This window comes from Oreochromis aureus, linkage group 12, assembly GCF_013358895.1.
Source record: "Oreochromis aureus strain Israel breed Guangdong linkage group 12, ZZ_aureus, whole genome shotgun sequence".
NCBI lineage: Eukaryota > Metazoa > Chordata > Actinopteri > Cichliformes > Cichlidae > Oreochromis > Oreochromis aureus.
In genome coordinates, this window is record NC_052953.1 from 33,924,442 (window position 1) to 33,996,530 (window position 72,089).

At 38.5% G+C, this 72,089-nt stretch overlaps 3 long non-coding RNA genes across 3 annotated transcripts; all 3 read left to right on the forward strand.

Moving 5' to 3' along the window:
- Nucleotides 1-2,582: 2,582 nt before the first annotated feature.
- LOC120443116 lies at nt 2,583-3,300 on the forward strand. The gene is made up of 3 exons (XR_005615153.1): nt 2,583-2,922; nt 3,039-3,142; nt 3,241-3,300. It is a non-coding gene; the product is annotated as an uncharacterized LOC120443116 (long non-coding RNA).
- A 20,458-nt stretch (nt 3,301-23,758) lies between these two features.
- LOC120443181 lies at nt 23,759-25,324 on the forward strand. The gene is made up of 3 exons (XR_005615217.1): nt 23,759-23,907; nt 24,838-24,866; nt 25,292-25,324. It is a non-coding gene; the product is annotated as an uncharacterized LOC120443181 (long non-coding RNA).
- A 9,541-nt stretch (nt 25,325-34,865) lies between these two features.
- Nucleotides 34,866-35,260, forward strand: LOC120443115. The gene is made up of 3 exons (XR_005615152.1): nt 34,866-34,882; nt 34,999-35,102; nt 35,201-35,260. It is a non-coding gene; the product is annotated as an uncharacterized LOC120443115 (long non-coding RNA).
- Nucleotides 35,261-72,089: the final 36,829 nt, after the last annotated feature.

Below are 72,089 nucleotides of genomic sequence, written 5' to 3' on the forward strand. Positions count from 1 at the left end.
TGAGATTATGCGTCAGAAAGATGATGTTGTCTTTGCTGAGATGCTGAACAGAATCCGTGTGAAAGGAAAGTTGGATGTGCTTTGCGAAGCAGATAGAAATTTGTTGTCACAGGCCATAACTGAACCAGCCCGTTGTCCGACTGATGCGTTGCACATATTTTTGCAACTAATAAAGAAGTGGATGCGCACAACTCTGCAACACTGGCTCTGCTCCATACTCATATCATTGACATCCATGCAGACGATTATAGAAAGGATCCTAGAACTGGCAGAATGGCACTACAAGACAGACCATTCAAAGGAGGTAAAACGAGTTACCAGACACACTGAAAGTTGCAGAAGGAGCTCGTGTCATGCTCACCAGAAACATTGACATACAAAATGGTTTGGTTAATGGAGCTTTTGGAAAACTACTTAGAGTAGTTCACTCTGAAAATGACCAACACATCATCAAGCTTGGACTTAAAATGGATAATGAGACATCTGGAAAGAATAACCGCACACCAGCAGGCGACATGGTGTACATTGAGAGAGCAGAGGAGAATCTAAAGCAGAAAGGAGTGGTACGAAGACAGTTCCCAGTGAAGCTGGCCTTTGCATGTACAATACATAAGGTACAGGGTATGACAACCACATCAGCTGTTGTCTCTCTTAAGAGCATTTTTGAGCCCGGCATGGCCTACGTAGCTGTCAGCAGAGTGACGTCTCTCAGTGGACTGTATCTTCTTGATATGGAGGAGAAAAAAATATTCACCAACCCAGAAATCACTGCAGCGCTTGAGAACATGAGACAAGCCAACCTTGATGACATGATGCCTCTTCTACAAGTGAGACAAACACTGAGCAGGTCAGACGTTTTCACCATTGTTCATCATAACACAGAGGGACTGCCAGCTCACATTAATGACATCAAGAGTCACCATGAATTGTGTCTAGCAGATGTTTTGTGCCTAACAGAAACACACCTGCGGGGCTCTTTTGTCGCAGAGAGTCTCCACTTGGAAAATTACAGTTTGTTCAAACGCAACAGACACCTGTCCTACACAAACTTTCCCCAGATGGCAAACAGAAGTGGTGGTGGAGTTGCTGTTTATGTGAAAAGTGACATTCAAGTGCATGAAAAACAGTACATCCATAATGTAACTGACCTTGAATTTCTGGCTTTAAAGGTTGAAGCACCAGTCAGTGCACTGATTGCAGTTGTGTACAGACCTCCAGACTACACTCTGAGGCCATTCCTGAAAAACCTGGTAAGCCTATTAGACTCATTAGAGATCATGGACTGTCATCCCATCATAGTGTGTGGTGATTTTAATGAGAATGTTTTATCCAGTGCAAACAAACCAATCCTGGAGCTGTTTGAGTCTAGGGGATATGCACAGGTCATCACTACCCCTACCACAGAGAAGAACACACTGCTTGACCTAATTTTCATTTCTCAGCCAGAGCGATGTCTCCATTCTGGAGTCATGAAGACCTACTATAGTTACCATGACCCTGTATACTGTGTATTGTCCTGTGATGATTCATGATCTAGATCTTTGACTACAGTAAGTAATTTCTATATTTTTGAATGACTTAAGAAAGTAGAGCGATATTTAAAAGTTGACTTAAGAAAAATGCCCTGCATTGCAGTATAATGTTTGAATTTTTACATAAAATACAATTAAATGAATTAAATAATGATATCAGTAAAATATGACAATTTTATTTATTACAGAAAATCTAAAAATCAGTAATCTATGAATGTCAGAAAAATCAAATATAGCAGTTTAAAACGAACAGTGTAGGCATATCCTCTCTGCAGCCAGGCTTCAAAATCCTGCCAGGCTGCCCCAGTCTCACTGTGGCTGGGAGGGAGGGAGGGTGGACCAGAGGATTGCCCACACAACAAATAAATGTTCAACAGCTTCTTCATTGTTTCTGAGAGAACAACACAGACTAACGTTTGCTTTTAAAAAAAAAAAAAAAAGAAAAGAAAAAAAAAGAAAAAGAAAAACCTAATTACAGCAATAATGACAGTTAAGCCAGTTTATCTGTGCCTCTATTTTGAAATAATATTTACAAAAATGTTATTGATTTCAGTTTGTTATAATCTTTAAACTTTTTCAAAAGTATATGATTATATTTTTGGACAAATCTTACGATGAAACATACATTTTTATGAGCTTTTTTTATCATGTTTCAGCCAGTGCATTTATCAGGGTGGGTCTGGGTTGATAAATGCACTGGCTGATAACTGCACATTTCTGGCCAGAAATGTTTCAGCAGTGTTACATATGCACTACATATGTTACACTTGCTTTTTGTTACCAGCTGATACCCTACATTTGTATAGACATTGGATGGTGTGAGGCTGGGGAGTTGAGTGGAGTGGGTGGGTGGGAGTTGAGTGGGCAGGTATGGTGGGAGGTTGTTAGGCTTCTTTCTTTTCTTTTTTTTTGTTAAGAGAGACACAGTCCTCCTGTGTCTTCTCCAAGCTTCACATGTACAATCCAACAGTGTGAAGCACATAGCAGCCAGAAACTGTAATGCCACAGATCAGAGAGGCTTCATCATCACCATCTTCGCCAGACGATCAGAGCGTGAGACTTCACATCTAGAAGTCCTCCTTCTAGCTTGTCCCACAAGCAGTCGGTGAGATTTACTCACAACAAAAAGGGTTAATGACATTATTTCCATGAAAACGTATTAATTCTTTGTAAAGTGTTTAAATTGTGTTTTCACTTGACCTTAGGAGTGTTATTTTGAGTGTATTTTAATATCTGTACTCAGGTGTTTCCCTCTGTGATCCATCCCCTTCAGAGCTGAGACACTCAGGACTGAACAGACTGCACAGTTTCTGTGACCGAGCCTCCAAAACATCTTCTTTGAAACCACACATGATAGAAGGGCTTTATATTTGCAGCAGCACTACTAAAGGTATTCAGTTTATTACAGGATGTGTTTGTTTCTTAGGACCAGCTCCAAGCGCACACTACCTAACATATACACCTTTCTGTTCATTACAAACCAACTACTCTGGATCATATGGCCAGTTGGCAGGAATGTTGCTGCAGGAAAACATCCCTGGAGATCACCATCATTGCCAGACTGACTGTGCCTCCTCTGTGCAGTGTCAAGATCCTCCCTAAATGAGTGTGTAAGTTAACATTTTCATTATTTTATTCCCTTTGACAAGTATCACCGGTATTTACATTTACAACTACATATGTTCCTGTTTTCTGCTCTTCTTTAAAGTCCTCAGCTATCCTGCTTCTGTGCTGCTTGCCACACATCAAACACTGGCCGGATGACAGGGAGGATCCACTCTGAAGTCACTGGACATGATGAGGATCATATGGGACTTTATAGTTTCACAGAAACGTTGTGCTCTTTGATTACAGGTTTTAAATGGACATAATGACTGCCTCTCTCTGATCAACAGGCTAAAGGATTGTTTTCATTGTTAGAGCTCTGTACAATGTATGCTTATTTAATATTTCATCACAGAGCAAACCTTTATTTATTTAACATATTTTTATTTTGTTTTACTGTTGAATTAACTGTGGGGATTTTTTTAAGTGGGCACTCAGGATGTCATATGACCAGAAATGTGGTAACTGGAATTCTACAGTATGTTAAAAAAAATCTGCTAAGAACAAAACACACACAAAAACCCCCAAGAGAACTCAAATTCGTTCCATGTAATCCAATCTAAAACATTTTAAACTGCTGAACAGCAACACAAACAGTGTTAAAGAAACAGTGTTAACAGAATAATTATGATGAGTTTGTACCAAAGTTTCAGGTCACATGGCACACCTAGTGTGTGAAAAGGGGTATCAGCTGGTAAGTATAGGTTTTTTCATATTTGTGTCCTTAGAGTTCAGATAGATAAAGCCTTGTGTATAATAATTAGTCATAACCACAACTCAAAGTCAGGGACTAACTAAATCTGTGACTTTGTGTCTGAGCCCAGGTTAAAACACTGTGTTAAAAAGCATTTAGTGGCATGGCTGAACAATGCTGTAAACTAATGATACTTATTTATCCATGTTCACAAAAAGGACTAATGTGTTTATTTGATTATTTTTATGTGTTAAACTGTGTTACCACCTTAGGCTTTCATTTGAGTTTACTCAAAAATCTCTATACAGTTCTCTTTTACCACTGTGTGGACACTGTTTACAATAAAACATAAAAAAGAATGAGTAATAAAAAGATGTGTAGACAGATCAGTAGATTAAGTAGACCAATAGAAACAGCTGTTCAGCCATGTTCTAAGAAACCAACACAATTTAAAAGGTTCAGGATTGTGGTTTTAAAAGTTGAATTTTCATGTATTTCATATGTTGCTTATTATTTTTATTTGGTTATTTAATTTAGTTATTTTTATTTATTCTCCTGTGAAGTGTTTAACAAAAATAGCTACTTTAATTTCAATTTTATTTGTTTATTATTTGGTAATTTGTTCTTTAAGAATCGAGTCTGTGCCAAAAACTAAAGTTGAACAGACACATGACAGGATCAGATTATTAACACCTTAAAACATTGCAAACGTCTCTTTTAAAATGATTTTTATTCTATTTCGAAAAAAAAAACATTTGTTGAATTAATTTAAGTCCTTTTCAGAAAGAAGCTGTACAATATGACTTAAGATTTTTATGTTATTTTCTATGACATACAAAACAAATTGATGTACGTAATACCATTAAACATGATATACACATGTGTATATGTCTGAAAAACATTATGCTGTATATTAAAGCTTGTGTTTTCTCCAGAATGTTTGTTCATCTTTTCAGTTCAATTCAACAAATTTGTTTTTACATTTTATTTTATTATTTTTTTATGAATTAGAGATTTATAATACATAATTCCACTCTTTAAGTGATTAGAAGAATATGAACTTTTGTTATTCATTCAGAGGTTTTCTGACTAAATTTTCTTTTGTCATTACTCATCTTTTTCTAATTTATATTTTAAACATGTTCAGCTATTTTCCAACTTCTTCTGTGTGAAAATCAGCTTTCAAAAGTTCTGCACATTTGTTTTCAGGTTAAAGATTCTGTATTTTCCAGCTAATTCAACATTTTTAGCTTAATATTCAGCAATTAATTCATTTCAGTGCATACATTCAGATTCAAGCATTCACACTGCAGTTTCTTCAGAAAATGCACTTTCTAGTTATATTTTATTATATATTCCGACGTTTTTGTACTGTATCTCCTTCAAAACCGTTCAACTTAGAAAACCATTCAAACACCGTTAGATTCCTCTTCTTTTGGACATGACTGCTTCTATTTTTCTCATTTTTAACATTTATATTTTTAATTTTATTCAACTTTTTTCAACAAAAATTTCCCATATATTTCAATGGGGAGACCTTTCAAATCCTCATTCAACTTACTCCTCTTTAAACTGTATCTACTTCCACATACATTGACATAGAGCCACCATTCAAACTTTAAAACGAAGACAAGACATTCAACTATTCAACTTGTATTTATCTTTTCAATATCTATTATACTTTTCTTCAGTTCCAGTTTAAGTTTCATGATGTTTTTTCAGCCGTTTCAGAGTTTATAATGGGTGTGTATGGGACGGAATGTTGGGGCTAGAGTGAGACAGCTCAACTGCTAGAGTGAGAGAGAAAAAAATAAATCTTAAAATATTTTTAAAACTGCTGCTGTGTCCACGGTGTTTGGTCTACAGGTATGATTTTACTCTCAAAACGTAGCCATCGCTGTCCTCTTTCATCCAATGTGTTTACTATTGTACTAGGTGTTATGGTTCTTTCATAAATGTCACCAATGCACAGCCTCCTCCCTCCAACTCCTCCATAGACTCTAATGTTAAAATGGCTCAGAAGGTTCGTTTGAAAACCAGAAGTACAGGCTGTCTTTACACTGTCACCACGTCCATATAATAAACTCCACAAGCATGAAAACTGAGAATTAGGTAGACTGGACATTGCTGTCGCTCACGGTGAAAGAATTTTGTCAATAGGACCTGTACTTTTCATTTGGGAGCGATTTGTTTCGACCTGACTTTTCTATTCATTTTAAGCAGCAAAAGTGAGGTGCATGTCTGTGCGCGTGTGTATGGAGCCAGTGGGTGCAGTCACTATAGCAACCAGGCTCACACCTGCCTGCCTAATGAGCTCTGTCTCTCACTCTGCCAAGAATCATCTTAAACACTTCTCTTTCAACTGCTGCTGTGTCCACAGTGTTTGCTCTACAGCCATCATTTTACCCTCAAAACGTCGCCATCGTTGTTCTCTTTCCAACACCGTGTCTTTCAAATCTCAGAGATGTAAAGTTTTTAAATTGTGTGGATCCAAGTGGAGGGATCACATATTAGTCATTCAGTGATTCAAAGAATATGAACTTTAAATATTCATTCAGATGTTTTCTGACTCTAAATTTTCTTTTCTCATTTCTTATGTTTTTCTAACTTACAATTAAAACATTTTCAGCTATTTTCCAACTTCTTCTGTGTGGTTGTCAGCTTTTAGCAGTTCAGCACTTTTGTTTTCAGGCGCGAATTTCTGTATTTTTCATCTCATTCAACATTTTTAACTTAAAATTCAGCAATTAATTCATTTCAGTGCATAGATTCAGATTCAAGCATTCACACTGCAGTTTCTTCAGAAAATGCACTTTCTAGTTAGTGTGAATGCTTGTAAAAGCATTCACAGTATTGTTCTTCTAATTAGTGTGAATGCTTGTAAAAGCATTCACAGTATTGTTCTTCTAATTAGTGTGAATGCTTGTAAAAGCATTCACAGTATTGTTCTTCTAATCTTTATTATTATTATTATATCATATTCGTGACGTTTTTGGCATCTATCTCCTTCAAAACCGTTCAACTTAGAAAACCATTCAAACACCGTTAGATTCCTCTTCTTTTGGACATGACTGCTTCTACTTTTCTCATTTTTAACATTTATATTTTTAATTTTATTCAACTTTTTTTCAACAAAAATTTCCCATGTATTTCAATGGAGAGACCCTTCAAATCCTCATTCAACTTACTCATTTTCAAACTGTATCTACTTCCACATACATTGACATAGAGCCACCATTCAAACTTTAAAACGAAGACAAGATATTCAACTATTCAACCTGTATTTATCTTTTCAATATCTATTATACTTTTTCTTCAGTTCCAGTTTAAGTTTCATGATGTTTTTTCAGCCGTTTCAGAGTTTATAATGGGTGTGTATGGGACGGAATGTTGGGGCTAGAGTGAGACAGCTGAACTGCTAGAGTGAGAGGAGCCAAAAATTAATCTTAAAATATTTTTAAAACTGCTGCTGTGTCCACGGTGTTTGGTCTACAGGTATGATTTTACCCTCAAAACGTAGCCATCGCTGTCCTCTTTCATCCATTGTGTTTACTATTGTCCTAGGTGTTATGGTTCTTTCATAAATGTCACCAATGCACAGCCTCCTCCCTCCAACTCCTCCATAGACTCTAATGTTAAAATGGCTCAGAAGGTTCGTTTGAAAACCAGAAGTACAGGCTGTCTTTACACTGTCACCACGTCCATATAATAAACTCCACAGGCATGAAAACTGAGAATTAGGTAGACTGGACATTGCTGTCACTCACGGTGAAAGAATTTTGTGAATAGGACCTGTACTTTTCATTTGGGAGCGATTTGTTTCGACCTGACTTTTCTGTTCATTTTAAGCAGCAAAAGTGAGGTGCATGTCTGTGTGCGTGTGTATGGAGCCCTGGCTCAGTCACTATAGCAACCAGGCTCACACCTGCCTGCCTAACGAGCTCTCTCTCACTCTGCCAAGATTCATCTTGAACACTTCTCTTTCAACTGCTGCTGTGTCCACAGTGTTTGCTCTACAGCCATCATTTTACCCTCAAAACGAAGCCATCGTTCTTCTCTTTCCAACAGCGTGTCTTTCAAAGCTCAGAGATGTAAACCTTTAAAACTGTGTGGATCCAAATGGAGGGATCATGTTTTAGTCATTCAGTTATTCAAAGAATATGAACTTTTAATATTCGTTCAGATGTTTTCTGACTCTAAATTTGTTTTTCTCATTTCTTAGGTTTTTCTAATTTACATTTAAAACACTTTCAGCTATTTTCCAACTTCTTCTCTGTGGATGTCAGCTTTTAGCAGTTCAGCACTTTTCTGTACATTTCTGTAATTTTGATCTCATTCAAAATTTTTAACTCAAAATTCAACAATTAATTCATTTCAGTGCATACATTCAGATTCAAGCATTCACACTGCAGTTTCTTCAGAAAATGCACTTTCTAGTCTTTATTATTATTATGTCATATTCCGTACGCTTTTTTTTGGCATCTATCTCCTTCAAAACCGTTCAACTTAGAAAACCATTCAAACACCATTAGATTCTCTCTTCTTTTGGACATGACTGCTTCTACTTTTCTCATTTATAACATTTATATTTTTAAAATTATTCAACTTTTTTCAACAAAAATTTCCCATGTATTTCAATGGGGAGACCCTTCAAATTCTCCTTCAACTTAGTCCTCTTAAAACTGTATCTACTTTCATATACATTGACATAGAGCCACCATTCAAACTTTAAAACGAAGACAAGACATTCAACTATTCAACTTGTATTTATCTTTTCAATATCTATTATATACTTTTCTTCAGTTCCAGTTTAAGTTTCATGATGTTTTTTCACCCGTTTCAGAGTTTATAATGGGTGTGTATGGGACGGAATGTTGGGGCTAGAGTGAGACAGCTAAACTGCTAGAGTGAGAGGAGCAAAAAAATTATTCTTAAAATCTTTTTTAAAACTGCTGCTGTGTCCGCAGCGTTTCCTCTACAGGTCTGATTTTACCCTCAAAACATAGCCATCACTGTCCTCTTTCATACAATGTGTTTACTATTGTACTAGGTGTTATGGCTCTGTCATAACTGTCACCAATGCACAGCCTCCTCCCTCCAACTCCTCCATAGACTCTAATGTTAAAATGGCTCAGAAGGTTCGTTTGAAAACCAGAAGTACAGGCTGTCTTTACACTGTAACCACGTCCATATAATAAACTCCACAGGCATGAAAACTGAGAATTAGGTAGACTGGACATTGCTGCCGCTCACGGTGAAAGAATTATGTCAATACGACCTGTACTTTTCATTTGGGAGCGATTTGTTTCGACCTGACTTTTCTGTTCATTTTAAGCAGCAAAAGTGAGGTGCATGTCTGTGTGCGTGTGTATGGACCAACTGGGTGCAGTCACTATAGCAACCAGGCTCACACCTGCCTGCCTAACGAGCTCTGTCTCTCACTCTGCCAAGATTCATCTTAAACACTTCTCTTTCAACTGCTGCTGTGTCCACAGTGTTTGCTCTACAGCCATCATTTTACCCTCAAAACGTCGCCATCGTTCTTCTCTTTCCAACAGTGTGTCTTTCAGAGCTCAGAGATGTAAACCTTGTAAACTGTGTGGATCCAAGTGGAGGGATCACATTTTAGTCATTCAGTGATTCAAAGAATATGAACTTTTAATATTCATTCAGATGTTTCCTGACTCTAAATTTTCTTTTCTCATTTCTTATGTTTTTCTAATTTACAATTAAAACATTTTCAACTATTTTCCAACTTCTTCTCTGTGGATTTTAGCGTTTAGCAGTTCAGCACTTTTGTTTTCAGGCGAAAATTTCTGTATTTTTCATCTCATTCAAAATTTTTAAGTCAAAATTCAGCAATTAATTTATTTCAATGCATACATTCAGATTCAAGCATTCACACTGCAGTTTCTTCAGAAAATGCACTTTCTAGTCTTTATTATTATTATATATTCCGACGTTTTTTGGCATCTAACTCCTTCAAAACCGCTCAACTTAGAAAAACCATTCAAACACCGTTAGATTCCTCTTCTTTTGGACATGACTGCTTCTACTTTTCTCATTTATAACATTTATATTTTTAAAATTATTCAACTTTTTTCAACAAAAATTTCCCATGTATTTCAATGGGGAGACCCTTCAAATTCTCCTTCAACTTAGTCCTCTTAAAACTGTATCTACTTTCATATACATGGACGTAGAGCCACCATTCAAACTTTAAAACGAAGCCAAGACATTCAACTATTCAACTTGTATTTATCTTTTCAATATCTATTATACTTTTTCTTCAGTTCCAGTTGAAGTTTCATGATGTTTTTTCAGCCGTTTCAGAGTTTATAATGGGTGTGTATGGGACGGAATGTTGGGGCTAGAGTGAGACAGCTCAACTGCTAGAGTGAGAGGAGCAAAAAAATTAATCTTAAAATATTTTTTAAAACTGCTGCTGTGTCCACGGTGTTTGGTCTACAGGTATGATTTTACCCTCAAAACGTAGCCATCGCTGTCCTCTTTCATCCAATGTGTTTACTATTGTACTAGGTGTTATGGTTCTTTCATAAATGTCACCAATGCACAGCCTCCTCCTCCAACTGCTCCATAGACTCTAATGTTAAAATGGCTCAGAAGGTTCGTTTGAAAACCAGAAGTACAGGCTGTCTTTCCACTGTCACCACGTCCATATAATAAACTCCACAAGCATGAAAACTGAGAATTAGGTAGACTGGACATTGCTGTCGCTCACGGTGAAAGAATTTTGTCAATAGGACCTGTACTTTTCATTTGGGAGCGATTTGTTTCGACCTGACTTTTCTGTTCATTTTAAGCAGCAAAAGTGAGGTGCATGTCTGTCTTGGCGTGTGTGTATGGAGCCAGTGGGTGCAGTCAATATAGCAACCAGGCTCACACCTGCCTGCCTGCCTAACGAGCTCTCTCTCACTCTGCCAATATTCATCTTAAACACTTCTCTTTCAACTGCTGCTGTGTCCACAGTGTTTGCTCTACAGCCATCATTTTACCCTCAAAACGTCGCCATCGTTGTTCTCTTTCCAACACCGTGTCTTTCAAAGTTCAGACATTTAAAATTTTTAAACTGTGTGGATCCAAGTGGAGGGATCACATTTTAGTCATTCAGTGATTCAAAGAATATGAACTTTTAATATTCATTCAGATGTTTTCTGACTCTAAATTTTCTGTTCTCATTTCTTAGGTTTTCCAAATTTTAATTTAAAAAACTTTTCAGCTATTTTCCAACTTCTTTTGTGTGAACATCAGCTTTCAAAAGTTCTGCACTTTTGTTTTCAGGTTAAAACTCTGTATTTTCCAGCTCATTCAACATTTTTATTTTTAACTTAAAATTCAGCAATTAATTCATTTCAGTGCATACATTCAGATTCAAGCATTCACACTGCAGTTTCTTCAGAAAATGCACTTTCTGTTAGTGTGAATGCTTGTAAAAGCATTCACAGTATTGTTCTTCTAATCTTTATTAGTGTGAATGCTTGTAAAAGCATTCACAGTATTGTTCTTCTAATCTTTATTATTAGTGTGAATGCTTGTAAAAGCATTCACAGTATTGTTGTTGTAATCTTTATTCTATTTTATTATTATTATAGATTCCCGACGCTTTTTGTACTCCTACTCCTTCAAAACCGTTCAACTTAGAAAAACCATTCAAACACCGTTAGATTCCTCTTCTTTTGGACAACACTGCTTCTATTTTTCTCATTTTTAACATTTATATTTTTAATTTTATTTAACTTTTTCAACAAAAATTTCCCATGTATTTCAATGGGGAGACCCTTCAAATCCTCATTCAACTTACTCATTTTTAAACTCCTACTACTTCGACATACATTGACATAGAGCCACCATTCAAACTTTAAATCGAAGACAAGACATTCAACTATTCAACTTGTATTTATCTTTTCAATATCTCTTATACTTTTCTTCAGTTCCAGTTTAAGTTTCATGATGTTTTTCACCCGTTTCAAAGTTTATAATGGGTGTGTATGGGACGGAATGTTGGGGCTAGAGTGAGACAGCTCAACTGCTAGAGTGAGAGGAGCGAAAAAATTAATCTTAAATATATTTTTAAAACTGCTGCTGTGTCCACAGTGTTTGCTCTACAGGTATGATTTTACCCTCAAAACGTAGCCATCGCTGTCCTCTTTCATCCAATGTGTTTACTATTGTACTAGGTGTTATGGTTCTTTCATAAATGTCACCAAAGCACAGCCTCCTCCCTCCAACTCCTCCATAGACTCCAATGTTAAAATGGCTCAGAAGGTTCGTTTGAAAATCAGAAGAGCATGGTGTTTTTACACTGTCACCACGTCCATATAATAAACTCCACAGGCATGAAAACTGAGAATTAGGTAGACTGGACATTGCTGCCGCTCACGGTGAAAGAATTTCGTCAATAGGACCTGTACTTTTCATTTGGGAGCGATTTGTTTGGGCCTGACTTTTCAGTTCATTTTAAGCAGCAAAAGTGAGGTGCATGTCTGTGAGCGTGTGTATGGAGCCATTGGGTGCAGTCACTATAGCAACCAGGCTCACACCTGCCTGCCTAACGAGCTCTGTCTCTCACTGTGCCAAGATTCATCTTAAACACTTCTCTTTCAACTGCTGCTGTGTCCACAGTGTTTGCTCTACAGCCATCATTTTACCCTCAAAACGAAGCCATCGTTGTTTCTCTTCCAACAGCATGTCTTCCAAAGCTCAGAGATGTAAACCTTTAAAAGTGTGTGGATCCAAGTGGAGGGATTACACTTCAGTCATTCAGTGATTCAAAGAATATGAACTTTTAATATTCATTCAGATGTTTTCTGACTCTAAATTTTCTGTTCTCATTTCTTAGGTTTTCCAAATTTTAATTTAAAAACTTTTCAGCTATTTTCCAACTTCTTCTGTGTGAACATCAGCTTTCAAAAGTTCTGCACTTTTGTTTTCAGGTTAAAACTCTGTATTTTCCAGCTCATTCAACATTTTTATTTTTAACTTAAAATTCAGCAATTAATTCATTTCAGTGCATACATTCAGATTCAAGCATTCACACTGCAGTTTCTTCAGAAAATGCACTTTCTAGTTAGTGTGAATGCTTGTAAAAGCATTCACAGTATTGTTCTTCTAATCTTTATTATTATTATATTTTATATATATTCCGACGTTTTTTTTGTACTGTATCTCCTTCAAAACCGTTCAACTTAGAAAAACCATTCAAACACCGTTAGATTCCTCTTCTTTTGGACATGACTGCTTCTATTTTTCTCATTTTTAACATTTATATTTTTAATTTTATTCAACTTTTTCAACAAAAATTTCCCATATATTTCAATGGGGAGACCTTTCAAATCCTCATTCAACTTACTCCTCTTTAAACTGTATCTACTTCCACATACATTGACATAGAGCCACCATTCAAACTTTAAAACGAAGACAAGACATTCAACTATTCAACTTGTATTTATCTTTTCAATATCTATTATACTTTTCTTCAGTTCCAGTTTAAGTTTCATGATTTTTTCAGCCGTTTCAGAGTTTATAATGGGTGTGTATGGGACGGAATGTTGGGGCTAGAGTGAGACAGCTCAACTGCTAGAGTGAGAGGAGCAAAAAATAAATCTTAAAATATTTTTAAAACTGCTGCTGTGTCCACGGTGTTTGGTCTACAGGTATGATTTTACTCTCAAAACGTAGCCATCGCTGTCCTCTTTCATCCAATGTGTTTACTATTGTACTAGGTGTTATGGTTCTTTCATAAATGTCACCAATGCACAGCCTCCTCCTCCAACTCCTCCATAGACTCTAATGTTAAAATGGCTCAGAAGGTTCGTTTGAAAACCAGAAGTACAGGCTGTCTTTACACTGTCACCACGTCCATATAATAAACTCCACAAGCATGAAAACTGAGAATTAGGTAGACTGGACATTGCTGTCGCTCACGGTGAAAGAATTTTGTCAATAGGACCTGTACTTTTCATTTGGGAGCGATTTGTTTCGACCTGACTTTTCTATTCATTTTAAGCAGCAAAAGTGAGGTGCATGTCTCAGCTGTGTGTATGGAGCCAGTGGGTGCAGTCACTATAGCAACCAGGCTCACACCTGCCTGCCTAATGAGCTCTGTCTCTCACTCTGCCAAGAATCATCTTAAACACTTCTCTTTCAACTGCTGCTGTGTCCACAGTGTTTGCTCTACAGCCATCATTTTACCCTCAAAACGTCGCCATCGTTGTTCTCTTTCCAACACCGTGTCTTTCAAAGCTCAGAGATGTAAAGTTTTTAAATTGTGTGGATCCAAGTGGAGGGATCACATATTAGTCATTCAGTGATTCAAAGAATATGAACTTTAAATATTCATTCAGATGTTTTCTGACTCTAAATTTTCTTTTCTCATTTCTTATGTTTTTCTAACTTACAATTAAAACATTTTCAGCTATTTTCCAACTTCTTCTGTGTGGTTGTCAGCTTTTAGCAGTTCAGCACTTTTTGTTTTCAGGCGCAATTTCTGTATTTTTCATCTCATTCAACATTTTTAACTTAAAATTCAGCAATTAATTCATTTCAGTGCATAGATTCAGATTCAAGCATTCACACTGCAGTTTCTTCAGAAAATGCACTTTCTAGTTAGTGTGAATGCTTGTAAAAGCATTCACAGTATTGTTCTTCTAATTAGTGTGAATGCTTGTAAAAGCATTCACAGTATTGTTCTTCTAATTAGTGTGAATGCTTGTAAAAGCATTCACAGTATTGTTCTTCTAATCTTTATTATTATTATTATATCATATTCCGTACGTTTTTTGGCATCTATCTCCTTCAAAACCGTTCAACTTAGAAAAACCATTCAAACACCGTTAGATTCCTCTTCTTTTGGACATGACTGCTTCTACTTTTCTCATTTTTAACATTTATATTTTTAATTTTATTCAACTTTTTCAACAAAATTTCCCATGTATTTCAATGGAGAGACCCTTCAAATCCTCATTCAACTTACTCATTTTCAAACTGTATCTACTTCCACATACATTGACATAGAGCCACCATTCAAACTTTAAAACGAAGACAAGATATTCAACTATTCAACCTGTATTTATCTTTTCAATATCTATTATACTTTTCTTCAGTTCCAGTTTAAGTTTCATGATGTTTTTTCAGCCGTTTCAGAGTTTATAATGGGTGTGTATGGGACGGAATGTTGGGGCTAGAGTGAGACAGCTGAACTGCTAGAGTGAGAGGAGCCAAAAAATTAATCTTAAAATATTTTTTAAAACTGCTGCTGTGTCCACGGTGTTTGGTCTACAGGTATGATTTTACCCTCAAAACGTAGCCATCGCTGTCCTCTTTCATCCATTGTGTTTACTATTGTCCTAGGTGTTATGGTTCTTTCATAAATGTCACCAATGCACAGCCTCCTCCCTCCAACTCCTCCATAGACTCTAATGTTAAAATGGCTCAGAAGGTTCGTTTGAAAACCAGAAGTACAGGCTGTCTTTACACTGTCACCACGTCCATATAATAAACTCCACAGGCATGAAAACTGAGAATTAGGTAGACTGGACATTGCTGTCACTCACGGTGAAAGAATTTTGTGAATAGGACCTGTACTTTTCATTTGGGAGCGATTTGTTTCGACCTGACTTTTCTGTTCATTTTAAGCAGCAAAAGTGAGGTGCATGTCTGTGTGTGTGTGTGTATGGAGCCCTGGCTCAGTCACTATAGCAACCAGGCTCACACCTGCCTGCCTAACGAGCTCTCTCTCACTCTGCCAAGATTCATCTTGAACACTTCTCTTTCAACTGCTGCTGTGTCCACAGTGTTTGCTCTACAGCCATCATTTTACCCTCAAAACGAAGCCATCGTTCTTCTCTTTCCAACAGCGTGTCTTTCAAAGCTCAGAGATGTAAACCTTTAAAACTGTGTGGATCCAAATGGAGGGATCATGTTTTAGTCATTCAGTTATTCAAAGAATATGAACTTTTAATATTCGTTCAGATGTTTTCTGACTCTAAATTTGTTTTTCTCATTTCTTAGGTTTTTCTAATTTACATTTAAAACACTTTCAGCTATTTTCCAACTTCTTCTCTGTGGATGTCAGCTTTTAGCAGTTCAGCACTTTTCTGTACATTTCTGTAATTTTGATCTCATTCAAAAATTTTTAACTCAAAATTCAACAATTAATTCATTTCAGTGCATACATTCAGATTCAAGCATTCACACTGCAGTTTCTTCAGAAAATGCACTTTCTAGTCTTTATTATTATTATTATGTCATATTCCGCACGCTTTTTTTGGCATCTATCTCCTTCAAAACCGTTCAACTTAGAAAACCATTCAAACACCATTAGATTCCTCTTCTTTTGGACATGACTGCTTCTACTTTTCTCATTTATAACATTTATATTTTTAAAATTATTCAACTTTTTTCAACAAAAATTTCCCATGTATTTCAATGGGAGACCCTTCAAATTCTCCTTCAACTTAGTCCTCTTAAAACTGTATCTACTTTCATATACATTGACATAGAGCCACCATTCAAACTTTAAAACGAAGACAAGACATTCAACTATTCAACTTGTATTTATCTTTTCAATATCTATTATACTTTTTCTTCAGTTCCAGTTTAAGTTTCATGATGTTTTTTCACCCGTTTCAGAGTTTATAATGGGTGTGTATGGGACGGAATGTTGGGGCTAGAGTGAGACAGCTAAACTGCTAGAGTGAGAGGAGCAAAAAATTATTCTTAAAATCTTTTTAAAACTGCTGCTGTGTCCGCAGCGTTTCCTCTACAGGTCTGATTTTACCCTCAAAACATAGCCATCACTGTCCTCTTTCATACAATGTGTTTACTATTGTACTAGGTGTTATGGCTCTGTCATAACTGTCACCAATGCACAGCCTCCTCCCTCCAACTCCTCCATAGACTCTAATGTTAAAATGGCTCAGAAGGTTCGTTTGAAAACCAGAAGTACAGGCTGTCTTTACACTGTAACCACGTCCATATAATAAACTCCACAGGCATGAAAACTGAGAATTAGGTAGACTGGACATTGCTGCCGCTCACGGTGAAAGAATTATGTCAATACGACCTGTACTTTTCATTTGGGAGCGATTTGTTTCGACCTGACTTTTCTGTTCATTTTAAGCAGCAAAAGTGAGGTGCATGTCTGTGTGCGTGTGTATGGACCAACTGGGTGCAGTCACTATAGCAACCAGGCTCACACCTGCCTGCCTAACGAGCTCTGTCTCTCACTCTGCCAAGATTCATCTTAAACACTTCTCTTTCAACTGCTGCTGTGTCCACAGTGTTTGCTCTACAGCCATCATTTTACCCTCAAAACGTCGCCATCGTTCTTCTCTTTCCAACAGTGTGTCTTTCAGAGCTCAGAGATGTAAACCTTGTAAACTGTGTGGATCCAAGTGGAGGGATCACATTTTAGTCATTCAGTGATTCAAAGAATATGAACTTTTAATATTCATTCAGATGTTTCCTGACTCTAAATTTTCTTTTCTCATTTCTTATGTTTTTCTAATTTACAATTAAAACATTTTCAACTATTTTCCAACTTCTTCTCTGTGGATTTTAGCGTTTAGCAGTTCAGCACTTTTGTTTTCAGGCTTAAAATTTCTGTATTTTTCATCTCATTCAAAATTTTTAAGTCAAAATTCAGCAATTAATTTATTTCAATGCATACATTCAGATTCAAGCATTCACACTGCAGTTTCTTCAGAAAATGCACTTTCTAGTCTTTATTATTATATATTCCGTACGTTTTTTGGCATCTAACTCCTTCAAAACCGCTCAACTTAGAAAAACCATTCAAACACCGTTAGATTCCTCTTCTTTTGGACATGACTGCTTCTACTTTTCTCATTTATAACATTTATATTTTTAAAATTATTCAACTTTTTCAACAAAATTTCCCATGTATTTCAATGGGAGACCCTTCAAATTCTCCTTCAACTTAGTCCTCTTAAAACTGTATCTACTTTCATATACATGGACGTAGAGCCACCATTCAAACTTTAAAACGAAGCCAAGACATTCAACTATTCAACTTGTATTTATCTTTTCAATATCTATTATACTTTTTCTTCAGTTCCAGTTGAAGTTTCATGATGTTTTTTCAGCCGTTTCAGAGTTTATAATGGGTGTGTATGGGACGGAATGTTGGGGCTAGAGTGAGACAGCTCAACTGCTAGAGTGAGAGGAGCAAAAAATTAATCTTAAAATATTTTTAAAACTGCTGCTGTGTCCACGGTGTTTGGTCTACAGGTATGATTTTACCCTCAAAACGTAGCCATCGCTGTCCTCTTTCATCCAATGTGTTTACTATTGTACTAGGTGTTATGGTTCTTTCATAAATGTCACCAATGCACAGCCTCCTCCCTCCAACTGCTCCATAGACTCTAATGTTAAAATGGCTCAGAAGGTTCGTTTGAAAACCAGAAGTACAGGCTGTCTTTCCACTGTCACCACGTCCATATAATAAACTCCACAAGCATGAAAACTGAGAATTAGGTAGACTGGACATTGCTGTCGCTCACGGTGAAAGAATTTTGTCAATAGGACCTGTACTTTTCATTTGGGAGCGATTTGTTTCGACCTGACTTTTCTGTTCATTTTAAGCAGCAAAAGTGAGGTGCATGTCTGTGCGCGTGTGTGTATGGAGCCAGTGGGTGCAGTCAATATAGCAACCAGGCTCACACCTGCCTGCCTGCCTAACGAGCTCTCTCTCACTCTGCCAATATTCATCTTAAACACTTCTCTTTCAACTGCTGCTGTGTCCACAGTGTTTGCTCTACAGCCATCATTTTACCCTCAAAACGTCGCCATCGTTGTTCTCTTTCCAACACCGTGTCTTTCAAAGTTCAGACATTTAAAATTTTTAAACTGTGTGGATCCAAGTGGAGGGATCACATTTTAGTCATTCAGTGATTCAAAGAATATGAACTTTTAATATTCATTCAGATGTTTTCTGACTCTAAATTTTCTGTTCTCATTTCTTAGGTTTTCCAAATTTTAATTTAAAAACTTTTCAGCTATTTTCCAACTTCTTTTGTGTGAACATCAGCTTTCAAAAGTTCTGCACTTTTGTTTTCAGGTTAAAAACTCTGTATTTTCCAGCTCATTCAACATTTTTATTTTTAACTTAAAATTCAGCAATTAATTCATTTCAGTGCATACATTCAGATTCAAGCATTCACACTGCAGTTTCTTCAGAAAATGCACTTTCTAGTTAGTGTGAATGCTTGTAAAAGCATTCACAGTATTGTTCTTCTAATCTTTATTAGTGTGAATGCTTGTAAAAGCATTCACAGTATTGTTCTTCTAATCTTTATTAGTGTGAATGCTTGTAAAAGCATTCACAGTATTGTTGTTGTAATCTTTATTCTATTTTATTATTATTATAGATTCCGTACGTTTTTTGTACTCCTACTCCTTCAAAACCGTTCAACTTAGAAAAACCATTCAAACACCGTTAGATTCCTCTTCTTTTGGACAACACTGCTTCTATTTTTCTCATTTTTAACATTTATATTTTTAATTTTATTTAACTTTTTCAACAAAAATTTCCCATGTATTTCAATGGGAGACCCTTCAAATCCTCATTCAACTTACTCATTTTTAAACTCCTACTACTTCGACATACATTGACATAGAGCCACCATTCAAACTTTAAATCGAAGACAAGACATTCAACTATTCAACTTGTATTTATCTTTTCAATATCTCTTATACTTTTCTTCAGTTCCAGTTTAAGTTTCATGATGTTTTTTCACCCGTTTCAAAGTTTATAATGGGTGTGTATGGGACGGAATGTTGGGGCTAGAGTGAGACAGCTCAACTGCTAGAGTGAGAGGAGCGAAAAAATTAATCTTAAAATATTTTTTAAAACTGCTGCTGTGTCCACAGTGTTTGCTCTACAGGTATGATTTTACCCTCAAAACGTAGCCATCGCTGTCCTCTTTCATCCAATGTGTTTACTATTGTACTAGGTGTTATGGTTCTTTCATAAATGTCACCAAAGCACAGCCTCCTCCCTCCAACTCCTCCATAGACTCCAATGTTAAAATGGCTCAGAAGGTTCGTTTGAAAATCAGAAGAGCATGGTGTTTTTACACTGTCACCACGTCCATATAATAAACTCCACAGGCATGAAAACTGAGAATTAGGTAGACTGGACATTGCTGCCGCTCACGGTGAAAGAATTTCGTCAATAGGACCTGTACTTTTCATTTGGGAGCGATTTGTTTGGGCCTGACTTTTCAGTTCATTTTAAGCAGCAAAAGTGAGGTGCATGTCTGTGAGCGTGTGTATGGAGCCACTGGGTGCAGTCACTATAGCAACCAGGCTCACACCTGCCTGCCTAACGAGCTCTGTCTCTCACTGTGCCAAGATTCATCTTAAACACTTCTCTTTCAACTGCTGCTGTGTCCACAGTGTTTGCTCTACAGCCATCATTTTACCCTCAAAACGAAGCCATCGTTGTTCTCTTTCCAACAGCATGTCTTCCAAAGCTCAGAGATGTAAACCTTTAAAAGTGTGTGGATCCAAGTGGAGGGATTACACTTCAGTCATTCAGTGATTCAAAGAATATGAACTTTTAATATTCATTCAGATGTTTTCTGACTCTAAATTTTCTGTTCTCATTTCTTAGGTTTTCCAAATTTTAATTTAAAACTTTTCAGCTATTTTCCAACTTCTTCTGTGTGAACATCAGCTTTCAAAAGTTCTGCACTTTTGTTTTCAGGTTAAAAACTCTGTATTTTCCAGCTCATTCAACATTTTATTTTTAACTTAAAATTCAGCAATTAATTCATTTCAGTGCATACATTCAGATTCAAGCATTCACACTGCAGTTTCTTCAGAAAATGCACTTTCTAGTTATTATTATTATATATTCCGTGACCTTTTTTTTGTACTCTATCTCCTTCAAAACCGTTCAACTTAGAAAAACCATTCAAACACCGTTAGATTCTCTTCTTTTGGACACGACTGCTTCTACTTTTCTCATTTTTAACATTTATAATTTTAATTTTATTCAACTTTTTTCACCCAAAATTTCCCATATATTTCAATGGGGAGACCCTTCAAATCCTCATTCAACTTACTCATTTTCAAACTGTATCTACTTCAACATACGTTGACATAGAGCCACCATTCAAACTTTAAAACGAAGACAAGACATTCAACTATTCAACTTGTATTTATCTTTTCAATATCTGTTATACTTTTCTTCAGTTCCAGTTTAAGTTTCATGATGTTTTTTCAGCCGTTTCAGCGTTTACAATGGGTGTGTATGGGACGGAATGTTTGGGCTAGAGTGAGCCAGCTCAACTGCTAGAGTGAGAGGAGCGACAAAATTAATCTTAAAATATTTTTTAAAACTGCTGCTGTGTCCGCAGCGTTTGCTCTACAGGTCTGATTTTACCCTCAAAACGTAGCCATCGCTGTCCTCTTTCATCCAATGTGTTTACTATTGTACTAGGTGTTATGGTTCTTTCATAAATGTCACCAAAGCACAGCCTCCTCCTCCAACTCCTCCATAGACTCTAATGTTAAAATGGCTCAGAAGGTTCCTTTGAAAATCAGAAGAGCATGGTGTTTTTACACTGTCACCACGTCCATATAATAAACTCCACAGGCATGAAAACTGAGAATTAGGTAGACTGGACATTGCTGCCGCTCACGGTGAAAGAATTTCGTCAATAGGACCTGTACTTTTCATTTGGGAGCGATTTGTTTCGGCCTGACTTTTCTGTTCATTTTAAGCAGCTAAAGTGAGGTGCATGTCTGTGCGTGTGTATGGAGCCATTGGGTGCAGTCACTATAGCAACCAGGCTCACACCTGCCTGCCTAACGAGCTCTCTCTCTCTCTCACTGTGCCAAGATTCATCTTAAACACTTCTCTTTCAACTGCTGCTGTGTCCACAGTGTTTGCTCTACAGCCATCATTTTACCCTCAAAACGAAGCCATCGTTGTTCTCTTTACAACAGCGTGTCTTTCAAAGCTCATAGATACAAATGTTTTAAATTGTGTGCATCCAAGTGGAGGGATCACATTTTAGTCATTCAGTGATTCAAAGAATATGAACTTTTAATATTCATTCAGATGTTTTCTGACTCTAAATTTTCTTTTCTCATTTCTTAGGTTTTTCTAATTTTAATTTTAAAAACTTTTCAGCTATTTTCCAACTTCTTCTGTGTGACCATCAGCTTTCAAAAGTTCTGCACTTTTGTTTTCAGGTTAAAAACTCTGTATTTCCAGCTCATTCAACATTTTTAACTTATAATTCAGCAATTAATTCATTTCAGTGCATACATTCAGATTCAAGCATTCACACTGCAATTTCTTCAGGAAATGCATTTTCTAGTTAGTGTGAATGCTTGTAAAAGCATTCACAGTATTGTTCTTCTAATCTTTATTATTCTATTTTATTATTATCTATTCAAACGCTTTTTTGTACTCCTACTCCTTCAAAACCGTTCAACTTAGAAAAACCATTCAAACACCGTTAGATTCCTCTTCTTTTGGACACACGACTGCTTCTATTTTTCTCATTTTTAACATTTATATTTTTTAAATTATTCAACTTTTTTCAACAAAAATTTCCCATGTATTTCAATGGGGAGACCCTTCAAATCCTCATTCACCTTACTCAATTTTAAACTCCTACTACTTCCACATACGTTGACATAGAACCACCATTCAAACTTTAAAACGAAGCCAAGACATTCAACCTTTCAACTTGTATTTATCTTTTCAATATCTGTTATACTTTTTCTTCAGTTCCAGTTTAAGTTTCATGATGTTTTTTCAGCCGTTTCAGAGTTTATAATGGGTGTGTATGGGACGGAATGTTGGGGCTAGAGTGAGACAGCTGAACTGCTAGAGTGAGAGGAGCGAAAAAATTAATCTTAAAATCTTTTTTAAAACTGCTGCTGTGTCCGCAGCATTTGCTCTACAGGTATGATTTTACCCTCAAAACGTAGCCATCGCTGTCCTCTTTCATCCAATGTGTTTACTATTATACTAGGTGTTATGGTTCTTTCATAAATTTCACCAATGTGCAGCCTCCTCCTCCAACTCTTCCATAGACTCCAATGTTAAAATGACTCAGAAAGTTCCTTTGAAAATCAGAAGTACAGGCTGTCTTTACACTGTCACCACGTCCATATAATAAACTCCACAGGCATGAAAACTGAGAATTTAGTAGACTGGACATTGCTGGCACTCACAGTGAAAGAATTTCGTCAATACGACCTATACTTTTCATTTGGGAAGGATTTGTTTCGCCTGACTTTTCTGTTCATTTTAAGCAGCTAAAGTGAGGTGCATGTCTGTGTGTGTGTATGGAGCCATTGGGTGCAGTCACTATAGCAACCAGGCTCACACCTGCCTGCTTAACGAGCTCTCTCTCACTCTGCCAAGGTTAAACCTAAAAATGTCTGCTGCATCTAAGCAGTTGTAGTAAGATTAACTTTTTCAATAGGTACAATAAGACAGATTTGACAGGGGTCAGTAGTTAGTATATGCCAACTAGTAGAGCATTGTGATTGGCACACAGGTTTTTCAGATCTGGGCAGTTGGAGTCAGTTGATGACTTTAAAATCATCCTTTCTGACTGGATAATTAAAGCTTACAGCATCTACCTGTCTGTAGTTGATTTTCCCACATTTTAACTAATGTTTAACTAATCTAATCTCATTTAATGTCTCTGTTTATAGTCTGTATAGTTTATCTCCCCACTAACAAACTTAAAGTAGTCTTAAAATAAAACCCACATAACAGTTCAAGATGAAATACTTTTTATTTGCTCATGTAATGCCAGTTGCCATATTTTTCTGTATGTCACTCATTCGCTTATACAAAAAGTACCAATTTGTACACTAGTCTAGTATATTTTTCCTCTATCTCTATGTCTCTCACATACAGAGACTAACACACAGACATGTATATACTCATTATTGCTGTTCAAATTGATGGTCAAATTTCCAAGCACCACCTGAACGCCTCATCTGTTTTCAACCCATCACTGGACCAACTGTCGTCATTCCGCTTTGCTCTCTGCTGTGGTAAGTACAGTACACTCAGTACTGCACTGTTTTATTTTTATGATGGTAAAATACATGTTTGACATTTAAACTCACATATCAAGTCCAACAGAGTTTAAAAGAGTTCAAAGAATAAAGAAAGAAAAAAAGAATAACCTTCACTATCATTTATATAGGTTTATGACATTTTGCTGTTAGCAGCAGTGCTAACGCTAGCTTCAATACTAATGCTAGCAACGATGCTAATGTTAGCAACAATGCTAACGTTAGCTATAGTGCTAACACTAGTGTTAGCAGTTGTTAACTGACAAAAGAATATTACTGTGATATTCCTGTGATATTTATTGGCGGTCAGTGAGACAAAAGTAACAAATGAGCTTTATTATTGCCATTGTGGCTTAGTTTTAACAGTAAGAGTGCTTTATGACTTTTGCTGTTAGTAGTCGTGCTAACGCTAGCTTCAATGTTAATGTTAGCAACAATGCTAACGCTAGCTATAGTGCTAACACTAGCCTTAGCAGTTGTTAACTGACAAAAAGAATATTACTGTGATATTCCTGTGATATTTATTGGCGGTCAGTGAGACAAAAGTAACAAATGAGCTTTATTATTGCCATTGTCGCTCAGTTTTAACAGTAAGAGTGTTAGTGCTAGCAGCAATGCTAACACTAACTGAAGTGCTAACATTAGCAGGAATGCTAGCGCTAGCAGCAATGCTAAGACTAGTAACAGTCTAACAGTAGCGTTACATAAGCCTTACATAAGTGGAAATACTTCAGTTAATTAGTTTGAATTACAAAATGGCTGCTGTATCAGCTGGTGTGCTATATTACTCTATAATTACCCTGCTGACTAAGTTCAGTGTATCATGTCATGTGGGTTATGTATTTCTGTTAGTCTGATAACACTGTACAGACAACTAACATATTATTTCTCGCCTTACACTTTCAGGAACTTGACTGACACCTGTGCTTTGCCTGGTAGGTGTGCACATACTGTAAGAGAAGTAGACCAAAATAAAAAATAATCTGACTAATATAAGCTGTAAAGTGATGGGTTCAAACTTTGTGCTAGACCTTTTAAACACAATTTTATAATAAATACACATAAGTGCAGCTTAACAATTGGGCTAAAATATTTTTTCATACATTTTTGTCGTCACATTACATGTGAATAGTTAATGATTCACTCAATCATATTTGTATTTAAAATATTATTGCTGAATTTAATTAAATATTTATTCTTTTAAAAGTGCCCAATTATGCAACTTTTTGCACATGGCAGCCAACAACAGTTTAGCTTGAATATTTGTTTTGTCCTTTTCAGTAGTCACAATTAGTTCATACAATTACCATGTGATATCATTTTAATAAAATTATTATTTTTTTCTCCTTTTTGTTCACAGTGTGCAGAAGAAGAACAAGGACCAGATCTCCAGTCTCTCTCTCACATCCCAACCCCCAACCCCTCTATCCTCTGTCCTGCTCCACCTGTTGTCTCTGCCTTCTTTCCATCTGTATTTCACCCTGTGGTTTGTGAGAAATTTTGCCAAACCAAGAATCTTATTGCGGTTTGATTTCAAAGCCGTGTCTCTCCTGCTCTGTCTGTTCTCTCTGCTAAATTTTTCTCTACCTGTTTTTTTCACTCTTTGGCTTGCTGCTGAGAAATGCACAAGCCAATAAAGCAATAAAGAGTGCATATTTTGCCTCAACCTTTGAACAAACTGAACAAACAAAGAAAACTCTACGGTTTGATTTCAAAACCGTGTCTTTCCTGCTCTGCCTGTTCTCTCTTCTAAATTTTCTCTCTACCTGTTTTTCACTCTTGGCTTGCTGCTGAAAATGCCAAGCCATTAAAGCAATAAAGAGTGCATATATTGCCTCTACCTGAGAACAAACTGAACAAACAAAGAAAACTCTAATTCACGGTTTGATTGTGATTTCCCAGCCGTGTCTCTCCTGCTCTGCCTGTTCTCTCTTCTAGATTTTCTCTCTACCTGTTTTTCATTCTGGGCTTGCTGCTAAGTTGTGCCAAGCCAATAAAGACAGTACATAATATTCTCTCGACTGAAGAACAAACTGTCAAATGAAAGACAACTGTTTCAGACAAATAAAAACTGAAATATAAAACAAAGACAACATCTCCTGGTGTGTGCCACTCTTATCTTGTGAACATATTTTCTGAAGACTAAGAAACACTTGCAGGTGTGTGAAAATGCCAAGGAAGCAGAAAAAGTCAAAAGCTGCAAAACAACGCTGGAAGAAGTTCCATGAGATTCACAGTGTACCAATATGTGAACAAGCTGAGTGTGATTTTCCTCAGAGCTCTGCAGAAGACAGTGTGTCTACAAAGACCAATTCTGACAGTGTCAAACAGGCAGGTCAACATGTTCCTGCACATGTACAACAGGTATCTTATGCTGATGCTGTAAAGAGTGGACTGCAGCATGAATTTAGTGAACAACATGAGGTGTCAAGTGCCCCACAGGTGGGTTATGCTGATTTGTTGAAAAGAGGCCATCACAGTGATGTGGCAGGACCATCTCATGCAGAAAGAGTGAACTTTGAAAACCAGCCCTCTGTAACACATGTCTGTGCATCTCACAGCCAGGCACATCCTAAATATGGAGACTCCAGAAACCACCAGTGCACATGTAACTCACTCACATTTCTTGCATTCCTTCATGAGAATGAAAACATGACTACAGCTGACCTTAATCTGGTCTTGGATAAAGGTGATGTGATGTACAAAGAGGCAAAGAAAAGATTCCCCAAGAGTATTCATTTGGCAACCGATGAGCTGCCAGACAAAGTTTATGCTCGCAGGTCTATGTATCATGTCGACATGACACAGCCTTTCCGGTATGGGACATTTGAAGAACCTCCAGAGGAAGCAGTAGATACCTTTCTCAGCTTAGAAGCAGGACTGAGCTGCCTGTTGTCAGATGTGCATTATGCCTTACTGATTATGAGTGGATTGTGTATTGCAGTGTTCAGATCCACATCAGGCGAATATGGGTTCTTTGACCCACACTCCAGAACACCCAGTGGTCTTTCTCTACTACTACAGTCACGTAATCGTGGTACAGCTGTGATGCTGAAATTTACACTCCTCAGTGACATGATTAAGAGGCTACAAGATTCTTATCAAATGATGGAGATATCACCCTCTTGTAACTATGAGCTGAAGCCTGTGCAGTTCTACAGTATGAGCACAGTCAACCTGAGTGATACTATCACAGACACAGTCTGCAGACCAACAGCTGCCACTGCTGTGGCATCTACTCACGCTGATACAACTGTTGATGAAGCAAACCCCTCTACTCCAAGGAGAAACACAACCACTGGTCTGACTGAGAACATCTTTTGTCAAATGTCCATTTGTACGCCACTGGTGAAACAAAAAGAAGTCCACATGACTCAGTTCACATCATATGAAGATCAGAATGAACCTCCTAATATACCAACTGAAGAACTATGCAGTGAATTTAATTTCTTTCCATCGAATGATGCTTTTTCATGTCAATCAAATGCTGCAATAAAAAATGTTGCTGCCTGTGATCTTTCTGATATAGTTTTACAAAACTGAAAAAGTTAATAAACAACAAAGGCACAAAATGAAAAGAAGATTAATGGCATCAGAGAAACCCAGAAATCAGAGAAAAGAAAACCAAAAAGGAAAGAACGACAAAAATATGCTTCAAATAAAGAGTACAAAGAAAAGAAAAATCTTGCACAAGCGAGGCATATAAAAACAATCCTGAAGTTAGACAGAAACAACAACGGTATGTTAAAAGACGTTACTGTGAGAATGCAGAATTCAGACAGAAACAACAACAGTATGTTAAAAGACGTTACTGTGAGAATGCAGAATTCAGACAGAAACAGCAACAGTATGTTAAAAGACGTTACTATGAGAATGGAGAATTCAGACAGAAACAGCAACAGTATGTTAAAAGACGTTACAGTGAGAATGCTAAAGTTAGACAGAAACAAAACAATATATTAAAAGACGTTACTATGAGAATACTGATTTCAGAGAGGAGAAAAAAGCTATATCACTAAAAGGTATCGAGAAAGCCCAGAATTCAGAGAGAGACAGAGATCTCGAGTGACTCAGCGTTATGCACGTGACAACGCATTCAGAGCAAGACACAAACAACTAATGAAACAACTAATGCGAGACAGGTATCAAAGTAATCTTGCATTCAGGATTATGCACAACATGAGATGTGCCATGAAAATAAAAAGGAAATACAGATGGGTGAACAGACAAACCCAAGAGAGTGACAACAGTGTGATCAATGAGGCCATATCTGTGTTCAAATCACATATCAAAGTTGGACCATCATACCCATGTACTGTATGTTTCAAGGCTTCATTTCCAAACCAAGTACGACCCTGCATAAGGTCAAATTATGTCAAAACCCACATGTGGTTGCAACATGTTTGACAGGAAGGTTTGTTCATGTTTGTGATGAAAACTGCAGAAATGAGCAGTGCAATGTGCCTGATGAGAGAAAGAGAGAGTGGATTTGTCACACCTGCCACAATCATCTTAAAAATGGATCCATGCCAGTACTTGCTGTTGCCAATAAACTGGATCTTGCTGATATTCCAGCTGAACTGTCTGATCTCAACATCCTGGAGAGGCATCTCATAGCCAAGTGCATACCATTTGCCAAGATTATTCCTCTTCCCAAAGGCAGACAGAGAGCAATTAGAGGAAATGTGGTCTGTGTCCCATCAGAGGTACAGGAAACTGTTGAAGCATTGCCTCGATTAAGAATTAATTCTCAGGTCATGAGAGTAAAACTGAAGAGACGCTTGTCGTACAAAGGTCATCAGCTGTTTCAGACTGTAAGCTGGTCTAAACTTGTGCAAGCACTGCATAAACTCAAGCAGATTCATCCACAGTATAAGGATGTGAGCATCAGAGATGATGCTGAGCTGTGTGATCCAACACTTCCTGATGAAGATGATGAGGATGATGATGATGAAAACATGAATGAGGACGATTATGATGAGGCTGATTTAATGGAAATTGACAGCTGTGAGAAAAATGCACTATGTGAAGCACAAAATAAAAATGAACAGGATATTGACATGTTATCCTGTGATGGTGAACAACCACATGAGCAGATGAGAGATGATTCAGAGCAAGAAGATGGACTGACTAATGGTGGTTTTGCACTCGAGTCCTGTTTGCAGCCCCTGATGTGGCTGAGGAGATATTATGTTTCAGTGAAGGAATCTACTCTGTTGCTCCTGCAGAGAGAAACAATCCAATAAGTTTTTTCAAAACACCTAAACTGGAGGCCATGGCCTTCCTGTGCAGTTTCCTACAGGCCAAAACACACTTGATGAAAGAAGGCTGATCAAAGTATCCCCAGTGGGTATTTCAAATCAAGACTTTTCTGCATTGATGATCGTTTTGCCAAAGACACAAACTATTTGTTCTTTGCACAGTTTGTGACTGAAATACACTTGGCTACTTCCAGCATGACAATCCAGTTAAGGAAGGCAAAGCCTCTGACCAGAGATGGGAGAAAAATAACCTCAGGCATGTTACAAGATAAACATGAGGTGGAGAAACTGGTGCGAAATAAAGATGCAGTGAGATTCATGCAGCCTCTGAGAGGAACCCCAGCCTATTGGGAGAAAACAACAAGAGATCTTTTGCCATGATCAGACAGTTGGGAACTCCCACGTTCTTTTGCACATTTTCAGCTGCTGAAATGCGCTGGCCTGAAGTGATTGAAGCAATAACAAGGCAGCAAGGTGAACAAGTGAACTTTGAAGGACTCGACTGGTCAGCAAAGTGTGACATCCTGAGAAGCAATCCTGTCACAACAATGCGCATGTTTGACAAGAGAGTTGAAGCATTATTCAGAGATTTACTCTTATCTCCTGCAGAGCCACTTGGCAAAGTCATTGACTACTTTTACAGAGTCGAGTTTCAGCACAGAGGAAGCCCACACATACACTGCCTCCTGTGGGTAGAAGGTGCTCCTGTGTTTGAGGAGGATGATGAGCAAACTGTTGTGGATTTTATAAACAAATACATCACAGCTCAGCTGCCTGATCCACATAAACAACCTGAACTTTACAAGAAAGTTACAGAAGTGCAAAACATAGTAAGAACCACACAAAGACGTGCTTTTAGGAGTTTAAGCTCCGGTGCCGTTTTGGTTTTCCCAAACCACCCTGCAATGACACAATGATCACAAGACCCAGTGAGGATGATGAACTGAGGTAGAAACAGCAAAGAACAAGCTCAGACCACTGAACCAGCTACTGAATGAACCTGAAACTGCTTCCATGAGTTTAGAGCAGCTCTTGGCAAGATGCAAGTTGACGCATGCAGAATATGAGCGATACCTGAATAAAATGAACACAAGGAGTACGATCATACTAAAGCGTGATCCAAAAGACTCTTGGATAAACAGCTATAATCCACATCTGCTTGAAGCCTGGAACAGTAATATCGACATAAGCTTTGTTCTAGATGCTTTCGGCGCAGCAAATTATTTAATGAAATATATATCAAAAAAAAGAGGGCGGGCTATCTGAGTACCTGAAAACTGTCATTGAGAACTCCCATAAGGACAGTGTAAATGAGTGCGATGAAATGAGAGCCGTCATGCAGGCATATTCAAAGAAGCGAGAGATCAGTGCGCAGGAGTGTGTTGCTCGTGCATGTGGTCTTCACATGAAGCAATGTTCACGTGCTGTAATATTCATACCAACTGATGATAATCCAGTGAAAATGAGTCGTCCCCTGTCAGTTCTGGACAACACAACACCTGAGTCTTCCAATGTTTGGATGACATCTTTGAATGACAAATACAAAGCCAGACCTGAAACTCCAGAGTATGAGGAGATGTGCATGGCAGACTTTGCTGCTACTTGCAGGATTGTCTATGGCCAACAGACAAAAGGTAAAGATGTTTTGCCCCTTCTCAATGAGATGGGATTTGTGCAAAGGCGCAAAAATGATAAGCCTGCTGTCATCAGATTTCACCGCTGCTCACAAGAAAAACATCCAGAGCAATATTACGGAAGACTGCTTAAACTGTACCTTCCTCATCGTTCAGACCATGAACTGAAAACACCATCTTTGCCAACCTATCAGGCTTTCTATGGTGCTGGCTGTGTACAGCTACCAGGTACTGACCATCTTGAATACGTGCAACACATTGTCAAAAGAAACAGAGAAAATATGAGAAAAACAGTGAGGAGATCGAGAGCGCTGTTGAGGAATATGAGCAGAACAGAGGTGTGACTGACGAATGGTGTAATCTGGCACCTGAATCAGATCTCGTAAGGTTGCCACTTGTTGAACAAGAAAGAGAGCAAGACAATGAAAATGAACAGGAAGATGTGCCCGACTACAGCCGTCAGGCTGATGCTTCAACAGAAGTCAGAGCCATCAGGGAACCCCCTGCTATTGATCCCACATTGTTACGCCAGATGTTTCAGAATCTGAATAAGAAGCAAGCCTGCATATTTTATGCAGTTAGAGACTGGTGCATTAAAAGAGTCTGTGCTCTGAATGTGGAGCAGTTTTTCTTTTATATTAATGGTGGTGCTGGAACAGGAAAATCACATCTTATCAAATGCATCTACTCAGAAGCATCTAAGATACTGAGCAAAGTGCCCAGATATGCAGACGACGTTGATATATCAAAACCCACTGTCCTGTTAACTGCTTTCACTGGGACTGCAGCATTTAACATTTCTGGAACAACACTGCATTCTCTTCTCAAGCTCCCTAGAAGCTTAAAACCTCCCATTCAGGGACTTGGCAATCAGCTGGATGAAGTCAGATCAGAACTTTTGAATGCTGAAATAATCGTCATTGACGAAGTGTCTATGGTGTCAAGACATCTCTTTGCATATGTAGATGCAAGACTCAAACAGATCAAAGGGACTCGGAGACCCTTTGGAGGCATGTCAGTCATTGCTGTTGAGACTTCTATCAGCTACCCCCAGTGCGACAGTCTAAACCTCTCTGTGTGCACGACCCGTCCGAGATCGACCTGTGGCGGGAGCATTTTCAGATGATCACTCTGACTGAGATTATGCGTCAGAAAGATGATGTTGTCTTTGCTGAGATGCTGAACAGAATCCGTGTGAAAGGAAAGTTGGATGTGCTTTTATGAAGCAGATAGAAATTTGTTGTCACAGGCCATAACTGAACCAGCCCGTTGTCCGACTGATGCGTTGCACATTTTTTGCAACTAATAAAGAAGTGGATGCGCACAACTCTGCAACACTGGCTCTGCTCCATACTCATATCATTGACATCCATGCAGACGATTATAGAAAGGATCCTAGAACTGGCAGAATGGCACTACAAGACAGACCATTCAAAGGAGGTAAAAACGAGTTACCAGACACACTGAAAGTTGCAGAAGGAGCTCGTGTCATGCTCACCAGAAACATTGACATACAAAATGGTTTGGTTAATGGAGCTTTTGAAAACTACTTAGAGTAGTTCACTCTGAAAATGACCAACACATCATCAAGCTTGGACTTAAAATGGATAATGAGACATCTGAAAGAATAACCGCACACCAGCAGACGACATGGTGTACATTGAGAGAGCAGAGGAGAATCTAAAGCAGAAAGGAGTGGTACGAAGACAGTTCCCAGTGAAGCTGGCCTTTGCATGTACAATACATAAGGTACAGGGTATGACAACCACATCAGCTGTTGTCTCTCTTAAGAGCATTTTTGAGCCCGGCATGGCCTACGTAGCTGTCAGCAGAGTGACGCCTCTCAGTGGACTGTATCTTCTTGATATGGAGGAGAAAAAATATTCACCAACCCAGAAATCACTGCAGCGCTTGAGAACATGAGACAAGCCAACCTTGATGACATGATGCCTCTTCTACAAGTGAGACAAACACTGAGCAGGTCAGACGTTTTCACCATTGTTCATCATAACACAGAGGGACTGCCAGCTCACATTAATGACATCAAGAGTCACCATGAATTGTGTCTAGCAGATGTTTTGTGCCTAACAGAAACACACCTGCGGGGCTCTTTTTGTCGCAGAGAGTCTCCACTTGAAAATTACAGTTTGTTCAAACGCAACAGACACCTGTCCTACACAAACTTTCCCCAGATGGCAAACAGAAGTGGTGGTGGAGTTGCTGTTTATGTGAAAAGTGACATTCAAGTGCATGAAAAACAGTACATCCATAATGTAACTGACCTTGAATTTCTGGCTTTAAAGGTTGAAGCACCAGTCAGTGCACTGATTGCAGTTGTGTACAGACCTCCAGACTACACTCTGAGGCCATTCCTGAAAAACCTGGTAAGCCTATTAGACTCATTAGAGATCATGGACTGTCATCCCATCATAGTGTGTGGTGATTTTAATGAGAATGTTTTATCCAGTGCAAACAAACCAATCCTGGAGCTGTTTGAGTCTAGGGGATATGCACAGGTCATCACTACCCCTACCACAGAGAAGAACACACTGCTTGACCTAATTTTCATTTCTCAGCCAGAGCGATGTCTCCATTCTGGAGTCATGAAGACCTACTATAGTTACCATGACCCTGTATACTGTGTATTGTCCTGTGATGATTCATGATCTAGATCTTTGACTACAGTAAGTAATTTCTATATTTTTGAATGACTTAAGAAAGTAGAGCGATATTTAAAAGTTGACTTAAGAAAAAATGCCCTGCATTGCAGTATAATGTTTGAATTTTTTACATAAAATACAATTAAATGAATTAAATAATGATATCAGTAAAATATGACAATTTTATTTATTACAGAAAATCTAAAAATCAGTAATCTATGAATGTCAGAAAAATCAAATATAGCAGTTTAAAACGAACAGTGTAGGCATATCCTCTCTGCAGCCAGGCTTCAAAATCCTGCCAGGCTGCCCCAGTCTCACTGTGGCTGGGAGGGAGGGAGGGTGGACCAGAGGATTGCCCACACAACAAATAAATGTTCAACAGCTTCTTCATTGTTTCTGAGAGAACAACACAGACTAACGTTTGCTTTTTAAAAAAGAAAAAAAAAAGAAAAGAAAAAAAAAGAAAAAGAAAAACCTAATTACAGCAATAATGACAGTTAAGCCAGTTTATCTGTGCCTCTATTTTGAAATAATATTTACAAAAATGTTATTGATTTCAGTTTGTTATAATCTTTAAACTTTTTCAAAAGTATATGATTATATTTTTGGACAAATCTTACGATGAAACATACATTTTTATGAGCTTTTATCATGTTTCAGCCAGTGCATTTATCAGGGTGGGTCTGGGTTGATAAATGCACTGGCTGATAACTGCACATTTCTGGCCAGAAATGTTTCAGCAGTGTTACATATGCACTACATATGTTACACTTGCTTTTTGTTACCAGCTGATACCCTACATTTGTATAGACATTGGATGGTGTGAGGCTGGGGAGTTGAGTGGAGTGGGTGGGTGGGAGTTGAGTGGGCAGGTATGGTGGGAGGTTGTTAGGCTTCTTTCTTTTTTTTTTTTTTTGTTAAGAGAGACACAGTCCTCCTGTGTCTTCTCCAAGCTTCACATGTACAATCCAACAGTGTGAAGCACATAGCAGCCAGAAACTGTAATGCCACAGATCAGAGAGGCTTCATCATCACCATCTTCGCCGTACGATCAGAGCGTGAGACTTCACATCTAGAAGTCCTCCTTCTAGCTTGTCCCACAAGCAGTCGGTGAGATTTACTCACAACAAAAAGGGTTAATGACATTATTTCCATGAAAACGTATTAATTCTTTGTAAAGTGTTTAAATTGTGTTTTCACTTGACCTTAGGAGTGTTATTTTGAGTGTATTTTAATATCTGTACTCAGGTGTTTCCTCTGTGATCCATCCCCTTCAGAGCTGAGACACTCAGGACTGAACAGACTGCACAGTTTCTGTGACCGAGCCTCCAAAACATCTTCTTTGAAACCACACATGATAGAAGGGCTTTATATTTCAGCAGCACTACTAAAGGTATTCAGTTTATTACAGGATGTGTTTGTTTCTTAGGACCAGCTCCAAGCGCACACTACCTAACATATACACCTTTCTGTTCATTACAAACCAACTACTCTGGATCATATGGCCAGTTGGCAGGAATGTTGCTGCAGGAAAACATCCCTGGAGATCACCATCATTGCCAGACTGACTGTGCCTCCTCTGTGCAGTGTCAAGATCCTCCCTAAATGAGTGTGTAAGTTAACATTTTCATTATTTTATTCCCTTTGACAAGTATCACCGGTATTTACATTTACAACTACATATGTTCCTGTTTTCTGCTCTTCTTTAAAGTCCTCAGCTATCCTGCTTCTGTGCTGCTTGCCACACATCAAACACTGGCCGGATGACAGGGAGGATCCACTCTGAAGTCACTGGACATGATGAGGATCATATGGGACTTTATAGTTTCACAGAAACGTTGTGCTCTTTGATTACAGGTTTTAAATGGACATAAGACTGCCTCTCTCTGATCAACAGGCTAAAGGATTGTTTTCATTGTTAGAGCTCTGTACAATGTATGCTTATTTAATATTTCATCACAGAGCAAACCTTTATTTATTTAACATATTTTTATTTTGTTTTACTGTTGAATTAACTGTGGGGATTTTTTTAAGTGGGCACTCAGGATGTCATATGACCAGAAATGTGGTAACTGGAATTCTACAGTATGTTAAAAAAAATCTGCTAAGAACAAAACACACACAAAACCCCCAAGAGAACTCAAATTCGTTCCATGTAATCCAATCTAAAACATTTTAAACTGCTGAACAGCAACACAAACAGTGTTAAAGAAACAGTGTTAACAGAATAATTATGATGAGTTTGTACCAAAGTTTCAGGTCACATGGCACACCTAGTGTGTAGTAGTGCGGGTATCAGCTGGTAAGTATAGGTTTTTTCATATTTGTGTCCTTAGAGTTCAGATAGATAAAGCCTTGTGTATAATAATTAGTCATAACCACAACTCAAAGTCAGGGACTAACTAAATCTGTGACTTTGTGTCTGAGCCCAGGTTAAAACACTGTGTTAAAAAGCATTTAGTGGCATGGCTGAACAATGCTGTAAACTAATGATACTTATTTATCCATGTTCACAAAAAGGACTAATGTGTTTATTTGATTATTTTATGTGTTAAACTGTGTTACCACCTTAGGCTTTCATTTGAGTTTACTCAAAAATCTCTATACAGTTCTCTTTTACCACTGTGTGGACACTGTTTACAATAAAACATAAAAAAAGAATGAGTAATAAAAAAAGATGTGTAGACAGATCAGTAGATTAAGTAGACCAATAGAAACAGCTGTTCAGCCATGTTCTAAGAAACCAACACAATTTAAAAGGTTCAGGATTGTGGTTTTAAAAGTTGAATTTTCATGTATTTCATATGTTGCTTATTATTTTTATTTGGTTATTTAATTTAGTTATTTTTATTTATTCTCCTGTGAAGTGTTTAACAAAAAATAGCTACTTTAATTTCAATTTTATTTGTTTATTATTTGGTAATTTGTTCTTTAAGAATCGAGTCTGTGCCAAAAACTAAAGTTGAACAGACACATGACAGGATCAGATTATTAACACCTTAAAACATTGCAAACGTCTCTTTTAAAATGATTTTTATTCTATTTCGAAAAAAAAAACATTTGTTGAATTAATTTAAGTCCTTTTCAGAAAGAAGCTGTACAATATGACTTAAGATTTTTATGTTATTTTCTATGACATACAAAACAAATTGATGTACGTAATACCATTAAACATGATATACACATGTGTATATGTCTGAAAAACATTATGCTGTATATTAAAGCTTGTGTTTTCTCCAGAATGTTTGTTCATCTTTTCAGTTCAATTCAACAAATTTGTTTTACATTTATTTTTATTATTTTTTTTATGAATTAGAGATTTATAATACATAATTCCACTCTTTAAGTGATTAGAAGAATATGAACTTTTGTTATTCATTCAGAGGTTTTCTGACTAAATTTTCTTTTGTCATTACTCATCTTTTTCTAATTTATATTTTAAACATGTTCAGCTATTTTCCAACTTCTTCTGTGTGAAAATCAGCTTTCAAAAGTTCTGCACATTTGTTTTCAGGTTAAAGATTCTGTATTTTCCAGCTAATTCAACATTTTTAGCTTAATATTCAGCAATTAATTCATTTCAGTGCATACATTCAGATTCAAGCATTCACACTGCAGTTTCTTCAGAAAATGCACTTTCTAGTTCTTCTATTTTATTATTTTTATATATTCCGTACGTTTTTTGTACTCCTACTCCTTCAAAACCGTTCAACTTAGAAAAACCATTCAAACACCGTTAGATTCTCTTCTTTTTGGACAACACTGCTTCTATTTTTCTCATTTTTAACATTTATATTTTTAATTTTATTTAACTTTTTTCAACAAAATTTCCCATGTATTTCAATGGGGAGACCCTTCAAATCCTCATTCAACTTACTCATTTTTAAACTCCTACTACTTCGACATACATTGACATAGAGCCACCATTCAAACTTTAAATCGAAGACAAGACATTCAACTATTCAACTTGTATTTATCTTTTCAATATCTCTTATACTTTTCTTCAGTTCCAGTTTAAGTTTCATGATGTTTTTCACCCGTTTCAAAGTTTATAATGGGTGTGTATGGGACGGAATGTTGGGGCTAGAGTGAGACAGCTCAACTGCTAGAGTGAGAGGAGCGAAAAAATTAATCTTAAAATATTTTTAAAACTGCTGCTGTGTCCACAGTGTTTGCTCTACAGGTATGATTTTACCCTCAAAACGTAGCCATCGCTGTCCTCTTTCATCCAATGTGTTTACTATTGTACTAGGTGTTATGATTCTTTCATAAATGTCACCAAAGCACAGCCTCCTCCCTCCAACTCCTCCATAGACTCTAATGTTAAAATGGCTCAGAAGGTTCGTTTGAAAATCAGAAGAGCATGGTGTTTTTACACTGTCACCACGTCCATATAATAAACTCCACAGGCATGAAAACTGAGAATTAGGTAGACTGGACATTGCTGCCGCTCACGGTGAAAGAATTTCGTCAATAGGACCTGTACTTTTCATTTGGGAGCGATTTGTTTCGACCTGACTTTTCAGTTCATTTTAAGCAGCAAAAGTGAGGTGCATGTCTGTGTGCGTGTGTATGGAGCCACTGGGTGCAGTCACTATAGCAACCAGGCTCACACCTGCCTGCCTAACGAGCTCTGTCTCTCACTCTGCCAAGATTCATCTTAAACACTTCTCTTTCAACTGCTGCTGTGTCCACAGTGTTTGCTCTACAGCCATCATTTTACCCTCAAAACGAAGCCATCGTTGTTCTCTTTCCAACAGCATGTCTTCCAAAGCTCAGAGATGTAAACCTTTAAAAGTGTGTGGATCCAAGTGGAGGGATTACACTTTAGTCATTCAGTGATTCAAAGAATATGAACTTTTAATATTCATTCAGATGTTTTCTGACTCTAAATTTTCTGTTCTCATTTCTTAGGTTTTCCAAATTTTAATTTAAAAACTTTTCAGCTATTTTCCAACTTCTTCTACATGAACATCAGCTTTCAAAAGTTCTGCACTTTTGTTTTCAGGTTAAAAACTCTGTATTTTCCAGCTCATTCAACATTTTTATTTTTAACTTAAAATTCAGCAATTAATTCATTTCAGTGCATACATTCAGATTCAAGCATTCACACTGCAGTTTCTTCAGAAAATGCACTTTCTAGTTATTATTATCTTAACAACATTCCGTACGTTTTTTGGCATCTAACTCCTTCAAAACCGCTCAACTTAGAAAAACCATTCAAACACCGTTAGATTCCTCTTCTTTTGGACATGACTGCTTCTACTTTTCTCATTTTTAACATTTATATTCAACTTTTTTCAACAAAAATTTCCCATGTATTTCAATGGGGAGACCCTTCAAATTCTCCTTCAACTTAGTCCTCTTTAAACTGTATCTACTTCCACATACATTGACGTAGAGCCACCATTCAAACTTTAAAACGAAGACAAGACATTCAACTATTCAACTTGTATTTATCTTTTCAATATCTATTATACTTTTTCTTCAGTTCCAGTTGAAGTTTCATGATGTTTTTTCAGCCGTTTCAGAGTTTATAATGGATGTGTATGGGACGGAATGTTGGGGCTAGAGTGAGACAGCTCAACTGCTAGAGTGAGAGGAGCAAAAAAATTAATCTTAAAATCCTTTTTAAAACTGCTGCTGTGTCCGCAGCGTTTGCTCTACAGGTATGATTTTACCCTCAAAATGTAGCCATCGCTGTCCTCTTTCATCCAATGTGTTTATTATTGTAGTAGATGTTATGGTTCTTTCATAAATGTCACCAATGCACAGCCTCCTCCCTCCAACTCCTCCATAGACTCCAATGTTAAAATGGCTCAGCAGGTTCGTTTGAAAATCAGAAGAGCAGGCTGTCTTTACACTGTCACCACGCCCATATAATAAACTCCACAGACATGAAAACCGAGAATTAGGTAGACTGGACATTGCTGCCGCTCACGGTGAAAGAATTTCGTCAGTAGGACCTGTACTTTTCATTTGGGAAGGATTTGTTTGGGCCTGACTTTTCTGTTCATTTTAAGCAGCAAAAGTGAGGTGCATGTCTGTGAGCGTGTGTATGGAGCCATTGGGTGCAGTCACTATAGCAACCAGGCTCACACCTGCCTGCCTAATGAGCTCTCTCTCTCTCACTGTGCCAAGATTCATCTTAAACACTTCTCTTTCAACTGCTGCTGTGTCCACAGTGTTTGCTCTACAGCCATCATTTTACCCTCAAAACGTTGCCATCGTTCTTCTCTTTCCAACACTGTGTCTTTCAAAGCTCAGAGATGTAAAGCTTTAAAACTGTGTGGATCCAAGTGGAGGGACCACATTTTAGTCATTCAGTGATTCAAAGAATATGAACTTTTAATATTCATTCAGATGTTTTCTGACTCTAAATTTTCTTTTCTCATTTCTTAGGTTTTTCTAATTAACATTTAAAACATTTTCAGCTATTTTCCAACTTCTTCTCTGTGCTTGTCAGCTTTTAGCAGTTCAGCACTTTTGTTTTCAGGTGAAAATTTCTGTATTTTTCATCTCATTCAACATTTTTAACTTAAAATTCAGCAATTAATTCTTTTCAGTGCATATATTCAGATTCAAGCATTCACACTGCAGTTTCTTCAGAAAATGCACTTTCTAGTTACTTATTATTCTTTGCAGGAAGTGTGGGCCTTAGTTTTACGCCATGCTACGCGAACTGAAGTGCTGCTGTTTTGTTTTGCTTTGTTTTGCTTTACTTTTACTGTCTGTTCCGGCTGCGAGGTTTCTTTCCTACTACTGCCAGCCTTTAAAGTGGACGTCGGCGTGGACAACAGCCATATGCATGCCACGCGAGTCGGCTGGCGTGCATGTTGATTGACTGACTGGAAGATTAACTTATAGTCGGGCAGACGGCCAGTTGGAGTACTACGGCGATTCCGTCTGCTCCATATTTTAAAGATTTATTTAGGCTGTATGTTCTTTTTTTTGTTGTTTTGATTTGTAGTTTGGGTTTTTGTTACACCACTGGTGGGATGCCCTTTTTCTAGCTGCGGACCACCAGTGTGTTCCTGCAGTTGGGCTATCCCCACCGTGTGAATATTAGTTTTGTTGTAATATATTAAATTTTCTTTGTTTCTTTTCTTCAGATGCGGAGTGCTGACGTGGAGGAGACTAGGGTGCCTTGGTGGTGGGATCCTCTGAGTGTACACACCTGCCTTTTCTTAGTTTATTAGCGTGAGTGTGTGATAGTGTGCTGCACTTGTGTCTTGGTGTTTTCTTTTCTCTTTTTTTGAGTTTGTGCGTGGCATCCCTGCCCCTCCACTGGTAAGCCTCGGCTCTGGATACCTTTTTTTTAAGCATATTTATACACTGATATTTATGACTGTGCTTTTATACGTTGTTTTAATTAATAAATTGTTAACTTATTTTATCATTGAACCTCGTCTCTGTACTGAGTATAACAAACCTAACTGCCTTCTTGGTGATTAGTGTTACCTCCCGTATTCTCTGGGTGAAATTCCCAGGGTGGCATTGTCTTGTAAACTGTGAAGCGCATTTACTTTATTTCCTCCTCGTGCTGCCACACGTACTTTACACAAGGAGATGCTGTATGCGAGAGTGATCCAGAGGAAGCCTTTTCTCCGCCTAAGGGGCGTTATGCATGGAGGAAAAAGAACACAGCATTCCAAGAAAAACACCTGCTACCTACAGTAAAATATGGTGGTGGTTCCATCATACTGTGGGGCTGTGTGGCCAGTGCAGGGACTGGGAATCTTGTCAAAGTTGAGGGACACATGGATTTCACTCAGTGTCAGCAGATTCTGGAGACCAATGTCCAGGAATCAGTGACAAAGCTGAAGCTGCGCCGGGGCTGGATCTTTCAACAGGACAACGACCCAAAACACTGCTCAAAAGCCACTAAGGCATTCATGCAGAGGAACAAGTACAACGTTCTGGAATGGCCATTTCAGTCCCCTGACCTGAATATTATTGAAAATCTGTGGTGTGAGTTAAAGAGAGCTGTCCATGCTCGGACACCATCAAACCTGAATGAACTAGAGATGTTTTGTAAAGAGGAATGGTCCAAAATACCTTCAACCACAATCCAGACTCATTGGAACCTACAGGAAGCGTTTAGAGGCTGTAATTTCTGCAAAAGACGGATCTACTAAATATTGATTTTATTTCTTTTTTTTGTGGTGCCCAAATTTATGCACCTGCCTGATTTTGTTTAAACAATTATTGCACACTTTGTGTAAATCCAGTAAACTTCATTTCACTTCTCAAATATCACTGTGTGTCTCCTATATGATATATTTAACTGACATTTTTTATTGTAACAACCAATGATTTATACAGGAAAATGACTATTAACAAGGTTGCCCAAACTTTCGCATCCCACTGTATGTTTGATTTGGTCTCAAAGTCTTGGCCTTAACCGTATTACCCAGTTTTAAAGTCAGAGCTGGGCATTAAATGTGGTTGCCTCATCGTTACTTTTCATAATGGACAAAGCAAGGAAAAAAAACAAGTATGCTATGACATTATGTTATTTAGTGAAGCAAGAGGAGAGGAAACAATGAAAAGTTGAAAGTGAAATTTATTTCGGTCAACAAAGTGCAAGTTATTGCACTTTGGAATAAAGTTCAAATCTATTATTCACGTTGAGGTAGGGTGACCAACCGTCCTGTTTTTTTGCACTTGTTGACTTGTAAAAGCCTATATGACCTTTTTTATTTCACCATTCATTAACCGCACAGAAAAGGCATCATTTGAATACGTTAAAATTTTCTTTAAACAAACAATATTATTAAAGTTCTATGTGACTGGGCCAAGTGTCCATTTAACTCTAGAATATTTTAGAATACAAAGGAGTTCAATGTCGACTGTGAGGTGCCTAGATACTGTGGCTGCAAAACAGTGTTTCATGGTCCCCAAGTTCTCTCGCGCTGGCCTGCCTTCTGTCTCTCTCGTTTTTCTCTCTGACCTGATTGTTTCTAACTTTAACAAGTAGTGAATTCATGCTTTTCTTCACAAACAAAATTTTACTGGTAGAGGAAAAAAAATCAAAACCATCCCACAGACATATCAACAGACGTATCATTATGTACAGAAACGTTCAATATTACAGATGTTTATTGAGACTCCTCAACTGATCTTTCTGAGTTCAATAATTACTACCTCCAAATCATGTCTATTAAACTTTATTTCTGCTCAAGGAATTCCCACCATCGGTTAATGCATCAGTCTTATATGATAAGTCTGTCACTATTAATGGGCCCATGACGTTTAAGTTGGAAGTAATTAAACATTTAAAAGCTGTCACTTGACCCAGCTGTCTTATTAGCCAATCTCTGACCTTTCTTTTATTTCAAAGCTTAATTCAAAAATATTGGTATAACTGTTAATTGATTAACTGCAGAGGAATGGTTCATTTGAAAAGTTCCAGTTAGGATTCAGAATTCATTACAATACAGAAACAGCACTGGTGAAGGTCACAAAAGATCTTCATATGGCCTCTGAGAGTGGACCCAAACCTCAGAGATTTACTACAGAGATTCTACTGCACTGCAGTGGTTTGAATCATATATATCTAACAGACTCCAGTTGGAACATGTAAATGGGGAGTCTTCTTCACACACCGGTGAATTGTGCAGTTCCACAAGGTTCTCTGCTAGGACCAATTCTATTTACATTATACATGCTTCCTTTAGGCAGTATCATCAGAAAGTCTTTTCTTTTTAATTGTTATTGCTATGCAGATGAAACCCAGCTTATCTAACTTATCTATCCATGAAGCCAAATGACACATCAGACCAGGGCTGGACTGGGACAAAAAATCGGCCCGGGCATTTTGACTAGAGACTGGCCCACCAGGTATTATAGGAAAAGCCATAAAGCCTTTGAATGAAAACAAACGCTGTTGTGACAGTGATGTGCACTGTCTTGTTGGTATATGTATGATTTCTATACATTTTACATCAGATAAAAACTTTGGTTGTAAGATTCAGATAATTATTTATTAAAAGCGAGACATTTTAAATGAGAATAAGAAACAAAAGTATTTCTTTGTGCCCCCCTTTCCCTGTTAATGCCCTACCTGGCCCCCTGGCAAAACTTACCTGCTAGACCCGCCCCTGCACAGTTACCAGCTGTCAGCTACTTAGAAAAGGATCCTGGTGTTATTTGTTCATAACTTCCCTTCAACTCATTCATGTCACCTAAAAGGTAAACCTGTTTCTCCATCACCTGTTCAGCTCTGATGATTCAGTAAGGACATCTCCTGGTTTCAGCTTCATGTTTCCCTCTCACCAGAATATCCAAACCGATATCATGACCCGCAGCTTTTACGGCTGTGGCTCCCGCAAACCTCAGCTGATACTAGAAATTAATATTAAATAAATTCTAACAACAGCTGATCAAGCTTAAACCTGCTGCTGTTGTTTAGCGCAACATCCGCCGGTTTCCTCTTTCTGGCGCAAAGTGGGAGATAAACAAACAGATGGGACTTGCGTCAGAAAAGCCGATCAGCTGATCATTGATCAGTTTCATGATTGAAGTAGCAACAGGAGAGGGAGGGGGAGAGAATGAGAGAAGAAGAAACAGCTGACAGCGTAAAGACACAGAATAACTGCAGCTTTGTGTCTTTTTTTCATTCTAGCTGAAGTACGGGACAAACTGTGTTCCTTTTCAGCTTATTACGACACGTGTAATATTTTCTCTGAATACAGGACGATTCCATTTTTTACAGGACGGTTGGCAACTCTACTAACTAACCGTATGAATAAAATAAAGTTCACTATCAGTAACATCATAGCACCCACCCAGCTGTGTAGAAACTCTGTAAAAAGTCAGCACAACGAAAATAAACTATACCTAAACTCGGTTTATATCTGACCCAGATAGACTGCAGATCATTATTACCTGAAGTTCAGTTCACCTGACACTCGGACCGGCGGCCACCTCGGGTCTCTCCTCCTTCTGCCTCCCCTTTCCCTCATTTATCTGCTGGCTTCTATGGAAGCTCCGCCATAGCCACCACCAAACAACTGAGTTATATTTACATTTTACACATCGGTCACACCACCTTTCATTGTTTATACCGTTACAAAAAAACCAAAAAAACAAAAAAAAACCAAACATAAAAAACCATTGGCCCATAAAAACGAAAAATCACCATCAGCCCACCGGGCAAATGCCTGGTATGCCTGATGGCCAGTCCAGCTATGCATCAGACAGGCACTGTCTCTACTTTTAAAATTAGGCTTAAAACTTTCCTTTTTGATAAAGTATATAGTTAGGGCTGGATGAGGTGATCCTGAACCCTCCCTTAGTTAACAGAACTAGGCCTAGGGGGCCTAGGGGAGGGGAAGAGAGGAGGGTTTGGTTCTGTTACAAAGGCGTTATTCCTTCACACTGTCACCAAACCCTTGCTCATACGGTTGTTTGATTGTTCAGGTTTTCTCTATTATAGGCAGCTTTCTTACAGTATAAAGCACAGTGAGGCATTTGATTTGATGCCATAAAAAATAAAATTGAATTGAACTGCTACCACACCAGGCTGTTACTTGGCAACAGATCCAAACAAACCATACTCATTCAATCTTTTTTTAATTGTTTCTAACATGTTAACTGAGGTCTATAGACTCTAAGCTGTGGGTCTCAAGTTTTTTTGCGTGTGTGTTTGTTTTACAGTTTCTCTGAGCATTGCACAGTTTGATTTTGGATAAATTGAATTGAATTTTAATTAATTAAGAGCATTTGATTAGCAGCACCTTGCGGCTTCTCATCTTATTAACTCCTATGGACGCAGTAAGACTACTTAGCTTTTCTCAGGAAGGCATAGAATCCGGTAAAAAAATTTTGTTTGTCAAGAATATAAAGGTGTGAAGTGTAGCTTTGGGATTTATTTTTCCAAACTTTGTGGAGCAAAATATCTGTTAGCCTTGAGTAAGATATTATCTTTACTTCACCTGGTCCCCTGTGGCTGAGTGTGGATTAACTGTTTGAGCCCCACCCATGCTGAAAGTCCAGAAATAACAGCCGAAGTTTTTTACAACTAGAAAAAAAACCTTAGAAACACCAGACACAGCTGGAGCATCTGTGGTCTATTTTATTCACCCTACTTTCCATCTTTATTGTTCTTGAAAGCAGCAGCAGCCTCTCAGAGCTGTCCACAGACCGTTTTGGTGCCTGGCTACCAAGAATTACTCAACATGCATTTCACAAATGACTGTGTGCCATGATAATTTCCCTGCCAAAAAAAGTTATTTGATTATTAATTGTTGTCTTACAGTAATTGTTGCCTTATATGATTAGAACTGGAAGCCCAATTTATACATGGACCCTCCCAGTACACGCCACAGTGCTTCTGTTAGCCACGAATACTCTTTGGCTTCTTTGGCAAGTCCCCTTAGAAAGTCACAGTAGGTGTTTTGACTATTAGCCAGTTTAGTGCTATTTAACTAAAAAATATATAAGGTATACAAAATTATGTTTTGATGGTTAAATCACTTGGTGTTTGGTATGAGACAGCTTCTTTTCTTCCATGGGTAATGTCAGCCTATAGTGACAGTTTGACATAGTTTTTCATTGAAGTGACAATTTCTTTCAACCTTCAGCAACAGAGATTTTGCTTTCTCTTTGATCTTGAAAGCAGTCAAAGATTTGAGCTCAACAATCGCATATCCACTGTTTGTTAATATTAAAAATGTGTCTAATCAGCTGGCTTGAAAGTAAAATCATTCATTAGTAGCAACACGCTGCCTTAAATGCTTCATTTATTTTAGATGTTTAGATGAGAAATACTCTTAGGACTGAACTAGGTTTTAGAATTCTAGTAAAAACACTTGGATGTTTTTGAACTTCAAGACTTTTGAGACTTAGATTTTTAGTGTTATGTGTTTGGATAATGACTTTATAATTAACAATATTTTGTAGCATTTGTGTTGTGTATTACTAAGGGACTGACAGTCTGAACCCGAAACAGCCTAAAAAAAGTTTAATGTTTGATGTCTGAGAACCCATAACTGATACTTCAGCAAACTCGTCAGTTATGCATCTAATGTGAAACTAAAGTGTTCAGTGTATATTTTTTAAATCTAATCTGTGTTAAATAAAGGACTTCAAACATACAAAAGATTTTTATGTAAAATATTCTACATTAAGGGTCAGAATACTGCAGAATGCTGCACTCAGCACAGCAACAGCAAGTGTATTGGTCCCAGTTGGCTGGTTTGCAAGACAGCATTAAAGTTCAACAGGGCCTCACTGAAACTGGTCCTGGAACCCCCATCCGCTTTTTTGTTACCAGATTCTGTTCCTACTTAGATTAGGAAAAGGAATGTCTTCTTGATGCTGTATAGCCCTATATGACATCCACTTTTTTATCTTACTGTGATGGGGTGTGGTTTGTGGCTCAGCTGCAGGGGAGGTGTGGAGCAGTGGGTTCAGGGTGTGGTGTCAGGGGAGGCTGACTCACACAGCTGACCTCCATCATCTGATCATGTCTCCCCTTTTGAGTATGTCGCACAGACCAGAGCAGACATCTCTGTATGCTGCTAAAGCCAGAGGAGGGCAGCTGGAAAGCTGCTGCACAAACAAATCACAAATAAAAAACACTCACCATGTAACGCTGTGTGCGTTGGTCCTTTATTATCACACTTACTGAGGTATCTAGATGCTTGCATGTACTATCACTGTTGAAACACACTGATAAATAATTTCACACACTTGATCCCCATCTTAAGTCAGACAGTGTTATAGGAGTACAATGCCTAAAGTTCTTTGAACCTAAAAAAAAAGTGTAAATTTCAGTTGCTGAACCCGCCTTTTCCTTTTTTGAGAGACAAGTTGCCATATTTGAACAAAATGGGAAGTGCACACCTTTACCTTACAATATTATTAGTCAGATAATTGGATTTATATATGTATGTATAAATATTTGTGTGTGTATGTACAATGATGAGGGGAGGAGGGCTCCAGAAAATCTGGGGAAGGTAAAACACATCCAAACCTCTTCTTCAGACGACCAGTGACTCACTCAACTCACATTCACGCTTGCTCAACAGGGTTGGAGGGAAACAGGAAGGTCTGTACAAGGAGAGGCAACACATGTTAGGAAACCAGGGAAACACAATGAGAGAAAACAGGATTCACAAAGAGAGCTGGGGGCTACACTAACTGAAGTAAATACAACGATCCAGCAGGCATCGCCTTAAGTAGTGCCAGGTCCAGACAGGATGATGAGCAGTGACTAGATTGCAACCAGGTGTGTTGGCCAAGGGTGGAACCTGCAACCGAGTACTGCCCAGGCAGGGAAGAGTGAGGAGAAGAAAGAGAGAAACACAAACACGGGCAGAGTACAGGACTGGAGGGCCATACAAAAACTCCCTTTTAACAGGAAGACACCTCCAGAAGAGCCAGGCTAATGTAATGCTGGGGTAGAGAGCCAGAAATTAACATTCTCACATGGATGGATCTGTGGCAGTTTGAGCAATTATATTTATATAGCACCAGTTCATAACAACAAATGCTTCAAAGCACTTTATACTGCAATGTAACAATCCTTTTTATTAGAAAGTGAACCCAACAATCACACAACTCCCTATGAGCAAGCACTTGGCAACAATGGGAAGGAAAAACTCCCTTTTAACAGGAAGGAGCCTCCAGCAGAACCAGGCTCAGGGAGGGGCGGCAATCTGCTGGGACTGCTTGGGATGAGGAGAGGAAGACAGGATAAAAGACATGCTGTGGAAGAGAGCCAGAGATTAATAACAAGTATGATTCAATGAGGAGAGGAGTGCAAACACATAGTGATTGAGAAAGGTGACTGAAAAAGAAATTTTCAGTGCATCATGGGCAGTGTTGGTCAAGTTACTTGAAAAAAGTAATCAGTTACTAATTACTGATTACTTCCCCCAAAAAGTAATCCCGTTACTTTACTGATTACTTATTTTCAAAAGTAATCGATTACTTAGTTACTTAGTTACTTAGTTACTTTTTAAAAACACGATTTACAACCTGAATAGGTGATAAAGCGATAGATCTTTCAGCCCAATTCTACTTTTTCTGCATAATTCATCATACAAAATGTAATCAAATGGAAAAGTCTCTTTTTAAAACTTGTTTTATTAGTTTTAATCTTTTAACTTTATGCATCAAGCAAAAATTAAATTATATGCAACATTCTCTGACTGGAAGAAATTTGTTTAACATTTAAACCTATTTTCTGCACATTCCAGCACATAAAATAAAATATTTTTTTGTGTTTACACTCACTCTTTCAAATAGATGCAAGTAAAACACAGCAGAAAATAAATAAAATCAAAGACTAGCGGTCCTGTTGCTCTATTTTCACCTGTAAAGCAGGACTGGGGTAGGCGGAGGAGGTTTACCCTGGTGCAGGTGTGCCGCAGCGGTCAGTGGAAGAATCCGCGAGTTTCTCTGTGAATTTCACATTACGTCGTAGTACACTCGGTGCTTGCTTGGAAGTTTAGGGGTTTTTCGCTGTAAAAGAAGTTTTCTTCCACGCACAACGGACACTAATGTTTTGTCACTTTTATGGAATCAAACTCAAAATAAGGTCAGTACTTCCACGCTTTAAACGCTGCATGCTACACTCTGTCCCGCTTTTCGATATATTATGATCTGCAGACAGCTGTTGTCACGAACGTCGCACTCGCTTACGTCACTGTCATGAGGCGTTCTCGCAAAAATCACGGTTTTAGTAACGCAGTAACGCAGCGTTCCTACGTGAAAGTAACGGTAATCTAATTACCGTTTTTGCAATAGTAATCCCTTACATTACTCGTTACTTGAAAAAAGTAATCGGATTACAGTAACGCGTTACAAGTAACGCGTTACTGCCCATCTCTGATCATGGGATTTCCCCAGCAGCCTACACCTATTGCAGCATAACTAAGGGAGGATTCAGGGTCACCTGATTCAGCCCTAACTATATGCTTTAGCAAAATATATATATATAATACACTTATTTCACACATTTTAAGACAAAGATCGCAAAGCGCTTCACAACAAATTCCCAGAGCAATAAAAAAAAGAAAAAAACTTAACTACACACAAGTGTAAAAAGATTTTTGAGTTTTGAGAGCTGTTTTGATGCTTTGTTTCTAGCTTTGTTAGAGCTGACTTGTGTGCTTTGTTTATTTGGGGTGCCGCTCATTTGCCAGCCAGCAGTGGAGCAACACTCGATTAAAATCTCATGCACCTCACGTCTGAGTGTCGGTACTAAACTGATTGAACTGTGAAGCAAACAACACAAAAATGGCTGCTTCATGATTACACTCATTTTCAAATCTGCAGGTTATATTATTTTAGCCATTAGTTGACATTAATCTCTGATAAGGCATTAGCTGGAGTTAGCCTGGCAGTGATCCAGCCAGACTGCAAGAGTAAATCTAAACTCTCCAGGATGTGAGGAAAACATTGCCTGCTGATTTAGTCGATGTTCTCTGACAGTATTCGACAATGAAACCTTATTCAGGTTGTGTGGAGGAGTTTATTCTCCATGGCTAAGAGTGTAGGTATTATATTACTAACATCTGCAGCAACTTGATCCTCCTTGCTGATCAACAGCTCCGGGGTGAATTAATAAGAGAAATAAAGTGTTTTACTTATTTATTTGTTTCAGTGCATTCCCTCCAGCTCTCTATTCTTGCATGCAGCAAGCTGTGCTGAAGGAAAAAACTCTTCCACTTCAAACAAAGCTCAAGTTACCACATTAAATGTTCACTGCCTTGTTTTATATTATGGTAGATTCCTGCCTTCATTCACGGTGATAAAGGCTTTTAAGTTGCTATAGAAAATCCATCTAATTCCAAGAGATAAGAAAATGCAAGTGGTGAAATTCAACAGAACACCACTAGTCAAATATTTAAAAAAAAATCTTGTTCAGACAACTATTAGTCACCAGGTTCATATCTAATGGGTATGGGGACACATGGATGCATGGTCATCATTTCTGATGCTTGTCAAACTAGAAAAACAGGCTCAGCATCAGTTCCAGTATCATAATTGGTGTTCATCAGTCCTTATTTCTTTGTCATGGAAAAAAATTGAGAATGTGAAGCACAAATAATGCACTGATATACAGCAGCTGATGAAAATGATAATCTTAACTAATGTTTTTGCATTTTAATGATTAAGGTCATAGTTACATATCATTCACAGATATCTTATAGTAGCAAAACATGATCTTGAGACTTAAAAGTTTTTAAAGTGGAAAGAATCTATTTTTAAAGACAAATGTTTGCACCAAGGAACTCAAGAACAATTGTTGATATCAAATCAGTGTATAAATTTGGCTGAGTCAGCTGATGAAGTGCCAGTACAAGTCAGATAAGAACTCCAAGGAGCAAACTGTACTTTTACTTCCCAAAGCTATATGAGTACATGTGTGAGAATTTTCACATAGTTACATACAGTTTTACATTACATACAGTCACACCACACACACACATTATACAGTATCCCAGTTCATCTGGGATTTACTGTAGCATCTTTTACAGAATTCAAAAGTCATGTAGATCTAAACAGAAAAGAGGAAAAGGAAAGTTTGTGCTCTAATGCATACCCTTGATTAGTCAATTTTTTTTTTTACCTTGCTTAGCTTTTATACTTTCATGCTTGTTTTTTTTATTTTGCTATATTTTATTATTTTGTATTGTTGCTGCTGTTTGTACTATTCTAAGGTGACCTTGAGGGTCTTAAAGGCGCCTATAAATAAAAATGTATTATTATTCTAATGATGGATGAAATGTACATTGACAACATGACTGAGTTTGGGTTGGGCCAGTTCCACAGCTACATAGGCATACTCACCAACATACTCACCACCCAGTCCTTGATCCTCACAGTTATGCCAGTCAACGAGTCTGTAACCCTAAAGGACCTGACACTACTTAGGATGCTCACTCTTAGCTTTCTATTTTATTCACATTGAGTCTGTGTTTGTCACTTTGTGGTTCGGCACTTTGCAGTGCTCGCTGCTCTGGCTCTCTGCTGCAGCTGCTCATACCCCTCTCTGCCCCGTCCGCTACTGAAATAGGGAAGGCATGATTAGATTATGCTCACCGGCTGCACCCTGAACCCACTGCCGTACTCCTCCCCTGCAGCCGAGCCAACCACCAACCACACCCCGCCACACACCCCCACTGCCCAACTTAGGCCGGGGAGCCATCCGGCCTAGCCTACAATCATCCTATGGCCTATGGACCATTTTGAAGTTGAATTAAAAGGCTGGAGGGCCAGATACCACTTTGTGATCCGGGCGTGGGCATCCTTCATGCGGTGGAGCCAGTACAGCGGGGCGTGATCCAAACAGAGGGTGAAAGGGTGCCCCAGGAGGTGTTGCAAAAAGCAGTTTCACCCCGGTTCGTATATTCGTCAGACTTCCAGAAAGAACACCGGGACTCAGTAGTCAATTAACCATACCTTTATTCATACACACTTATTGATTATACCTTCTAGAAGGGAGATGTACAGAACCCCGGACTTTCTCTGCAGATCTCAACCCCTTTGTCCATTACATGCAGTTTTGTATAAGTGACCCCCCTTCTAATCCCTCTACGAGGTGCCATAAACTAAGTGCTATGTTTACCTACTTTTACTTGTGTGTGTGCGAGCACGTGAATGCCTACATGTGCGCGTTCCCGCGTGTCTATGTGAGTGCTCGTGAGTGACTGTGTGTGCATAGCTGATATATGCGTGCCCGTAAGTGAGTGTGCATATAGGTGTGGGAGTATATCAGTTAAAACACTGTGGGTATGTGTCTCTTCCTAGGGGCCATAAATACCATCTCCCCTCCAGACCACAGTTATCCAGTTACAAATCTACTTCTAAGCTCACGACACAATCAGGCCTTTATTATATTGAGGGCAGTGTCAGTGTCTCTACCATAATTCTACATTCTATCTTAACACATTTCTAAACTCTAAAGCAAACTAAACATTCCTACATGTCTAAACTCTAAAATAAGCTAAACAACCCTACAAACCCCCTTTTGTAATAATGAAAGGTGTCGACTGCCCGCCGGATGGCCAGGCACTCCTTTTCCACAGTGCTGTAACAGGCCAGCCGCTGCACATGCTGCGTCCAGGTGTCGCTTTGGATGATGACATCATCTAGGTAGGCGGCAGCATAAGCAGTGTGTGGACGCAGTACCCAGTCCATAAAGAGCTGGAAAGTGGCAGGGGCTGTGACCAAGCCGAACGGAAGTGAGATGAATTGGTACAAACCCTACGGAGTGAAGAAAGACGTTTTTTTCCTCAACTCTGCAGACAAGGCAATCTACCAGTAGCCCTTGGTTAAATGCAGCATCGTAAAAAGCGAGCAGTGTCTAACCCGTCCAGGAGCTCGTCAACCCGAGGCAAGAGATAAGCATCAAACTGTGACACCTCATTCATCTTGCGATAGTCCACACAGAACCGTACAGACCCCTCTTTCTTCACTAGAAGAACTATGGGGCTACATCAAGCACTGTACGACTCTTCTATTACTCCTAGTTTTAGCATTTCCACCAATTCCTTTTGCACGATCTGCTCAGGTAACTTGCAGGGCCGTAAACACACAGTTTCAAATTGATGCTCCATGAGATTCGTACGGCCGGACAGGGGGAGAACACATCTGCAAACCGCTGTTGCAATGTGACAGCATCCGCTCTCTGGGCCTGTGTGAGATGGTTACCATAATGGAGGGAGGTGGGTATGGCACCTCCGGCCCCAACCCTAAATATCTTTACTCTTGAGAGATTCCATTGCAAATTTTTATGTTTCTGTTAATATTTCAATATTAGAAATCCAGTGTTTCTTATATTGTTTCTGTATATTCTTTTTTATAGTTTAAAGAAAAAAATGTGCATATTGATTGAGGACAAGTTTCTATATGTATTTTGTCCCATCTGAGTTTGTCATGTTTGCCAAGTATGTCTTGTCCATGTCTTCCCACTCATGGCCTGCACCTCTTTTTTCAGGTTAGCTTCAGCTTCATTTGTGGTGTTGTTGATAGAAGAGAACCACTGACACTCATGCTTTCCATCTTTTTGATGGAATTGTGCTACATACAAGCCAACCACGACCACTCTTTTTGAAAATTCAGTCATAATCAAAATCACCTGTTTATTTGTGGTAAAATTAAAACACAGCAAAAGATAAAAATAAAAATCACAATATCTGTGTGGATTTAATGAGGTGGAGATGTTTCAAAAACCTAATGTTTATCTATCTGCCTCTATTCTAGGCTCACCAAAGATGTGGAAAAGATGGTTCTCTGTCAAGATCAGAGATGGGCAGTAATGCGTTACTGTAATCCGATTACTTTTTTCAAGTAACGAGTAAAGTAAGGGATTACTATTGCAAAAACGGTAATTAGATTACCGTTACTTTCCCGTAGGAACGCTGCGTTACTGCGCTACTAAAACCGTGATTTTTTTGCGAGAATGTCTCATGACAGTGACGTAAGCGAGTGCGACATTCATGACAACAGCTGTGTGCAGATCAACAATGGATAATATATCGAGTGCGGAGAGAGTATGAGCGTGCAGCGTTTAAAGCGTGGAAGTACTGACCTTACTTTGAGTTTGATTCCATAAAAAGTGACAAAAACATTAGTGTCCGATGTGCGTGGGAAGAAAACTTCTTTTTACAGCGAAAAAACCTCTAAACTTCCAAGCAAGCACTGAGTGCGCTACGACGAAACTCACAGAGAAACTCGCCGATTCTTCCACTAACCGCTGCGGCACACCTGCACCAGGGCAAACCTCCGCCTACCCCACTCCTGCTTTACAGGTGAAAATAGAGCAACAGGACCGCTAGTCTTTGATTTCATTTATTTTCTGCTGTGTTTTACTTGCATCTATTTGAAAGAGTGAGTGTAAACTATTTTATTTTATGTGCTGGAATGTGCAGAAAATAGGTTTAAATGTTAAACAAATTTCTTCCAGTCAGAGAATGTTGCATATAATTAAATTTTTGCTTGATGCATAAAGTTACAATATTAAAACTAATAAAACAAGTTTTAAAAAGAGACTTTTCCATTTGATTACATTTTGTATGATGGATTATGCAGAAAAAGTAGAATTGGGCTGAAAGATCTATCGCTTTATTACCTATTCAGGTTGTAAATCGTGTTTTTAAAAAGTAACTAAGTAATTAATTACTTTTGAAAATAAGTAATCAGTAAAGTAACGGGATTACTTTTGGGGGGAAGTAATCAGTAATTAGTTACTGATTACTTTTTTCAAGTAACTTGACCAACACTGGTCAAGATCAGTGTGTTTATTTACAGTTATGCACCAATAGTGCTATAGACAATGTGAGGGGGAATGGGGGGGGGGGGATAATAATAGTAGGGGGATATTTACAATGTGAATAGGGGGAAGGACATCCAAACAACAATCCAAACTCACTTCTCTCTCACTCAACTCAAGGCAGGCTAACCACAGTCCAGGGAAAGGAACCCAGGATAAGGCTGTACAGAGGGAAACACATGGTAAGTATCTTTGAAAAAACATGAGCAGAGCAAAAACTCAAAGCAGAAGTCAGTAGTTCAAATCTCTAGCATAAAATTTCAGCCGTCGCCACAAAGGAAGCTCAGCCACAATGAACGATGAGATCATCGGAGTTAGATGGGTGATTACTATAGGTGTGTTAAGCCAGAGGCGGGGACCCAAGATGAGTCCCGCCCATGAGCACAGACAACAACAAACGAAAACAGATAGAGGTGAGAAAACCAGTGGGAAAACTGAGGGACCATGATACTCTCTTTCTTATATAAGCCACTCATGTCCCAGATTATGTAACATTGGTAATTAGCAAGCTATTTTCAATGTTACACAAAACAGATTTTACAAAAAAATATTTATAATAACAAGAAGCACTCAGAGAGTGAGAACCTCCACCAAGGCAGCTTATTCTCTAGGCAGTATTTTATATTTAAGGGAATCATATCGCGTTTTGCTTATAAACATTATGCAGGCATAGATAATGGATAATAGGTATTGATCTGTAAATAACTGAACATGAATAACTTGAGCTCATTATGTAATACACTGCATTCTCTTTCTTTCTCAACATTTTTTTCTTTAAATACACTGTATAACACATTTTGGGGTGAACATGAAAGAACGGAAGATGTGAAATGTAAACGTGAGATCAGAGGTCAAATGTGACATGATGCAAACTATAATGTGATATTTGGAATCCCCATATACCAGTAACATTTCCTTGATGTTGCCTTTGCAAACAAAGGCAGTAGATCAATAGATAGACTCTGAGATTGATATGTTGACCTTAAAGAAGGTCAATAGTTTGAAAGAGAGGTCAGAGATCAAATGTGACATGATATTTTGAAACCTTCATATAGTTTTTTCCATGTGTTGAGAATGTGCATTACGCTTCTAAGATTCATAGTTTCTAAGTAATAAGGCTTTTCTGTCAGTTTTTGAACACTGAATCATTAAATTGATTTTGAAGACTTGTACTTATTAACATCACACCACACCACACCTCTACAAATTTTTATCAGATTTCAAGCAAATCTTTTAAAGCTACTGTGCTTAAAAATAGCCAGAATGGTGCACACAAGTTAAACATGAATGAAAATTACACAATCTTCAGGTGATGAGTACGTTCAGAAATTTGAATCTGCCTTTAAATGCATAAAAGTAAATAATTTTCATTCATTTATAAGTTATCAACATAGTTGACTTGCTGTATCACATGTCATTGCATTAAATGGAAAGTAAAGTAAATGATGACTTCAGGTCTGAGCAGTAGCGGTTTTAGATACGGGCGACACGGGCGGTTGCCCGGGGCGGCATCGTGATGGGGGGCGGCATCACCGGCATCGGCAAAAAAAAAATAATTAAAAAAAAATGCTCGTACTCATGCTGCCCGACGGCAGCCAGCGCATATTGGGAATGTCATAGGCACCGATCGGTTTCTATCGCCCATTTGCTGGGAGTAGTAAGGCGCCCTCCGTTCTTGGTGCGCCTGCTGCTTGCGGCACAGGGAGGAGAGGGTGGGGTGGCGGGGGATTCTCTGGCTGGCTGGAGCAGCATCTAATAACCAACTCGCAAAATAAAACAAAATAAAAACAAAACAACAAACACGAAAACACCGGACATTATGATACAGACTTATAATTTGCACCGATGTTTTTTGAAATTCTATACACGAAAACTGAGCGCGAGAGCCCTCGGTGCGCCTGCGGCGCTGCTGAAGTCAAAGTAAACTTTGTCATCTCCGCTACATACAGTCCAGTATATAGAGAGACTAGACGACGAGGCTCCAGTTACAGCAGTGCAAATAAACGAACAATAAATATAGTAGAGTAAGAAAATAAATATACACTTTAGGACTCGGGGTAAAGGGATCAATAACAATTTAAAAATTTATAATTTACAGTTTGATGATTTAAAGTCTCACACATAACCCGTCGAAAGGGAGGGAGACCTGCTGCTCTTCCAAATAGAGCACATTTCATTCATAATGTTGTAAATCCAAGCCCATTATGTATTCATGATTTGAATCCTGGGTTGTGTGAAATCCCAGAAATAAACCCTAGACAAAGTTAATCTGTGAACTAAGGTGTAGGTCTATTAGGTTATGTTGTGGTGATCCTCTGGTTGAGGGATGGGTGTTCATACTGGAGTGCAAAATTAAAACCAATGGAAGATGGACAAGAAAAGTTCAAAGCCATCAGGTGCTCAGTTTAGAAAAAGAGAAAAGAAGAGGAGGAGAAACGAACAAATGATACAGGTAAGCAGATGTGTCATTGGATAATGGCAGGTCATCCTGAAACAATCAGAATCAGAATACTTTATTAATCCCTAAGGAAATTATGTGGGTTACAGTTGCCCCAAGAAGAAATGGTAAAAATAGTAACAGTAACAGACTAAACTCCAAACAATACATTATGTTACAGATTTTAATATTAATTAGTCATTGTCAGTTGTTGATTTGTCCTGTTCTCATTGTATGACGAATTATGATGGCTGTTTAGTAGCCGTTTGCATACTATGCATACTCTCTCTCTCTCTTCATATGTGTGTGTGGACAACAGTTTTATGTTAATGTACAATCCTTAACATGTTGTGTGTGTGTGTGTGTGTGTGTGGTGGTGGTGGTGGTGGTGGGGGGCAGAGGGAGTGTTCGCCCAGGGCGCCAAACAGGCTAGGACCGCCACTGGGTCTGAGGCATAAACTTCTGAATAAACTGATTTCAATAATGTCAGCATGGTGAAACTGACATCTATGCTGAACATTGCCATAAATCATTCTGTAGTAATTAGCAAAATAAATGAATAAATAAAAAATATTGATTTAAAATGTGCAATGGCTAAAACACCACATTATGTACTATCTGTGAAGCCTGCAGTTACAAGGGACAGCAATAAGTTGAGAACAGACATGTCATTACTCACTGAATACGCATGTAATTGGGTTCTCTTATATATTCACATCCTGCAAATCTTGAATGGTGCTATTTACTCTTACTTACTTTTACAGCCTAAAGTGTCACTTGCTTTGGTGTTTAAGTTCGAAAGCTGTTGATCTTAGACAAGAAGAACTTATGTTTTAACATATGAAAGGAGTACATAGAAAAGAATCACATTTTATGTATGTTATCTAACAACATTCAATAAAAACGTGCAATGACAAGTAACTGATTTTTTCTACATAAAGTAGAAAATATTTGCGGCATGTAAAATACTACAGGGTGGGCCATTTATATGGATACACAGTAATAAAATGGGAATGGTTGGTGATATTAAAGTCCTGTTTGTGGCGCATTAGTATATGTGAGGGGGCAAACTCCTCAAGATGGGTGGTGACCATGGTGGCCATTTAGAAGTCGGCCATCTTGGATACAACTTTTGTTTTTTCAATAGGAAGAGGGCCATGTGACACATCAAACTTCTTGGCAATGTCACAAGAAAAACAATGGTGTGCTTGGTTTCAATGTAACTTTATTCTTTCTTGAGTTATTTACAAGTTTCTGACCACTTATAAAATGTGTTCATTGTGTTGGATTGTCAATGCAACCCTCTTCTCCCACTCTTCACACACTGATAGCAACACCCCAGGAGTATCTGTAGTTTCAGGTGCTGCACATCTCGCATCTTCACACCATAGAAAATTGCCTTCGGATGACCCCAAAGATAAAAGTCTAAGGGGGTCAGATCGGGAGACCTTGGGGGCCATTCAACTGGCCCACGACGACCAATCCACTTTCCAGGAAACTGTTCATCTAGGAATGCTCGGACCTGGCACCCATAATGTGGTGGTGCACCATCTTGCTGGAAAAACTCAGGGAACGTGCCAGCTTCAGTGCATAAAGAGGGAAACACATCATCATGTAGCAATTTCAAATATCCAATGGCCGTGAGGTTTCCATTGATGAAGAATGGACCCACTGTCGTTGTACCCCATATACCACACCAACTTCACCATTCACATAAAAGTTTGCCTCATCACTGAACAAAATCTTCTGTGTGAACTGAGGGACCTGTTCCAATTTTTGTTTTGCCCATTCTGCAAATTCTGGGTCATCCTCGTTGAGATGCTGCAGTAGCTGGAGTTTGTAAGGGTGCCATTTGTGAGTAGCTAATATCCGCCGAAGGGATGTTCGACTAATGCCACTCTCCAGTGACATGCGGCGAGTGCTACGCTGTGGGCAGCACTCTCCAGTGACATGCGGCGAGTGCTACGCTGTGGGCTCTTGCTGAATGAAGCTAGGACAGCCACTGATGTTTCTTCATTAGTAACAGTTTTCTTGTGTCCACATTTTGGCAAATCCAACACTGAACCAGTTTCACGAAACTTAGCAAGCAGTTTGCTAACTGTAGCATGGGAGATGGGTGGTCTCATAGGGTGTCTTGCATTGAAATCTGCTGCAATGACCCGGTTACTGCGTTCACCAGATATCAACACAATTTCGATCCGCTCCTCACGTGTTAACCTCTTCGACATGTCAATGGCTGTGAACAAGGAGAAACTTGTAAATAACTCATGAAAGAATAAAGTTACGTTGAAACCAAGCACACCATTGTTTTTCTTGTGACATTACCAATAAGTTTGATGTGTCACATGGCCCTCTTCCTATTGAAAAAACAAAAGTTGTATCCAAGATGGCCGACTTCTAAATGGCCACCATGGTCACCACCCATCTTGAGGAGTTTGCCCCCTCACATATACTAATGTGCCACAAACAGGACTTTAATATCGCCAACCATTCCCATTTTATTACGGTGTATCCATATAAATGGCCCACCCTGTATATTAAATCAAAACCATGCATACCAGTGGTGAATACAAATATTTAATAAAACAAAACAGCTCTAATCTTGTAAAAGGACTTTAAATGTTTACAAAGCTACATTCACTGTTGGGAAGGGCAATGAGAAAGTCCTCACAGGTGGAAAGGCTGCAGTAACGCAAAAGGTTGTAACATGACAGTAAGTATGTATGGGGAAAAGGGGGAGGAAGAACTGTGAAATTATTATAAAATGTGATGCATAAAAAAGTTGCATTAATACACGACTTGACATTTCACATCAAACATAGCATAAAGAATAAAATTTCTGGTTTCTATTTTGCTGCACTAAAAGATTACTCCAAAGCCATCATCACCCCACTGGATCTGCTATTTAAGACAAAGGACAATATTTTTTTGAAAATATATAATTTCTCAAAGGGGTTAAATGAACTCTGTCACACAAAAGCTGGTTTTCTATGCTTTATGTGTGATAAACAGTGCCTCCACAAATAGGCAAAACAGAGGTAGCCATTACAACATTAAGCAGACCTCCACTGGAATCAGTGGGTGATGATTTTGGTGGAATGCACAGGAGCATGTTTGTAGCAGTTGAAAACCTCTCCCCTTGGGTTCTCTTAGGCTATGTCCACACCTACATGGGTATTTTTGAAAACACAGCTTTTTATATGCGTTTGGGCCCTTCGTCCATATGTTAACTGTGTTTTGGATCACTGTAAACGAAAAAACTTTTGTCAGGGTGGAAATTTTCAAGAACTAGTTTTTGCGTTTACTTTTGGACGAGGAAAACAGAGATTTAGTCACGCAACGTCAAAGGTGTGCGCCTGTTTTGACGTCATGCTGTGCGCCACGGTATTGTTTACATGAGATGAATTTCTATAATGGCGGATATAGACAAAATACTGTTGCTGTTACTTGTACTATCTGCACCTTTTACACACTTACATATACACATGCAGTTACTGTACCTCCATTTAGAAAAACAGAGGCATCAGAGTGAACTTTGGACATGGCTTCTACATTCAACACAGGCGCTCTCACAGCCCAAATCCTGACGCCAAAGTCGGTTTTGAATAAATTAAATTTTTAAAAATTAAATGTACGTATGCTATATGCATTTTTTCCATTCCTAAGTTGTGAGTCTACACCAGCCATATTTCACAGCACTGTGACTCATGATCATGAATCACTCAGACTAATGTAAAATGTTCAGTTTATTTCTTTATTGAATAAACTCAGTGAGACAAAATCCAAAATACTGTCTTTAGTTATTAACATTTGAAATGATGAAGGCACTTGAAAAGTAACACAAAATTTGCTGCCTTTCCAGAAAAACACAATAACATTTAAGAAGTACTTAAGGTTTTGTGACCCTGTTTACGCTTTCTCTCCCAGGCTTCTAGACTTCTGATTGGCCAACATTTCTACACGGTTAGGATTTGGCATGTCCTTGAAAGCGTTTGACTTCGTTTTTTGTGTCTGCATGTGGATGGAAATAGTCTTTTAAAACTGCACATGAGGATGGAAATTTTTTTTTAAACGAAAACGGAAAATCTCTGTTTTAAAAAATACTCGTGTACGTGTGGAGTAAACTCCACAAAGGATGTTGGAATAAATTAAACATTAGAGATAGGATAGGAGTTTGGTCATTTTGAAGTGGTTCAGAGTAGAGTTGCTTCTTCTATGATTTAAAAGGAGCCAGTTGAGGTGTTTCAGTTCTGTAATACCTCCTGGGAGCCCCCCAGCATTCTGTACTGTACAGGAGACACGGAACTGAGGAGATTGATTGACAGTCACCTTTCTCACTCACTATGTGTTAGTAGACCTCTCTGCATCGAATCATATCTGTTATTACTCTCTGTCTCTCTTCCACAGCATGTCTTTCATCCTGTTTTCCTTCTTTCACCCCAACCAGTCGCAGCAGATGGCCGTCCCTCCCTGAGCCTGGTTCTGCCGGAGGTTTCCTCCTGTTAAAAGGGAGTTTTTCCTTCCCACTGTCGCCAAAGTGCTTGCTCATAGGGGGTCATATGATTGTTGGGTTTTTCTCTGTATTTATTATTGTGCTATCTACTGTACAATATAAAGCGCCTTGAGGCGACTTTTGTTGTGATTTGGCGCTATATAAATAAAATTTAATTGAATTGAATTGAACAATGGTCTACAGCCAATCGGGACGCAGAACACAATGCGCTGTAAAAAAAATTTAAAAAAAAATAAATAAAAAACAGCATGCAAAATTGCACACAGAAAATTCCACGAAACAGCGAGGCCACAGTTACAAATAATCCTTATCTTAATTCTCTGTCAGAAACTCTCTCCCTTTGTTGTCAAGACAAACAAGACTTCTTCTAATTAATTAGCCTTCACAATGGTTTACAAAGCTAAGATCACCATATTAGGAACGTCCCTTGTAAATGACATAATAAAGAACCCAGAACAGAAAAAAGCTGCCTGAAACTGACCATTTAAGAAGAGTGAGAAGCCTCACACAGATTACATGCAGATATGCTGATTCTTTTATTAAAACGATGGCCATGTTTAGTCTAAGCATTCATCACTGTAATAGCATATACTGTATATGAATATGGTCAAGTGTTTTAGGTCCCTTTTAGCAATATCTCATACAAAAATAATAATAATAATTTTTCTCCTGTCTTCAGTTGCTGTATTACAACACCAATTCCACAGCTGTAAATTACTAAGTAGCTGTCAACACAGACTTTTATGGGCATTTAAGAATAATTTTGTTTTACCAGCATAGGCCTGTTTAATCAATTTCCACATTACTGTTTTTATCTAATCATATTTTTAGCTGTTATAAATTCATGCCTCAGACCTCTCCCATCTTTCCTTTTAATTTTATATAACCGTTCCCTGACAATATGCATTAAATTATGAATGCGATGCTTTTTAAAATTGCTATTAATTTAGGATAGATGAAATGCCACACTTAATACAGTAGGTCCATTTTAAGATATCAGATATGCTGTCTGGTAAATATTATCCTCCTCAGGGGTCCCCTCTTGGCTTGGGGCTCTGTGCCTGTTTTACCTGTTCACAGACAGGGTGGATGATTGTTGATACACCAAACAGAAAACCTTTAGCTTAATCATGAGGACTGTTCTTCTTCAAACTTCAAATTCGAAACTTAATGTCCTTGGGTCCCCCAGCAATACATCTGCCCAGTCTGAAGTAGATAAAATAAATTGTTTATAACAAAAGCAAAGAACACACACACACACACACACACACACACACACACACACACACACACACACACACACACACACACACACACACACACACACACACACACACACACACACAGTGAAAGAGCGAGAGAAAGTGTTTCATTTATTAGATAGATGTTTTAATACTGAACTGGACATAATGGGATTTAATGTATCTTTTATTGTTTTTTTTTTTATTCTTCAGTCCTTGCTCACTGCATCATAAGTAAGCCTATTAAACAGAGCCTTTGAATATTGTTCCTTGTTAAAATATAGTAGGTATTACTTGTTTTAACAATTTATTGTGGTCTCTCTAAAGTGTGAACTTGCTAGTCCTGTAAAAGAACTTTAATTCTTTGCAACATCTGCTTATTTGCACTCATCTATATATATTTCCTTTGCGGGTGCGCCAGAGTCATTCTGGCTTATAAAGGGACCATCATCATGTAACAATGTTGCAGAGGCACCTTGGGAGCAAGGTTGTTTGGCACATTGAGCTCCAGTCCGTCCATGGCAGCATAGCTTTCATCTCTGCGTGGGAATTGGTAATCACGAGGTGGCAGACCATTGAACACAGATTGCCACATCAGATAGGATTACAGATAGCATCGGTTTGATTGATATGTTTGTGTTCGGGGCTGATGGATGCTGATGTGACAGAAAGGGTATGATGAGTTCTTCTCAAAGAGGCAAACAGTCAAAAGATATATTACTTTGAAATGCACTAATAGGCCTTGCTTCACATATGACTCTGAAATAGCACTGTAGTGGTAAATTCACCTTGTTTTACCTCACCATATTTTTTCAGTTAGCTTGGATCTATTAGGAACCTCTGTGACATCACTATTGTTTTGGCCTGGGTTTGTTTTTATTGAGTCTATATAAAAGCTTCAGCATTAGTGTTCTTCTGCCACCACAAGTGACCATATTTGGACAAGAGTTGGTCTGCCAGGTTACAAGCTTAGATATTATAAAACATGGACATTGCTTTTGGTAGGGATGGGAACTGATAAGGATTCAGCTATTCTGATTCAATTATCTATATCACTTATAATTCAATCCCGTATAAGTTCTCATGGATTCTGACTGGGTTCTCACTGGCTCCACTTTGAGAGTCACCACAATCGCTAAGCCACCTTTAAAAATTTTATGCTAAAATAAATGCGTGCTGTGTGGTCAATTGTTTGGAGATATCTCCCCTCTTTGCTGTGATCAGTGTTGAGGCCGTTACTCAAAAAAGTAATGTATTACACATATTACACAGAACACTTTTCTTAAAAGTAATGCACTATGCTACTTAATTAATTGCAGGAGAAAGTAATTTGTTACACTACTTGTTAGATTACTTTTGCATTTCTCCATAAAATGACCTAAAATATTTTGTCTCATTATTACCATTTAACAATATAAACCTATAGGCTACAGTCCCACACATCAACGCAAATCCCTATTCTAATGAGGACACAATTATGATCTTTCTCATTCACTCTGCTCTAGGTTGGTTCTAAACCATCTGCACCTCCTGGTGAGGTCTTCATTGGATCCGCTGCAGTTTGCTTACCAGCCTGGCATTGGGGTGGAGGACGCCATCATCTACCTCCTGCACCGAGCTCTGACTCACCTGGAGAAGCCTGGAAGCACTGTGAGGATCATGTTCTTTGATTTCTCCAGTGCTTTCAACACCATCCAGCCACGACTTCTGAGAGACAAGCTGGAGCTATCGGGAGTGGACCACCACATGTCCCAGTGGATACTGGACTACCTCACAGAACGTCCACAGTATGTGAGGTCACAGGGCTGTGTCTCTGACACGCTGGTCTGCAGTACGGGGGCCCCACACGGAACTGTGCTGGCACCGTTTCTCTTCACCCTCTACACTGCAGACTTCTCCATCAACTCCCCACGCTGCCACCTACAGAAGTTCTCTGACGACTCTGCCATAGTCGGTCTCATCACAGGTGAGGACGACTCAGAGTATAGACAGTGGACTCTGGACTTTGTTGACTGGTGTCAGCAGAACCACCTGCTGATCAACGCCGGGAAAACCAAGGAGTTGGTGGTGGACTTCCGGAGACGCAGACCCACCACACTGACACCGGTGAACATCCAGGGAGTGGACATTGAGATAGTGGACTCTTATAGGTACCTGGGTGTTCACCTGAATAATAAACTGGACTGGAGCCACAACACTGATGCTCTTTACAGGAAGGGTCAGAGCAGACTCTACCTGCTGAGGCGGCTGAGGTCATTTGGAGTACAGGGAGCGCTTTTAAAGACCTTCTATGACTCTGTGGTGGCATCTGTCATTTTTTACAGTGTTGTATGTTGGAGCAGCAGTATATCAGCAGCGGAGAGGAAGAGGTTGGATAAACTCATCAGGAAGGCCAGCTCTGTTCTGGGATGCACCCTGGACCCAGTGCAGGTGGTGGGAGACAGAAGGACTCTGGCCAAAATAACATCTCTGATGGACAGAGTCTCCCACCCCATGCATGTAAATGTTGCTGAACTGCAGAGCTCCTTCAGTGACAGACTGCTACATTCTAGATGCATGAAGGAGCGTTTCTGCAGGTCCTTCCTCCCTGCAGCTGTCAGACTGTACAATCAGAACTGCTCCCAAAAATCATAGACGTTTACATCAGCACTGTAACTGCAATAAGTTAATCAACCGATTCACACTACAACCTGGTTTGCCTCTTATTTGTAGTTATTTTTACTTCTACTTTATTGACTCTGTGTTTGATGTTGTCTATGGTTATCAGCTAACACTAGCAAACTTAGCAAGGTTAGTCAATTGCATCCATAAACTATTCAACTGCAAAACATAGACACAGTTACTGGTTTTTAGTGCTAACAGAATAATTAAATGCTAGAATTCCTCACAGCTGTATTAGATCGCAAACATCTTTATTACACAAAAAGCCATGTTAATTGGGGTGGCTGTAACTCCGGAGGTAGAGCAGGTCAGATTGTCTGGTGGTTCAGACAATCTGCATGCCAGATATTCTTGGGCAAGATACTAACCCAAAGTTGCTCTCCAATGCATCCACTTGAGTGTGCATGTTAGTTAGAAAGCATTTGAAAGCATAGAAGAAAGTGCTTGTGTGAATGGTGATGAGGCATGTTGTATAAAGTGCTATAAAAGAATCAGTAAATCCCTTTAATTGTTAGGTTACTCCATTAAAACTGTTCTGAAAGGCACCAATGGCACAAACAAAGTGACCAGGTCAAGTGAGTGAAATTAGTAAAGGTAAGAACTAATAGACCCATGGAAACAGGGATGATATTACAGATGAACAGATGTGTCATTAAAACTTTACTCAATGTAGATATTAAGGAGTGACATGGGAGTCAACGCCACTAGAGAAACTGCAGTTTCCTGTATTTACATATTGACTTTATTTTCCTCAGAGGTTGTCACTGCCATAAAATGTTGAGTTATTGGATGCACAGATGACAGAAAGTGATTTTACCACATTTCTGTACATTATGGGAAAAAAGTCAGGCTGTCAGATATTAAATCTTAATAATACATATTAATCCACAGAAAGCATTGACTTCACTCTGCCCATTCCATCATACTGCATGCTCTGTGTTGCTTGGAGCAGGGACACTTGCCTAATGGAGAGCAATGTCAACGTGAAGCAGCATTCAAAGAACCTTGCTGTGCGGTAAGTGTTCTTGTGGAACATGTTGTGACAGGGGAAATAGGGGAAAGTATAAACTAGCAAACATCAGCCTTTTCTGACATCTTCAGGAAGGCTGCACAGCCCACTGACTCCTCAACTATGACAAACCATATCAGAAACTGCAAGTATTTCTGCTTTCGTGCCACATGTGATGTTGTTTAAATAACACACAAGAACACAAAATACACAAGAAATAAAACTTTATCTGCGTTTAAGTTTAATTTTGCTTGTATATTTTTTTCAAAGCTTGAAACAAGTTCCAAGTTCCGAGTTCCATATTGTTAATTATATTATATGCTGCTTACTTTTTCTCCCCTCCTTTTTGCAGTGTCCCTTATATGTGAAGAGTAAGTAAAATGATACTGAGCTATTTACAGGTTGAAAGGTGGAAAGTATTATAATGAGCACATGAGCTGGGCTATCATATTCTATGTCAATTTAGAAACAGAGATTTTCTGATCTCCTTTAACACTCAGCTTTTGTTTAAGTGGTAAATGTTGATGCAATATAAAAACACATTGCATCAACACCGTCAAGCATAGGTGCGCTTTTTATGTACACAATGAGGAAGGTGCATCTGTTTACACAGACAGTACAAAAACAACAAACAAAAACAAACTGACATTGATTAGTGTGCTTGGACATAATTTCTGGTGCACCCAGTATGTGAGGCCTCAGTCACACAGGGGCAGAGTCCAGTCAGCAACAACTTGGTAACTTTTGCTTGCTAGAGAAAAATGTCCATCTCCCGACCAGCTGGGAAGTGGTTGCTGCCTGTTGCCTGTTGAAATTGGTCAGAAAGAGGGTTCTTCTGCAAAAAACTTCTCATGGCTGCTTTTGTCACTAGCAGACAAACAGAAGCTCATCGTTTGCATGGATGATGCAGATTTGTCTGCAAATGCCCATCATTTACTCTCCGAGCTGTACTGGGACTTAAAATTTCCAAAGCAAAAAAACCCCAAAAACTGAGAAAGTCTCAGTTTCTGGCTTGTAATTTAAAAGTGAATGGCCTCCATTTGCATTGTACTTTATAAACTTGCACATGACAAGTGTCTGCAGACAAGTCAGCATCTTTCATGGAAATTTCTGCAACCTGCTAGCAACCAGTTGCAAGGAGGTTTCAAGTGCAGCACTGTTTACCTTTTTACAGTCTATTTCACTCTCCTAACTGCCTCTTGTCACATGTAAAGAAATCCTTCTGTAGCGAGCGGTGGTCACCGGGGTGTCGATGACAAGTCTCTAGGTCTGCTTGAATTTTGCTTTACCAGTCATTGTGTTTATGTATGAAAAGGAGATTTACAAAAAACTTTTCAGTGTAATTGTGCTTGAATTTGCATGGGTACTATTTGTTTGTTTGTTTGTGTGTGCATTTGGCTCAACAACATCCTGCTCTAGTGGCTAAATATGCTACTCCATTAAGCATTCAGTTTGGTTCACTGCATATACAGAGAACAATTTCATAGATCACTATATGAGTTGCCAGGCTGCAGTGACAGATAAAATCATATCAAGTCATTAGATAATAGTACTTTATGGCAGCTTGGGTAAAATCAGACAAATATCTGATAAATTTTGAAATCCTTTGAAATTATGTGTTTCCTGTACAAACACAAACAAACTGGAAGGTGCTAGGAGATACACCTGAAAAATGAATGCAATGTAATCCACATCATATTAAATAATCATGTTAACTGAGAAGAGTCCATCTGTTACTAAGCATTATGCACTATCTCAGTTACCATGGTGACTGTACACTAAAATGCCTACAGCTGTAGCCTAAAAGTGCTGAGAATATATAACTTGAAAAAGCAACATAGACGGTGTCCCCTTTTATACAACGGCCCTGTTATAATCACATTAAGACGGCCCATCATTCTTTGTTTGTTTACTGTATAACAACATTGATTATCATTACTATCAAAGATGTTAAGTCAAGAAATGACCTGATTCCTCTTACCTGGGCAATGGGTCAAGCTCCTAAATGAGCCTCTAAAGACACGTTTACATTGTGTAGAGAATCATGATTGGTCACCAGATTTTTTTGCTCATAGTTTGCAAAGGTAAAATTAAACATGGGTATGTGATCTGATCACATAATTGGAATCAAATATTCAGAAAATACAAATCTTTAATCCACGCAGTCGAAGCAAACAAATTCAAGTCTCTTGATGAGAGGTAAAATGTCTTCACAAACTTAAAGAAGTCCAGCTGCTTTCTTTTCTTTTCTTTTTCGAGCTCTTAAGCTCTTACTACCATGACTTGGAAGACTGAGAACCTACACAGACATGGCAAAGATTGAACACAAGAAAAAACTTAAAGGCTCTTTAAGACTTTTTTTCTGGAACACTTAACAAGGAATAAGAAAGAAAGACGACAATCTGAGAATATAGTATGGTAGCCTATATGGATGGGAATTGATAAAAATTCTGATTCTATTATTGATATCATCAATTCAGTTCCTAATCAGTTCTCATATCGATCGATCATTGACATTAAAGGCATTACATTCATGCAAATTAATTGCATGCTGTATGGTCAAATGGTTGTGCAGGTTGGAGGTATTTCTCCTCTTTGTTGTGATTAGTGTTGGAGTCATTACTCAAAAAAAGCAATGTATTACACATTACTTGTTACTTTGCTTAAAAACATAGCATTACATTATTTAATTACAAATTAACTTTACCATTAAGTAAATTTACATTAATTTGTTGTTTCTTTGGCTGCACTCTGACTAGGGATGGGTATTGATAAGATTTTAACGATTCCGATTCCATTTTCGATTCTGTTTAACGATTCGATTCTTTATCGATTCTCTTATCGATTCTTGTTTTTAAAAAGGAGAACACTAAGGTCGATTAGCTTAGAACTGTCAGTCAGAAATATTATAATTCAGATCAGTACATTTACATATTTTTGTATCTATAAAAAGGAAGCTGACACACACAAGTCTTTATCAAAGGTGTGAGCGTCACAGCAGATGCCTTTGTGTCAAAGTAGCTGAAGATAAAACACAGAAAAACGAAGGTGATTTTTCCTGGCCTGGGATTTTATAAAAAATATTCTGCAGTACATCAAAAATGAAAGAAAACCATTAATCAACATATGAACGTTACCTCTGATGTTCCAGCGGTTTTATTAGAGACACGGCTGAGCGTTTTGCATTTTGCATAATTTTAAAAAGTTTAAATTTGTTCAGTATTGAAGGGCAGAAATTAGGTTTTATTTTCGGAAGTATGTAAAACGAAAAAAAAAAAAAAAACAGCGTCCGACAGCGCTGTAAACAACAGTAGAGTTGTGCATAACAAGCAAGCGAATAATGCAGAAAACAGATTTTTAGACGGGAAACTGTTCTTGAAGTACAGAGAGAGAGAGAGAGAGAGAGAGAGAGCTGTGCATGAAGTGTGATTTTTATCGTGGTGGAAGCAAAACAGTAAACGTCAGAGGGAATTCATGACGATGTTTATGTGAAGCGTAGTTTGGATCTTCTTTTGCTGCTGGTTCGGTCAATATTGTTTGGAGAGAGACAAAACTAACAGCTTTAGAATCGGCGCAAAAACGGCGTGAAAACAAAGCGCGGACCCGCCGACAGATCAGAATCAGCGAGCTGTCGGCTCCGTCAGTCCGTGCCGTCGGGTGAGAAAGGCGACATCTCACTGATTCTGATCCGCGGGTCCGCGCTGTGTGTTTATGTCTTTGTGCAGAATCCGTGTACCTGCTCTCATTTACTGTCTTAGCTGTTTGGTGGTTGTTGAAATTTTGTGAGGTTTCACCTGAGATTCTGGCATTTCGGGTAAAATAAATTTATATTAAAAAATCGATTCAGGATTTTAATGAATCGATTTCACGTTATCCAAGCCAGAATCGATTTTAATCATAAATCGATTATAAAAACCCACCCCTAACTAGCAGGTTGCTGAGTAGACATCCGTGTAGTGGTTTGTTGAAATCTACCACTTTTTCATTCAGTTTCCTTGTCAAGAATTAACTGCCTGTTCAACTGAAACGCCTTCCTGTTCAACTGAAACGCCTTCCTGTTCAACTGAAACGCCTTGGTTTTCCAGTAGTGTGTGTGAGAGCGTTTCAGTAGTGTGTGTGAGAGCGTTTCAGTAGTGTGTGTGAGAGCGTTTCAGTAGTGTGTGTGAGAGGTAAAATTTCAGTAGTGTGTGTGAGAGCGTTTCAGTAGTGTGTGTGAGAGCGTTTCAGTAGTGTGTGTGAGAGCGTTTCAGTAGTGTGTGTGAGAGCGTTTCAGTAGTGTGTGTGAGAGGTAAAATTTCAGTAGTGTGTGTGAGAGCGTTTCAGTAGTGTGTGTGAGAGCGTTTCAGTAGTGTGTGTGAGAGTGTTTCAGTAGTGTCTGTGAGAGGTAAAATTTCAGTAGTGTGTGTGAGAGCGTTTCAGTAGTGTGAGAGGTAAAATTTCAGTAGTGTGTGTGAGAGTGTTTCAGTAGTGTGTGTGAGAGCGTTTCAGTAATAATGTCCCTTACGGCACCTCATAGTTTTATATCTTCTCTTTCAACAAGATAGAAATTTAGGAGTAACATGGCCTTACAAACCCAACAGTGAGATCTTAAGAGATCCACAGCCTACGGCTCTTCAATGGGGTGTCACAGGGTCCCCGGGGAAAATTGTAAACGTAAAATAATAAAATAAATATTCTTCTGTAGCAATAACAAAGTATAACATCAATTATTCTGTAGCAATTACACAAGAATATCCAGTAATGTCCTTGCCTACAATTAAACACATTCACTTACCATCTGCTGTGGCAAATGGCTGCAAGGTTTTGACCACAAACTAGTCACTGCTCGGTGACATGCGGGCCTGAAAAGAGACGCTACCGGTAGACTGCAGCGACAACTGCCAGCGAGCGCCAGCCAGACTCTGCCTGTCTGTCTCATCATGGTCACCTAAATGCACAATGGCAGATTTTGTAATAAAGCAGATCGCGCTAACATAATATGCACTGTTAGTTGATTATTTACCTGCCGCATTAACGGGGGATGACGTGCAAACGTTACCGCTGCTGCTGCTGGGTTGAGATTCACGAGTCCGGAGCGGAATTAAAGACATTCATTTAACTTCATCGCGTGTTTTGTGAGCAAATGCTTTTGCATATTCGTAGTGTTTCCTCCCTTAATGAAATATCTACTTTGCAAGTATTGCAAGTTGCCCTGAACGGATGACAATCCGTTCTCGTAAAGTATAAACAAACTTTTAAGCGTTTGAGCCGCTTAGGCGCCGTGTTTCCTGCCAGGTACGCTCCGACGCTCCGCAACGTGGTGACGTCATTCGGGGCGACTGGAATCGATAAGGGAATCGTTTGCAAAAATGGCAAACGATTCCAAGGAATTGAAAGAGTGGGAACCGGTTCTCAACAAGAACCGGTTTTTGATACCCATCCCTAACTCCGACTGCTCATCACTGCTT